The sequence below is a fragment of the Aedes albopictus genome, chromosome 3 (assembly GCF_035046485.1).
Source record: "Aedes albopictus strain Foshan chromosome 3, AalbF5, whole genome shotgun sequence".
NCBI lineage: Eukaryota > Metazoa > Arthropoda > Insecta > Diptera > Culicidae > Aedes > Aedes albopictus.
Window position 1 is genome coordinate 420,390,793 of NC_085138.1, and position 68,467 is coordinate 420,459,259.

At 40.7% G+C, this 68,467-nt stretch overlaps 1 protein-coding gene and 1 long non-coding RNA gene across 2 annotated transcripts; one reads left to right on the forward strand and one right to left on the reverse strand.

Moving 5' to 3' along the window:
- Nucleotides 1–7,800: 7,800 nt before the first annotated feature.
- LOC109401203 (uncharacterized) lies at nt 7,801–8,592 on the reverse strand. Its single transcript, XR_003898237.2, has 2 exons — nt 8,316–8,592; nt 7,801–8,258 (listed from the first exon to the last, which is right to left on the reverse strand). It is a non-coding gene; the product is annotated as an uncharacterized LOC109401203 (long non-coding RNA).
- Nucleotides 8,593–12,108: 3,516 nt separating this feature from the next.
- LOC109403372 (putative helicase MOV-10) lies at nt 12,109–30,866 on the forward strand. The gene is made up of 6 exons (XM_062860696.1): nt 12,109–12,323; nt 12,392–12,700; nt 12,754–13,495; nt 13,568–13,739; nt 13,799–14,103; nt 29,280–30,866. The coding sequence occupies exons 1-6, from the start codon at nt 12,281–12,283 to the stop codon at nt 30,727–30,729; spliced, it is 3,021 nt and encodes a 1,006-aa protein (XP_062716680.1). The 5' UTR covers nt 12,109–12,280; the 3' UTR covers nt 30,730–30,866.
- The last annotated feature ends 37,601 nt before the right edge of the window (nt 30,867–68,467 follow it).

The window sequence follows — 68,467 nt, forward strand, 5'->3', positions numbered from 1 at the left end:
TCTCGTTCACGGAAAAATTCTGTTGCAGGAAGTGTGGCGCTCTGGGATCTCGTGGGATGAAAAGATAGACGATGGCATTTACGATCGGTGGAGAAGATGGACCGCACTGCTGCATCAAATCGATTCCATTCGAATCCCCCGATGCTATTTCGAGGGTGCAACCAGGCATCATTATCGAAACCTCGAATTACATATATTTGTAGACGCCAGCGAATCAGCCTACTGTGCGGTGGCGTATTTTCGAATCACCGATGACCAAGGAAATGCCGACTGTAACCTTGTGACTGCGAAGACAAAGGTGGCCCCGTTGAAGCCATTGTCGGTCCCTCGTCTCGAATTACTGGCGGCAGTTCTGGGCGCACGCTTGATGAAACTCATTGAGGAAAGTCACACGCTAGAAATCAAACGACGCTTTATCTGGAGCGATTCAGCAACTGTTCTAGCGTGGTTAAGATCAGATGCTAGGCGATATAAGCAATACGTTTCATTCCGCATCGGAGAGCTGCTAACGATGACTAACGTCGAAGACTGGAGATGGATTCCGTCTAAACTCAACCCGGCGGACGATGCGACTAAGTGGGGAAGAGGTCCCCTGTCTTCGACCGAAAGTACGTGGTTCAAGGGTCCCGTCTTCCTGCGACAACCAGAGGAATACTGGCCAAAGCAAAAGGAGGAGATACGAGTTACTGATGAAGAATTACGACCATGCCATGCACATAGCTGTGTCAGTGTAGTGCAACAAGTTTTCGATTTGGAGAGGTTCTCAAAATTTACGAAGCTGGTCAGAGCAGCTGCATACGTTCACCGCTTCATAGAAAACTCGCTGAGAAAGATGGAGGGCCTTAATCTAATCCGTGGACATCTAGAGACTGAGGAGTTGCAGAAAGGAGAGTGTACACTGATTCGCCTTGTACAGTGGCAAACCTTCCCGGATGAGTTGGTACGGATTACGCGGAATCAAGAGAAGCCGGTGGAACAACGAGAGCAACTAGCGTGTTCTAGCGCGTTATATCAACTATCTCCGGTCATGGACGAAAACGGAATACTGCGAATTGATGGACGGATTGGAGCCGCTCAGAACGTACAACTAGGTGCCAAGTTCCCCATAATTTTGCCACGGGATCACCGGTTTACTAATTTGGTGATAGCCGATTATCACTGCCGGCTCCGTCACGCGAATGCGGAGACTGTCGTTAACGAGGTGCGCCAGCGCTTTCATATTCCTCGACTACGTGTGGAAGTAAAAAGAACAGAAAAAGCTTGCCAGTGGTGTAAAGTATATAAATCCAAACCACAAGTACCACGAATGTCTCCATTACCTACGGCAAGATTGGCAGCGTTCAACAGACCATTCACGTACGTAGGTCTGGACTTCTGCGGACCTTTTATCGTCAAGGTAGGCCGAAGTGACTCCAAGCGATGGGGTGCCCTATTTGTATGTATGACGACACGCGCAGTGCACATAGAAATAGCACACAGCCTAAGTACCGAGTCGTGTGTGAAATGTATCCGTAGATTTGTTTGCCGGCGTGGCTCGCCCGCTGAAATATTTTCGGATAATGGCACGAATTTTGTTGGGGCTAACAAACAGCTTAAGCAGCAGATGGAGCAAATACAAGATAACCTTTGCTCAACATTCACCAACGCTAACACCAAATGGTCGTTTAATCCTCCAGGAACACCACACATGGGTGGATCCTGGGAGAGGTTAGTTCGGTCCATCAAGACAGCCCTGGAGATAACCTACAGCAACAACCGGAAACTAAGCGATGAAGGATTGGAAACACTACTGGTAGAAGCCGAAGGGATTGTCAATAGCCGCCCTATAACATACCTTCCATTGGACTCTCAGGAAAGCGAAGCATTAACCCCCAATCACTTTCTCCTCGGGAGTTCGAATGGAGTACGACAACCGATGATGACACCAACGGATCCTGTGACTGCTCTGAAGAGTTCGTTTGACCAAATTCAGCTGCAGCTGGACATGTTCTGGAAACGATGGACTCGCGAATACCTACCTACGTTAACAAGGCGACCCAAATGGCATACAGACGTTAAACCACTAGCGGTAGGAGATTTGGTGGTCGCAGTGGACGAGACGCGGAGGAATAGCTGGACTCGTGGCCGTATCGTACAGGTTATTCAGGGAGGCGACGGAAGAATCCGACAAGCTCTTGTAGAAACTGCGAGGGGGGTCTTGCGTCGATCAGCTGCGAGATTGGTAGTATTAGAGGTTCAAAGTGGTGGTAAAACTGGATCAGGTGACGGTGACCAGTGTTACGGGGGGAATACTGTTGCTGGGAGCACTGCGCAGACTACGACGCCCATGGATGACGTTGGAGGGGTCGCCACGGCGCTCTCCACCTAATGTCAATGTTGTCGGCACTGAGGCGTGAAGTAGGAGACAAGAATCGATTTCCGCCCGAAACGTGAGCAGAAAACTCGACCAGACGGTCAACAGGCAGACAATAATTTGTTAGATTGCTAAAATCAGGCTTGTCATTTGCTCCCGCAATGTGCCTCAAATGCATGTTTTTGTCCTCTTTATCTTTGTCCGCTCCCACCGCTATCGTTTGTGCGGGAGCGTAGCGCAAGGAGGAAGCATGCGAAAACAAAGAGAAACATCGAACCACAAAAAATCAGCACAAAGAGAAACATTTTTGTGCATCATTTTTGAGGCTCCCGCAAAGTTGATCGACAATTTCACCGGCGTTTTACGCGGTATGATCGTTCCGTTCGCATGGCATGACACAATTGCATACATAAATACTTGTACGCTTGTTAATTATTGATTTTTGAGCATAAGCAAATTTATGTTAACTCCCGGTGCACAAAGTGTCTCAATTTTGAGTAAACGCACTTTTTTATGCAAACAAATCCGCACATGTTTCGGTGTCACAAGTTGCAAGCAGGAAGGTGAAAGAAACCGAGAGAAGCCGCTCTAGCATTGGATGCGGGAGCGTGGTGCAGATTTTTTGTTCTCTTGTTTTGCTCTGAGGAGGATTCCATCTCTGGCTAAAATTAGTTCCTACCTAGAATTCGAAAACCTAAACGTTGAAATTTGTTAAATACCTAAGCAGTTCCATTCTTCAGTCGAAAATTTGTTGCTAATTTGTAAACCTAAAGAGGACAAGCTGATAACCTAACCTAACGGCATCTGCCCTTTAGGAACGCGTGTAGGAGATCAAGGATTCCTGCGGGATCGGAGAAATCACTCCTAAACCGATTTATGTAAGCAATCCCACTATTGTACCACCAGAACATCGAACTGAATTTCGTGTAATTACAGCTAAAAGCGTCATCAAACCACACAAACCGTGTTTCGTTATTTCGCTAAATGAAGTCGGTACTCCCTGCACGCCCGGTAGCCGGAACACAAGTTTACTTAAAATCTTTTTCCACATCCAATTTAATCAAAGTTTAATATAAACACAATCCATATCTGATCCATGTTCATTCCAAATCCAATTCAAATCCATATTAATCTATTTCAAATATAGTCACATTCCAATACAAATCCAATCCATTCGAAAAAAAGGCCAAATTTAATTCAAAAAAGACACGGACAACGTCTTCAGCTTTCGGCTGTACAGACTGTTTTAAACTTAACATTAGACAATGGACAACGGAGCATGCACCAGTGGAAACGGGGAAGAAACTATTCTCACGAAAAGTTTGAACGCCCGAAGCGGGAATCGAACCCTCACTCCATAGCATGGTGCGATTATAAGCTTGGTGACCCTAACCGCACGGCTACGAGGCTCCACACAATTCATATTCAATTCATATCCATTCCACATTTAAATTAATCCAAGATTGAATTAAAATACAATCCGTATCCGATCCATATCCATTCCAAATCCATGAACATCCGATCTAAATTCAGTGTCCTCTCCAATGCAAAACCAGTTCCATTTTTAATTCAAAGTGCAATACAAAACAAATCCAATCCAATCGAAATAAGATTCAAATTTAATCTATAACCAAACTAAATGCATTTACAATCCAAATCGAATCAGCTCTAAATTTATAGCAAATTTATTTCAATCCAAATATAATTCGAATTCGATCCACAGTTCCAAATCTAGACTAGCTCCAATCAAATCGAAATCGGATCCAAATCCTATCTCAATCCTCTCTTAATCCCATTTCAATTCATGTCTATTTCAAATCCAAATCAATTGCACATTAAATATTTTCCACATCCAATTCTCTCCAAGTTTGACATACACCTAATCCATATCTGATCCAAATTCATCTTAATCTATTCCAGTCTAAGTCAAATGCAAATCCAATCCCATCGAAAATGGGTTTACTTCATAATAAATTCAAATCCATTCCACATCCAAATTAAACCAAGATTGATCCGAATATATCCGATCCATATCCATTCCAAATCCATGAACATTTGAACCAAATCCAGTCCTCTCTCCAATACTAATTGCAATACAAACCCAATCCAATCAAAATCAGATCCAGATTTAATACATATCCAATCCAAATGCATTTACAATCCATGAAACCAAATCCACTCCAAATCCATTGTAAATTTATTTCAATTCAAATATAATCTACATCCGATCCATAGCTGTTTCGAACACAATCTAAGTCTTAATCAATTTCAGCCTAAACACAATCCTATTCAAATTGCTCACATCTAATCCACATTTTTCTACATCCAATCCAAGCATATTTAAAATCACCTCACCCATGCCCTCGCATAGGAATTACGGTTATTTAACACTTGTTCCACTCATGTCCCTCACGCATGAGAATTACGATTTGCCTTCCACCTATGGTCTTTCGCATAGGAATTACGATTTTGCTTCTCTTTCCCACCCATGAATTCTCGCATGGGAATTACGGACAGTTTCTTCTTTCCCACCCATGGCCTCTTGGCACGGGAATAACGGACATCTCAAAGCTGTTCCACTCATGTCCTTACGCATGAGAATTACGAAAATTTCCATTAAACAACATGTCCACTTGACTATCCGATACAAATTTTCTTGCTACAAATGATAGAAATACCTACCGACTCCGCCATGTAGTGAACGAAACCGGAATGCCCCTACCGCAACTAATTCCGGAACGCAAAACTCACACTCGACCGTCCGCTGCAAAAATACTTTCTAGAATGAATCTTTTTTTTTCCCCATTCTCAACTCAAGAACCCAACTCTCCAACGAAAATAATCTCTTTCTCTTTCTGGCACATACCATTTTCATTCTCTCTCGTTCATTCCGTCCATCATGCCATTCAGCAGCGAGCACGTGTGTCTGTGTGCGTGCGCTCGCAAACGGAGTATAATCATCGTCATCAATATTGTTCCTCTTCTAGTACTGCGGATTTTCAACCGACCGCAAACACGCTCATTAAATTTCAATCAGTTATTTGACAGTACCCCATTCACTACAGTAATCACGTTCAAATGTATGCGTGCCTTTTTAGTAGATGTAGTTGTGAAACTGCGAGGAAAATATTTGCACTCTTGCCCCGGACGTTAGTTTTATCATTATTTACCCGTTTTACCCAATTCGATTGGGTACCCGAGTAAAAAATACAGTAGAAAAACCGAACGTTGTATTGTAACAGTACTATTTAAAACCATATTTTTACAATAGACACAACTGTAAAAATAAAAATACAAAAACAATAAAATGTAATGTAGAACCCAATACAGTATATTGTAAATAAGATTTTTACAATATACTATACGGGTGGTTAAGTATCGTAACAATATAAAAAAAAATTTTTCTCCATATATATTTTTTTGCAAAACCATACATTATATTGTAAATGAATTGTTATAAATACTGATATGTGGGTTTTAATAAACCGTACATTGTATGGTACACATATGGTTTCAAACAATAAAATGTACCGTAAATATATTGTTTTTAATTGTAGTTTCACTACTGGTTATACATTTAATTAAATGGTTTTGGAATGGTTCTCTTTTGTTATGTTGTATTGGTTTACATTACATAAACCTTATAATGTTATATTATCTTGTCATTTTCCTCCTGTTAATGGCATCTTAGGCTTACTAGCATTATGAGAATGCGCTTTGGGAATTCTCCAGAGCGTTTTGGATAACCCTTCATATTGGATCGCCCACGTCTAAGTCTGAGTCGAGGTCTGAGTAGTCTCTGATTGCATTAACAGTTGAAGCTTAGGCTCCCATGCCCCACCAGCCAGATAACTGGGTTTCGCAAACTAAGCATTATTTGTGGCAACACTTTGAGCGGCATGATGGAACTATGCCGAGCGCGCTAAGTATTATTAGACCACTAATGTAGTTGCATGAAGTGGGTGACGAGGTACATAAGTATCATTACAGCGTGCTTAACCGTTTTTGCAATATTGAGGCTCCAGTTTGATTAAAGTTTGAAATACATAACAACTCATGAGAAAACTGTCAAGTTCGATTCAAGTATAAGTTAGGTTAAAAAGCGAACCCACAGACGAACCTATATTAGAATTTCTTTCAGTATTCAGTCCAGTCCATATGTTAAAGATGGCTCTACGATAAAGTACGTCGATCGTATTCCTCTCATCGCACTCTACATACCTAGTCCACCATATCTCTTGGATCTGCAGTTCTTAAGAGATCTGGTTTAAACATTTTATTGACTTTAAATTAATGATGGTGATTAACCTGGGCTTGTTAGGGGAATATCTGTAAGTAAAAAAAAATCGCGTTAAGTACTGTTCCTTTGATTCTTAGTGGAATTCAAAGGAACAGTACTTAACGCGATTTTCTTTTTACTTTTAAATTGATGTTTCAACTTATTCACTTTTTTTCTTTCCTTTCCTTTGCATCAAAAAAGTCACAAACATCAACAAAACAAAGCACGGAAAAAATCTAAAACTGAATAAATAATTAATAATGCACGGAAAAATAATGTTTTGGAAAAGTGAATGGTTCAAACGTAAGAAAAACAGTATAATATATTGTTACATAAAAATCGAATGTAAATGTATAGTAGCTACAATGTGCGAAGCTTTTAGTGAACCATTTCATTACAATATACATTATTGTAGCTGGTACACTGTAAGGTGCATGAATGGTTTTCACCAAACACCCTATGGTTAGTTTTTATCCGGGTAATATTTGCATATGCAATCTGAATAGCCTTTCAATCGGCGTGCACTTTTGTGTGAGGAAAAAATTGCGCTAGTGTTCGTGTGTTGAAATGTCACTTATCTCTATGCAGCAGCGCGTGATCGAGAGCATCATCATTGCAGAGCATTATGCCGTGTTGCCATATATATTTTTTTTAATTTAAATAAACAACTATTGAAATGTATGATACAAAAATACATACAAAAAAAGAAACTAAATTCAGATGTAATAAATCATCGAACAATCAACAAACAATTTATGCAGAAGTATATTTTTCCCAAGATTTTTTATTTAAATGTGATGAATCCAACGATTACAATGCATTAGTGGTAATAAACAGTTCACAGCTTTTTTTGTGTAATCTTATAACTCCACGAAAAGAAAAATCCTTATTAAATGTATAAGAAAATGTTATATATTTTTGCCATTTCGTTTGCCCAATGAACATTATGTAAAATCTTTTTAAATCATATTAGAAAAGCATTATGAAAAGTATAAGTTTGTCTTATACTTTTCGTGTACTTTTCCTAATAATGTTTATTACGCGCATTATACTAAGTATAAGAGAAAACTGTTAAAATGTATCATGTTTTGTTTTGAATAATGGTCCTTATTTTTTTTTTATTAAAAATAATTAAAAAATATATTAAAAGCTAGGAAAAAGCACATGATTATACCTCAATGTTTATTTTCAAATGGTAAAATACAGTTTAAAACACGAAGCACATTATCGCGGCTTGTGGAAAATTCAACGAGCACCCAAGCCCGATCACCGTAGCTCTTGTACGACGACTATAACTGTGCACCGACGAGTTGGGGCCCGGGATGACGATTTTTTCGTGTCGAACTGCTTCATAATTTCCTATAATTCCATATATGTCTCCGCGTCGACCTGGCTATTAATGTCCTGTTCCGATGATACTTCCGGCACGCACGCAGAACGTGTTGACGTTCTTTTTCTTGCAGCTTGATATCATCTCAGAGCTTCAAATGGCGCTTCAGCCCGAAACCGCGGAGCAGCTTGGTGGGAATGATGGCAGGAATGATGGCGACTTCCGCGACGATGATGATTATGTGAAAATCGGGAAACCCATAATCAGCTGGGGGTCAAACTCCATTGGTATCATACCTGAGAGCGTAAATGGATTATCAAATGATATAATTTAATAGTTTAATTTTACCTTACCCAAAGATAAATATATCCACGAAGAAGAATCGGAACCTCCTAGTTTTCTGGCTTCTGCATCGGATGCCATGTTGAAAATTTTCAATCCCAAACATTATCGAAAGTATAAGTTTTGCCTAATATATTTACGCCATTAGGCAAAACTTATACTTTTTACTAGGGCGCGTTATACGCTTTATTAGGTTTTATTTGAATGTTAATAATGTGGCGAAATGAATTTTATAAGTTAAAGTGGAATAAAATCAATAACTAATATCTAATAATAAAAAATATTACTTTTCTTTTCGTGTCGGTTGGTGTGCCACCGAACTTTGCTAAAAAAAATTACTGGTGCACTGGCGGTCTCTAACACCAGTTAATTAATAATTCGTGTAGCGGACCTGGTGTGATGGTTAAATCACGTGACTATCACGCCGTGGACCTGGGATCGAATCCCACTCCCGACAAATTTGCAAAGTGTGAGTTCTTCCTTCGGAGGGGAAATAAAGCGTGGGTCCCGAGATGAACTAGCCTAGGGCTAAAAATTTCGTTAATACTGATAAAAAAAAAACTAATAACTTGCACATTATGGTGGCTTACTTGCGTTGCCTATAAATAAGAAATACCCCTTCTGACAAATAACACCCTTCAGTAGTAATTTTGTGTAATGTCGAAATATAAAAGTAATTCAGCAAGACGGCGCTGAAGGTGTTCCGAGTCCAATGAGAGTATATTACAGGTGAGGAAGAAGAAGAGATGGCTATGTATTAGTAAGGAGAGAAAAATGTAAACACAAATAGTGACGTCACTATTTGACACGCGTTCTTATGGGAGCTCGCTTTGTTTATAGTAGTGACATGTTTTGTACCAGACACGAATCTCACGCACACGAAATATTCTTCCACACCTCTATTACACGAAAAGAAATTTAATTATTTTTTATATTAGAAACAACTTTTATGATTCATAACATATAGATTTATGGTTCTCATAAGCTTGCTTAATTTCCCTTATTAATATGCTTCATTAGAGGTATAACGAAAACTTATACTTTTTATCTCTCCAGTCTAATGGCGAAAATATATTAGGTTTATCTTATACTTTTATTGTGTTTTGGTTTTGAAAATATTTTCAATGGCGGAGGACTGTTCGAAGGACGCACTGCACTTCTTTTGTTTCTCATGGAGTTGAAGAGGTAAATACTACAGTTTCTATCCTGGTTTCTGGTTTTGAGTTTAATTTCATTTTCCCGTGAATTATAGGAATGCAGAGGCTTGTAAAGAGGCTGGTGAGGAGGCGCAATGCTTTTTTCGACGATTGCAGATTTTTGTTGGTGGTTATACAACGGACAATGTGCTCCACCTGCTCCCAAAACGGAAGTTTGAAATGAATACTTGGCTCTTTGTATTTATAATAAAATAGTGACTTCTAATAATAATCACGCATTTTTCGTTCATTATTTGTAAATATAATGGTAGTATTGGTATTATTATCCACATTATTGAAAAATCGAGGAAAAAGAAGAAGAAACCGATCAAAATAAGTCCTTATATGTTCCATAACATGTACCTTATACTATTCATAATTTAAAGCTTATGACTGGTATAAGATATCCTTATACTTTTGAAATTTTGCTCCTTATACTTTTGATTAGATTTCTGCATAGGGTATATTAGAAATGCCAAATGGCAAAAATGTATAACATTTTCTTATACATTTAATAAGGAAATTTCTTTTCGTGTGGCCCTTCGTCATCCCCCTGAAAAATACCTTATCGAACCGTCAAACTGGTATCCTATCCTAATGAACAAAATCAACAAACCTTGACGATTGCCGTAAACGTTAAGATAAGTATTGCACTCATTCCAAACAAATTTTCACCAAAGTTTCCAAATATTATGGATAACAGTGCAAACAACATTGATTTCTTGAATTGAAGAAAATTGTTCCATTTTGGAACATCAGTTTGATAATTCCTAGTTAATACAACAACAGTATAAAAAGTTTTCAAATGCGGTATGCGCGATAGGCACTACCATCGATGGGTGGATTAATCTGCTTTGCGACAGTTGCCAGCATCCGAGCAATGAAATCAAAACAGAAAAAGTGTTGCCGTTCAGGCGGCTGTTCACTCTTCGCTTCTGTACCTATTATCCGTTGCAAGAAAATAGAGAGCGAAAATGGTGCAAAATCGCTAATAGACCTCCGCTCGTACGTTTAATCGTTCTGGTGTCTTTTACGATAAGTGCGCGAATGGGCCAAATAATACTGCGCCGAAAACACCAACACGATTTACCGTACTGGCGGAGGTATACGAGCACTTGCGCTCAAAAATTTTCGCGCAACGCATAATATTTTCTCTGAGGTTGATGTTAAACAGGGAGTGAAAACCGCGGCTTTACCTTTCGGAAGCGATAGGCCTTTTCAGTTGACAGGTCCGCGCAGGCCACTGTTTACAACTGCCGAACAAAGGCGCAAACGCTAAATTGTCATTTTCATAGGAGAACTGTCAAAGGCCCGAGAAATCAGCTGATTTAAGACGTCAAATGAAAAGGTCCATAGGCCACGTGCACTTTTGTGCAAATCCCTCAATGAGCCATTTTACGAAGTGACAACAATGTTGATGATGACCCGCATAAAAGATAACCATAAGATTTGCTTAACCACCCATTCGGGATACAGTTCGAACCAGGGAGAACAGTATGCGATATTGTTGAACCGTCTACATTACGGTCCGAGTATGGTGTTGGTTTATTGACCAATCCAAATTCCTGTGTGTTAGTGGTTTGTGTTCAGATTTCCCGTGTTAATCTATCTGTAAGAACTTTGTAAACATCTTTTGTTCTCACGTATATGGATAGGCTTGCATTAGGTTTCGTGAGACATTTTTTGGACAACTCAATTATAGGGGATATCAGGGGACCCGCATGCGGCAAGGTAGGCCTACTGCTTATCTTTTGCGAGTGTGTTAGTGTGACTGGCAACGCGACCAGAAGCCTGCTCGAATCCTGCTTGGAAATCGGTTTGTTTTGTCGATGGGGATGGCCCGCGAAATCGCATTGTGTTGTTTGGGAAGGCCCGCTCGATGCATGTTACCCAACGTCTCCACTAGACAGAAATGTCTTGCCATTTTGCTGCCAGAAAGAGAAAACGTAACAGAAATGATCAACACCGCTGCTTTCCATGCAAACAGCGAGAGAACATTTCTGTCATGACACATCTGTCCAGCAAAATGGCAAGACATTTCTGTCTAGTGGAGACGTCGGGTTAGGTAGGCGTAGTTTGTTCGAGTTTGACGTGCCTGCACCCTCCCTGGATGATATTGATTTTCACGGGTTATTGGACGCTACCTCCTGTAAAAATTCATTCATAAAATCGGCTCGTAAAATGGACTATAACAAAAAGTCGTGGGTAAATTCAACTCAAAATTGAATAGATATTATATATTTTCTGTCAATTTAGTAACATTTTTTTTAAAGTGTATATTGTTCGTGCAGTTGAAAATCGGAATTTTTGACACGCGAAATGGATTTTTCTCCTAAACCATGCGTCGGACGTACGTCGGGTAAAGTGCGCTGGATAGATGACCAGATCCGCTGCCCAGCGCACTACGTCCGACGTTAGGTTTCACGTATGGATTTGGCGAAAAATCGATTGTCGCGTGTGGGAAACTTCGGGTTTCAACCGCGACGACAATATATTAATTTTGAGTTCAAATTTGCGAGAGTGCGTTCAATGCTACTCTCAACTGACACCTTTCACTTCCGTTTTTTTTTGCGCCTTTTTTCTTCTTTATCACTGTGGTTGTCATTTTCATTGTTGACGACCGTTTCAGTTATATGGTTCACCGTTTTGTTCTGTTTTATATTTTTATCATATTTATGTGTGATTATTGGCTAGTTTTAGTTATAAATTGATTTACCGAGGCTCTTGTATCATATACTTGCTAAAATTCTGTTCTACCAGTGATAATACTACAGAAAGCAATGGAAATCATTCCCAATAAGTTTATGCAGCACCGATTCGATCGTAAGTGGTTCCCAAACGGTGTTCTATTTTGGGACACGACGTCATTGTTCGTCTTATTCCGTCCGTAGGTCAGAAACACGAAATTGAATCGTTTGTGGTGCGAATCTACCGGCACAATCTGATCAAGGATGGTGGCATCATAAAGAAGAAGCTCCGGGAAAAGCTGCTGGAGGAGATCCGCTTGCGACGTATCACCCGGGTCAAAATGGACGAACTGGGCTGGGTGCTGATGAATCACGGTTTGATAACGCGGTCCGCAACACTGAAGCAACCGGAACAAGGCGAAGGCGACGATGAGGAAGGTCCGAAACAGTTCAAGTTCAACATGGAACGGTTGAGGGACTTACTGGAGAAACACGAGCAACGGCTTCACGACGGTGGGGTGAGCTTAAATTCCAATCTAGGGAAAATCTAAAATTATCGATTTCAGAGCTGATTGCCAAGAAGCAGGACAAACGGTCGCTGGCCCAGGAGGCGATGCTTGCGAACAATGAAGCCCTTAAAGAAATCCGGAATATGCTAGAAGCAAAGCAGCCACTAGCGAAAATCTCGTACATCACGACAGTGGAACGTTTGCTGAAACACAATCAGGAACCGTCGTCGCGAAGATGCTTCGTCTGCCGGAAAAGCTTTCTCTCACCGGAGATCTATTCGAAACATTTCGAAACCGTGCACGGGGAAAGCTTCCGGATCGTTCCGTCAGTTGATAGCTTCGAAACGGGCCAAAAACTAGACGTGGTGCAGCACTACGACGCCGTGAGTCCGGTCACGCTGTTCACGATTCGGAACGCGTACCACATGGCCTTGCACATCGATTGTGTGCATCTGTACCACTCGACCAAGCAGCTGATGCCGGTCAATCGGGACGTTTGGCCGATCACGATCAACCCGGGCGACAGCTACAAGTTCTCCATCACCACGGGAATGTTCCTGGTGGCGGAGTATGACTACACCATTCTGGTGCAGCTCAGCCGGATACTGGAGTACGTGGAGCAGTACCACTTCCGGGTGTTGAAGGCACCAGTAGAGCTGCGAGTGACGGAGGATCCGATCGTGTTGGGTAAGCTGAAGGATTACCTCCCTCCGACGGAGCTGGTCGCCGTCTTTAAGAATAATTTTGAGATGGCTGATTCGTTTACTAAGAAGGAGCGCGAACTATGCGACAGTATCCAGTGAGTATGGGGGATTTAAAATAGTTGCGTTTACAAACAGATGAAATCGATAATATCCGATATTTCTCACAGATCGTTCATGCAGGTCGAGGAGACCAGTCGACTCAATGCTACCAACTACGTTGAGATGCTGCAGCTGATGAACAACATCGAGGACTACAACGTGAAGCACGAACTGTCTCGCTACGATATGGAGGACGTCCATCTCAAACCGTGTGGTCCTAAACGATTCTACAGCCTCAGGGTATGTGTGATGAGATTCAAGAGTAGTTTTGCGATTCCTAAATTTCCCAATCCTTGCAGCTGGCTCAGTTCAGTACGGCACCGAAATCCTTGGTGGAAGGTGACTACATCGAGCTGACCTACACGCGCCCGAACAAATCGATCAAAACCGTCATCGGCGTGATTTCGCAGCTCTGCGCCAACAAGGTGCTATTCGAGACGGAGGAACCGCTCCGGTACGATACCAAGTGGCGTATGAAGTTCAGTCCCAACCGAACGCCCATCCGGATGGAATATCAAGCACTGGAGATGGTGGAAAAGCAAGGCTTGAGTCCATTCTTCTTTCCCACGAAGATGACGGACGAAAAGGTCATGCCATTCGACAGGTAAGAAGGAACTATTTTTGAAAATCTGCAAATACCCGGGACGAACTAGAAAATGTTATGTTAGAGCTTTTTTTTTAAATTTTTTTTCTGTGTATGTATTGCTAATTCTACACTTTTATGTTAGATGTCAAGGATTGTACTTCAGCGACCATTTGTACAGCGGCCGTTCGCTCGTTGCAACATGTTTACATTGCAACGAGTGAATACCATTCGATAATTGCAACGTCATTTTGACACTAAAGTGCATCGGAATGCACTGACAGCATAACTGACAGCACGAATTTGACATTTGATTGGTTTTTAATTGCAAAAACTTGTCAAATTTTGCAATTAGCGGACTTGCAACTAAAAAGCGTTGCAATGAGCGACTTTGCCAGGCTTGACAGAAACTCCCTCGCGAGAAAATGAGGAAGCGATTTCGGCTATTTTCTGAGGAGTGAATATAAAACTCAAAAATCACAACGCAAATCTTCAACAGCACCGAGCGCGAGCTTGTCGCGCAGCGAGGAGTTCGTCCAACACTCATAATTGCTTGTTGTGTTTCTCACGTCCACTCCCACTCAAAAAGCTCTCGCGAGTTCCACTCCCATAAAAAGATAAACTCTCGAGGCGAAAATCGCACTCAAAAACTCGAAATAATCATCGGCTCTTTTTTCGTTCCCCTCTTCCTCGCTCAGTTTTTATTGCCTCGCTTTTTGGGGTTCATTCGCTCCCTCGCGACGAGGCAAAAACAAAACACCGCTCATGAGCATGTTGCAAAACTCTTTTGATTTCGAGGAGGATTATCAAGCCTGTTATCGAAATGCACCTTTCTTATGCCAAGTGTCCATTACAGCGGCCGTTCGCTCGTTGCAACATGTTTATATTGCAACGAGCGAATGCCATTCGCTAATTGCAACGTCACTTTGACACTAAAGTGCATCGAAATGCACTGACAGCATGACTGACAGCACAAATTTGACACTTGATTGCTTTTTAATTGCAAAAACTTGTCAAATTTTGCAATTAGCGGACTTGCAACTAAAAAGCGTTGCAATGAGCGGGTTTGCAACGAGCGAACGGGCGCTGTATGCCAAATGTCTTTAATAGGCCAAACGACCTTATGCCAAATTACTTTATACAAACCGCTCGTTGCAACGCTTTTTAGTTGTAAGTCCGCTAATTGCAAAATTTTACAAATATTTGCAACTAAGAGGCAATCAAGTGTCAAATGTGTACTGTCAGTCATGCTGGCAGTGCATTTTGATGCACTTTAGTGTCAAAGTGACGTTGCAATTAGCGAATGGCATGAACTTGTCCACGATGACGACGTCACACGCCAACTGACAGCATGCTGTGAAACGGTAAGGGAAGATTCAAATATTACGTCCATCGTTTTTCGGGATTTCTAGACCCCCCCCTTCCCCCCTCTGTCACGCACTTTTCCTATACCCAATACACGTACTGTCACACTTTTCTAGACCCCCCCCCCTCCTCCAAATCATGGACGTAATTTTTGAACGTTCCCTAACTGCGGGTCGTGTTTACTAAAATAATTGCTCACATCTTGCATCCGGCGAGATCCGGTGAACATCCAGTGAACTTTCAGTCGCTGGATGATCATGAATATGTCATATTTTGTCAACAGAAGACCTTGGACTACACCGTGGATAAGTCCATTCGCTCGTTGCAATAGTGGTTTCTGCTTTTAGTGGTGTTGCGTGTACGTACACGCTGCATTACACGAACACTACCTGAGTTACTGGTTGAAAATAGTAAACAAAGAACAGCTGTTCCCGGCAAAATCAAATGGGCATATTTTCAACCAGTAGATTTGCATTAGTGTTTGTGACACCGCGCTGCGAAACCACTATGTAAATACAGCGTCTGTTCGTTCGTTGCAAACCCGCTCGTTGCAAAGCTTTTTAGTTGCAAGTTCGCTAATTGCAAAAAAATACAAATTTTTGCAACTAAAAAGCAATCAAGTGTCAAATTTGTGCTGTCAGTCATGCTGGCAGTGCATTTTGATGCACTTTAATGTCAAACTGACGTTGCAATTAGCGAATGGCATTCGCTCGTTGCAATGTAAACATGTTGCAACGAGCGAACGGCCGCTGTAGCGAAAATAGCTTCAGAAACTCTCAGGTGAGTTCCACGCAAAGTATCTAAATACCAAGGTAAGAGACTCCCGCTAATATTCACGGATTAGTGAGAAAAGGAAAAAAGCAAAAAATAGTTATGAAGTTTGCGCAGATTTGTATGGGCACATCACTATTTAGCAAACTTTCTTAAGAAATTAAGCACTCCCATCTTAGAAGCAATTATTTAATTGCATCTCACTGTATTAAAAGTGACCTCCATGCAATAAAACAGGAAATATCGCCATTTGAAAATCGATAACATTTTTTTTTTAATTGGTTCTAAACATATTTTTTCAGCATTTATTGTCGGGCCGCCACCAAACCGGACTTCGCACAATCAAGTCGCGACGCGACCCAACTCGCGACGTTTTTGAATCATGTTAAAAGTAGTGCGCATCCTTCCCGTTGTTGTCAGCAACACAGCGCACTAGATGCGAAACAGATGCGACACTTGTGGTCCAAGGAAATGGCCATTTTTGATTGAATGTCTGTCCTGATTCCAACCGGATAGACAATAGAAACATCCAAACTTTTAAAACTTCACAAACTTTGCTAAAATAATGACATTTTAGTGTAAAAACACCTACTTTTCATAACTAACGCAGATGTGTTGGTGAGTCTCATTTTTGACATTTGCGGGAATCTCTTACCTTAGGTATTTAGATACGTTGAGTTCCACGGAGGTTTCATGGGGGTTCCAGAGGCGTTTCAAAGTGTTTCAATGCGTTTCATGGCCTTTCAGAAGGTTTAAAAGTGCCTTCAGAGGGTCTCAGGTGAATTTGACGGAGTTTTAATAGGGGTCTCAGGAGCGTTTCAAAACGTTTTAAAGGCGTTTCATGGCGTGTTAATGTGTTTCAGGAGGTTTAAGGGGGCTTCAGAGGCTCGCAGGTGAATTTCACGGAGGTTTCATGGGGGTTTCAGAGGCGTTTCAAGGCATTTCAGATGGTTTCCGATGAATATGAAGGGGCTTAAGAGGCTCGCAGGTAAATTTCACGGAGGTTTCATGAGGGTTTCAGAGGCGTTTCAGGAAGTTTCACAGGGGGCTTCAGAGGATCTCAGGTTTTGAGGGGTTTTAGAGGCGTTTCAAGTGTTTTCATTGCATTGCAGGCCGTCCCAGGAGGGTTTAGGAGGACTTAAGGGGGCTTCAGAGATGTTTCTATAAGGGTTTAAGAGGCGTTTCAAAGTGTTTCAAGGCGTTTCAGGTTGTTTTAATGCGGTTCAGGGCATCCCAGGATGTTCCAGAAGGATTTTAGGGGGCTTCAGAGGCTCTCAGGTAAATTTTACGGAGGTTTTATTGGGATTTTAGATGTGTTTCAGAGCGTTTCAAGGCGTTTCAGAGTATTTTAGGAGCACTCAGGTGAATTTCACAGAGGTACATATGTAGGGGTTTAATATTTAAGAGGAATTTCAAAGCGTTTCAAGACGTTTCAGGGCGTTTTAATACGTTTCAGTAGGTTTCCGGTGAGTTTGAGGGGGGCTTAAGAGGCTCGCAGGTGTATTTCACGGAGGTTTAACAACTCTTAATTCTGCTTTTTTTTCGTATATCAACTTTATCTGTAATCTTGAGTACTCCAACTGCTCTGAACACAATCAAATTCCATTTAGGTAACGTTACCTAAATGGAGGGACCTAAATAGATTTTACCTAAATGGATCCTACCTAAATGGAGGTTTCAGTGTAAAAAAATATAATAATGCTTCGTTATAACATTCACGAGACGCGACGCGAAACAAGACACGAAACCGGTCGACATTAACATATTTTTGCCTTTCTCGTACACCAAAGTGTACTGAAAGGCTATATATTCACTCAAAAAACCGAATTTCCGTGAAAAGGCTCGGAGGGTCATGTCACATATACCAATAAACTCAGTTCGACGTATTGAGGTGATGTCTGTATGTGTGTATGTATGTATGTCTGTGCGCAAAAAAGTTCACTAACTTTTAAAGCACTTACCATTGGCCGATTTAACCGATTATAGCTCGAATCAAACCGGGTTTTTACCGCATTGTTTGCTATTTGTAATGATCCGGATCGGTCGAGGCGTTCCGAAGTTATGGCCATTTCAGTGATCCGGACCAGCACCGACAGAGATGGCATAGATACACTGATAAACAGCTCTGCGTGCACATCTTCAATAAAATGTGCGCCTCTCTGTTTTGCTACGAATGTGGACCGGCAACAAACATACATCGCTCAGCCGTAAAACTTTGCGTGAGAGTGCGAACGTGTAAGTTGCCACACCAGCTGCGCGAGACGTCGCAGAGCTCAAACTTCTTCTGCGTGAGCTTCGCTCATTTGTAGTATGTAATGTGCTACACATCTGTGCTGTCTGAGCTGCAAGTTGTAGGCTCTCGGCAGTACAGAGTATGTACACGCTATTTTTTTTTCTCGCTCATCGGCTGTGTTGGCAACGCACAGAGCGCTGCAACACATGCACAAATGACCGAATGTGTTTAAAATGTGTGTGGGCCACACACATTCCATGTGTTCCCGGCCTCATACTCATTTTTGTGCGGCTCGGTGGAAACGGAACAGTCAATCGTCCCCTGAGCCGCAGTCAAACAGCTTGGCACATGTAAACATGAGGTGGATTTTCGGGATTTTTTCCATCGAAGAGCTGGAAAGCAGATGGAAATGGAAATGTTTTTGACGCATTTCCAACTGCTTCAGCTATTCGATGGAAAAAATCTCTGAAAATCATGAAAATTGCATTTTTTTTTTCAACTTCCCAAAACAAAAACTAGTATGGAAGCGGATTCCATATTCCAGGCGTTCCAAAGAATGTGTGTTTTCCACACATGGTGGAACCTTCACCCCCCCAACACAGGAATGAGTAAGGTCCATGCAACACACAAAATGTGCGGCATGTAAAGAGGGTCAATTTGAGAGCGACCAACACAGCCGCTGTGTCGGTGTTAGTTAGCGTGTAGCGCAGCGCTGCGATGTGAGCTGTGTGTTGGATTGTACTTTCTCTTGCTTTCCTGCGCTCACCGTCGTGCACGATGCGACAACGATGCCGAGCGCGTGCAGTCGAACCACGCAGAAGATAATTCTATACACGCACTCTTTCTCACCATGAAGGCTGTGTGTAATGTGTATTTTCTTTATCTTCTCACTAACCGCTCTGAGGTGCATGCCGTCTCTGAGCACCGATAGAACTGGCCGTATATGGAACTGAACCAAGCCCCATCATGCGGCACATCAAACTGCGATGATTTTTGTAACCTTTAGCATGGTTGACGAATTTTGTGCGGAAATCAACACTGGAGTCCAGAAATTCCACGATATCGGCTCAAAAATCAAGATGGTGGCTCCAAATTCAAGATTGCGGCTGTTTATTGTAGTTTTAGCACCTAAAATCATGCAATATGGGTATATTTTGTATGGGGAAGATGTCTGGACTCCACAAATGGCGACAAAAATATCCAAGTTGGCGGTCTAAAATCCAAGATGGCAGCTCCAAATTCAAAATGGCGGCTGTTTAATGGAGTTATTCGGGGTCAGAAAATAATGACCAGAAAATCCCAACAAACATTTTTGCTGTACAAGAGTGGAATAAACTACTCTTAAGCAAACTTTAGCTTAAGAAACTGTTATTCAGCTAGTTCTGTTACTGGTGGCCCAAAATCCAAGATGGCGTCTGTTTAATGGAGCTTTAGGCCCTAAAACCATGCAATATTGGTATATTTGGTGTGGGGTAGATGTCCGGAGTCTAAAAATGATGACCAGAATATCCAAGATGATGTTCTAAAATCCAAGATGTCGTCCCAAACTCAAGATGGCTGCTGTTCAATGGTGTTTCAAGCTAATAACAGGGTGGCCACAGACTCGGGAATTTCGGGAAATGCGGGAAAAGTTGGGAATTGAAATTCATCGAGAAACATGCGGGAATAAGTCGGGAATTTTGTTTATGATCGGGAATTTTCAAAATGATGTGTACCGCCTCCAGAATGTGAACTCGAACCTTCGATTTAGCACTTGACTCACTTCAAATCCAGATTCTTACACAGTTTCACAAGTCTCACACAGAAATTTCAAAATCCAAATGATGCAGATGAGCATCAGTTTCTTAATTATGAGTGATTTTTTGTTTGACAGAGATTATCCAGGTGACAGGTTTTCATTGTCTGGATGATCGAGATAACGATTAAACTTTAAATTTAGGCACAAACATATTTTAAATCACAAATTATGTTTCAAACAACTAGAAAAAAACTTATCTAAAAAACGTGAAAATATATCGTAGAAATAATTCTGGTAGATAAATTTTGAATGATTATGAAATGTCAGAAAATATTTCTCCAACATTCTCGCTACACATTTCTTAAATGGAGGAGAACGTGCCTTTGCTCTTCTTTACTGATACCTGGTTAATTATATTATGATTTTGGTCGAAATATGAAGTGACCGAACGTGCGAAAATTGATTTTTAACCTACTTAGAAATGTCGCAACTCAATTTGGATTAGTGTAGGTATATTGTTGCTCTTAATTAGCTTAATGATGCGCAACAGAAAAAAATAGATTCAAATTTACTTCGCATGTGCTTCTAGCGACGACTTCGATTTTGTGGTGCGACGATAATAGCCTAATGATAAAGTTAACCGAAAATTATTCAAATCATTCGCATAAAACTATTATTTTAACTAGAAGCATAGACTCTTGAAATTCTTGCAATGATTTCCCACGGAATATCTCACAAAGCTCTTTGTCGAGAAATCCAGTTCGAGTATAATCGAAGAATCACGTACAGCGTCCGTTCGTTCGTTGCAAACCCGCTCGTTTCAACGCTTTTTAGTTGCAAGTTCGCTAATTGCAAAATTTGATATGTTTTTGCAATTAAAACGCAATCAAGTGTCAAATGTGTGCTGTCAGTCATGCTGTCAGTGCATTTCGATGCACTTTAGTGTCAAAGTGACGTTGCAATTAGCGAATGGCATTCGCTCGTTGCAATGTAAACATGTTGCAACGAGCGAACGGCCGCTGTAGTTTGCAGAGTTTTAACTGTCCACTGCCAGAAAACTCTAAGAAAATCTATTTTAGCTGAAATCACCTGGAATTTTGGTGGTAATCAGGGATTTTTCGTCGATGAGAATTTTTGTATTTTTAAAAACTTTCAAAAGAATTATCTGACTGAGACCATGGAGAAATTAGTGACATAATTTTAGAGATTATATTCAGATGTTTTCTGTAGTAGCTCCTCGTAGTAGATAGGAATTTTGCCGCAATGTCTGGCTGAACTTTGCGTCAAGGTTTAATTTTTTTTTTCATCGAAGCTTTTTGAAATAATTCTTTAATTCGCCAGTGAAGGACTTCCTGAAATGATTGCGCTTTGTATGAGTTTTTAACGGTATTTCTAGAAATTTCACAATGAGTTCATAGAAAAGCTCCCTGCAATCACCAAAGCCATAATAATATTAACAATTTCGTATAGTGAAAGTTTCGGAGTTTTTATGGAGTTATAAATTTATATGATGAAATACTGGGAGAAATTTTTTAAGTATTTTCTGTGTAAGAATTTGTAGAATTATGGGATGAATTTAAAAATAAAAACCTACCACCTTGAAATTACCGACATTAAGGACAAACTTGTTAAAATCCCAAAGTGGCCGCTACAAAGGCCGATTTTGGCACCTACTCACGATTTAAAACGCACAAATGTCGTAGTAAACAAAACCAGCGCTCATGATCTTCACATTTTAAGCTAAATATAATAAAAATACAAAATACACCGTTGCTTGAAGCATCCCTGGCCAAGATCACAGGGTTCGACGGTATTAAAGTGAAGGATGTTAATTGTAATTCTTGTAATGAAAATATCACCTTTAACACTTTAATGCGCCTCCAACGGCTCATTGCGAACCGGCTGCTACATGGAGTATGGCTGATTTATCAGAAATGCTCGATAAACAGGAGGGACCTGCTGGGGCCTAGTAGTTTCTATACCCAGAAAACAGTTCTGGTCGATTGAGTCTGGAATGGTTTCGAGAGTCGTTGTGAATCATAATGCATTTTTTTGTGTTTTGTGATGAGTCTCGGAATCTTTTTTGAGTCAGCAGACTTTGAACTGTTTCCTGGGCTTCCCACTATTCGGTTAATTTTAACAAATACACTATACTAATACAAATTTAATTCAAATATGAAATAATTAGTAGTATCTCGCGTATTCAATTTGCTAATACATAGTTCTCAACATTTGATGTGCTTTCGTGATTCAATTTCTCTATAATTTTCAATATCAATTTAAAATAACTAAGAAACTAATAGTGGGAAGTGCAGCATTTAACAGTGCTTGCTTATAGATTCGAAGCTAACGTGTGATCAAGACGAAATCGACAAAAACTGACCACTTCGACTTTGACTAACGTAGACTATTTATGACAAATTAGATATTTTTTCGACTGAGTGTATGAAAGATTTTCTTTAATATGGACTTATTTGGACCGATGCTGATAGTCCTAGGGATGTTGACGAAAGACAACTTTCAAAGATAATAAAAACAATACTAAAATGAGGATCAACAAAAATGGACATAACAAACACATCGACTATCTAACAGATCATAGGCACACCAAAGATTACTGAATTATAGGGCACAATAACATTCTTTAAACCTTGACATGACAAAAAAAATACAAAATTGACCATATGACAAAACCGAAACTTTCACACCTTCTACCGTAACCTTCTGAGTCAGTACGCAACAGTGTCTTACTGGACGACATGTTCCGTGCACGGCTGGTGAACTGCTTCTGAAGGATTACGTACTCTATCCTATCCAAAGGCCTAGTGAACTGTCGTTGTCCGCGCAAACGCGAGACGCTTGTGCGTACAGTGATGGGAGAGGTTTCTACGTCCGTCGGCGTGCCGCTAGGAACCTTTCTAAAAAAAAAAAATAAAAAAAAAAAATAAAAAAAAAATACACCGTTGCTTGAAGCATGCATGCCCCTTGAGATTGATATCGCTGTAGTTCTGATGCATTGTTGAAACAAGATTTCAAGACGTTTGTCCTTAAACCGGGAGCAAAATTGCAAGTTGAAAACCAGCAGACAGGATTTTCTAAATTTTTAATGAAACATTTCAATGTGCCTTCCGAAGGAATTCCTGGTGTAACCAATGGAAAACACGAAAAGCTTCTTACATCAATTCCTTAAGACAGACATGTGAATATTACAGTAGAGGAGTTTTTAACCTTAAACCCTAATGCAAATCCGAAGAATTACTTTAAGACAGGAGAACACATTTTGTTCTGAAAGAATTCTAATACCATTTCTTATAGGTACCTATATCATGACTTTTTTGCGTTATTCTAGGTTAATCACATGGTTAATCCAATGGTCTAAATGCTACTCAAAATCGGCTGTAAAATGAATCTATTTGAACTCCTAGAGAAATTCGGCAAAAATTGGACAAATTATTTTTTTTTAAGATGTTTACTCTACGCATCAGTTTCCATCAAAAGTTAGCCACAAGTTTCCAAGTTTTTCAAAATTGGGACTTCAAATTAAGCCCATAATATCGATTTTTTACTTAAATATCTTAAAAGAGCCTTACCCAACACTCCAGAAATTTCATTTTTTGTTTTTCGGGTTTTGAGGATTTCTCTAAAAATTCAGGTACAAATTACACAAGTTTACAAAATAAAACGAAAGTCGTGAACTTCTGTCAACGACCAAAATTTTTGAAGCACAATTTAGTGCTGATTTCGAAACAGACCTTCAAAAAATTTAAAGTAGAACAGTTTTTGAGATTTAGCTCAATATCGAGTTTTGCAACTTTTCAAAATATGTAATTTACTAAAATTCAAATATATTGCGTTTTGTTCAACCAATTTTAAATCTTTTTCCATAAATTAAAAGCTGAATACAATACCATTCGGTCATCTGAATACAGGTTTTGCGTCAGATTGATGAAACTCAAGATATTGGCGAGTTTTAGGGACGATCTTCTTAAATTTTAGCAAAATTCCCAAAAATTTTTGAAGAAATGTATTTTTTTCAATAAGAAAAAACCAACTTAAAAATTCTTTCTCGACGTTTTTTTGACATATCATATGTAGGCGAGTTACAGTAAAAAATTCAGCTCAATCGGAGCATTGATTACGGAAAATGAGGTGTGTGAAGTGAGCGACGTTGCTTAAAAATAGAACAAAAATCGATTTCAAATCATCATCCTTGTATGGAAAGTTGAAAAATTTTCCGCTCTACTGTAATTTTTTTCCTTCGCGTTTTCGAACTCAGGGCATGATTCTACACCAAAAATGATCATCAGCTTACCGAGTTCAAAAATGCTGTAAACTAGTGTTATTTATATATAGAAAACCCTTTATGAAATTCATTTGATATTATCAAAAAGTTTTGAGAAAAATTCCGCTAAGGAATTCATTGCTAGTGCTCCCATAGTAAACACACATTTTTTTGAAAATTACTAATTACTACTGATTAGAAATTTTCCACAGAAGTTTATATGTATCTTTAGGAATTTTCCAAAAGTTTTGACATAATATCGCCAGCAAGTCACTGCAAAAAACTGTTATATACAGGAAATATTAAACTATGTGTAATCTAATGGATTTCGGATAATTAAGAATCTGTTGATTTGTATATGAACCTGTTTATATAACGGAATTCAATTTTCTGAATAATCTTCTGGAGGATCGACTGAGGATTTTAATCTACGATTTAAACGGCTACGCAGTCTTTTAATTTGGGAAAACGAGGTTTATTATTTGTATAATTATTTGTATAATTTTTTGTAAACTCAACTATTAAATAAATTTCCTGATTTTTTACCAGCAGAGAGCTGTGTTCATAAAAATAGCAGTGAAAACCGTTTTCCATACAAAATGGCCAAATTCGGCATGCTGTAACTTTGTTCACCTATGAGCGATTGAGTTGAAAATTTGACAGCGAACTACAAATATGGTGAATATTGTTATAGCAAAATCTGAGAGTTTTCGAAGCACGTGGAAAAAAAGTTAAACACTATGTGAATTTGATCAATATAATAGCAGTGTTTGTTCTGATTTTTTTAATTCAACAAACAATTTTAAAAAATTTAAATTTAAGCATTAACTTTTAATCAAGGCGGAAACTGTTCTAATAGCGTGCGAAAATATTTCTTGCTTCTTCAAAGTAAAGCTACCTTTCAATTTATGTACACTGCTATTATTTTGAACAATTTCACATAGTGTTAACTTTTTTCCAAGTCCTGCGATAATTCTCAGATATTGCTATAACAATAAGGCATTGCCCAGTTAGAATCCGGACGCAGATAATCACTTATATCTCTGAGGTGGAATAACAAACAGAAAAGGTTAAGCCCTCAAAACAAAGATGATTTACTGTAGTTTCATGGAAAAATATCATTAAAATTATTTATTTTAATTTTTAATACATTTTCTCAATTTTTCCGTGATAACTTCCTTAAAAATCTGCACAATGGTAGTAAATTTTAACAGCAACCCCTTCGGCGTACTTGTTTAACAATCGGGTCATCTATGTAGTGTCCTGAGACCCTCTACCAGTCTGATTAGGATTCCAAAGAAACTTTGCCAAATATTTCTCTTCTTTTGAAATTAAGGGCTATTCAGTGAATTCCAAAGAAGCGAAATTTGAGTGTTTTTTCGTTAATAAACACTATTTAACAGTGATTACACCACTGCACATCTCAGGCTATCGTGATAGCTCACGAAAGTAGCTCAAACCTCTACAGATCCCCTGTGTGCATTTTTGAAAAGCAGCACGTGATTCTTGAGGTCATCATCTTTGTGCACATCTGGTGTCAAAATCGTGATGTGAGAAAACGATGTCCAGAGCTCGAACTTCTTGGCAAATCTTGGAATTCCAAGCAGATTTATCCATGAACCCAAACTTCAATCTTCCTTGCACACTTCCTCATGGCATGGTTAACAACATCTGACAAGGGAAGGTTACGATGGTGTCCCCCGGGGATTTCAACCGGACTATTTTTGTTGCATTCTACTTGTGGAAATATGAATAAATCCAAAGCCTTTCGGGTGATGGGCCAGTGGTGTAGTCAGGAGGGGCCCTCAAAGGAGAAAATTATGCAAAATATAACATTATTGAAAATGTTCAAACGTCATCAAAATGCAAATTTCACAATGTATTGTAGTAGAAACAGACAGAATATGCATAAAAACATGATTTCGTATCAAATTTAATTTACCATAGGCGTTACCAGGGTAAGAACCAGTTGAAGTTATTTTAATAAAAATGTATCACCTTGTTTATCACCCATCGCACCCTGGCAACGCCTATGGTAAATTATTTTTATCACGAAAACTTGTATTTATGCATATTCTGTCTGTTTATACTGTAATACATTTTGAAATTTGCATTTTGATGACGTTTGAGCATTTTCAATAATGTTATATTTAGCATAATTTGTACCTTTGAGGGCCCCTCCTGACCACACCACTGGCCCATCACCCGAAAGGCTTTGGATTTATTCATATTTCAACAAGTAGAATACAACAAAAATAGTCCGGTTGAAATCCCCGGGGGACACCATCGTAACCTTCCCTTGTGAGCATATCACACATAATGGTTTTGGAGATATTAACCTTTTTCACGAGTGATGTACCTGACCACCCTAAATTTTTAGCGTGTTTGTGCAAGATTTTTTTCCTTCGCTTGTCTTCAATCTGAAATAACTTTTCACTCGTAGCAAGAAAATCGATGAAAGTTTCACCATCAATAGAGGACTTGTTTATGATCAAACTGCTGTGAAAAAAATTTGATTATGATCATTTAGAGCATCACATTAATTTATCCTTTGCGTCCGGATTCTAACTGGACAATGCTTTATTCACCATATTTGTAGTTCGCTGTCAAACTTTCAACTCAATCACTCATAGGAGAACAAAGTTACAGCATGCCAAAGTTGATCATTTTGTATGGAAAACGGCTTTCACTGCTATTTTTATGAACACAGCTGTATGTAAGATAATAGAGTCTTGTACCATTTGAGCAGGTGTACCTATTTTGGGCACTTGCCGCTAAGTCATTTTCAAACCGATTGATTTGAAATTTTGTATATAGTTAGGCACGTACAGTGTCTAACTCTGTACAAAAATTGAAATCAATCGGTTTGAAATTGACTTAGTTATAGCGACAAGTGCCCAAAATAGGTACACCTGCCCAAATGGTGCATTACCCTATCACAGACTGTACTGTTGCAATAAACTTTTTCCAGGAAATTTGTAAAGAAATTCCTCGAAGAATTTCGCCAACGTCAACATACACCTTCATTATTAAAATAGCCTTAAAAACTCCTTTTTAAAAGTGTTTCATTGGAACTTCTTCACAGTGTTGCAAAAATTCATCTCTTTCATTTGAACACTAACCAACAAATCTTTTCAGTCATTTTTCCTTCTATTCATGTTCAAAACGATTTCATTCAATCATAGCACCTATCAAATGAGAAGCGAATCCTTGTCAATTGAATACATTGTCACTCAAATGAGAAGCTGGGCACGATACACGAAATATCAAATGTCGGGTCAAAGTCGAGTCAATTTTTATTGAATGTTGGGCCACTGTTAGACCAACATCGAACAAATATTGGGTCCATGTTGGGTTTGGTGGCCAAAATAAAAATAGGTAAATGATAGGTTGATGTCGGGTTTGAAGTCATCAATTTGCTTCCTAGCTGGAGTTCAATTTAATGATATTATGGTTCCAGTTCAAACCCGAATTAGCGACATTTTTTCTTTGACTTCCGCTGATGTTGTATTGCGTTAAACACAATGTCGGAAGTGGGGCGCTGTATAGAGCATCAGGTTTACAATACAGCGCCCCACTTCCGACATTGTGTTTAACGCAAGGCAAAATCAGCGGAAGTCAAAGAGAAAATGTCGCTTATTCGGTTTTGAACTGGAAACATAATATGTGCCTTGATTGAGCCTGGAGCTGATGTCAATTGTATGATCAGAGGATATTCAATTGATATTCCGATAGTAAATGGAAAAATGAGTGGTTACCATTCTCAATTTCAGCTTTAAATGTCGGTTGATAGTGACACTTCTCAGCACTACTTCTTCAAGCTTTTATTGCTGTGGAGCGGACCTGGTGTGATGGTTAGAACACTTGATTATCACGCCGAGGACGTGGGATCGAATCTCACTCCCGACAAACTCGCCAAAATGTGAGTTCTTCCTTCGGAAGGGAAGTAAAGTGTGGGTCCCGAGAAGCCTAGGGCTAAAAGTCTCGTTAATACAGATAAAACAAATTGCTTTTCTCAAGGAGTTCACAACAATCTTTTAGGAATTCCGACACAAATATGTTCAAGTATGGGGTTACGTTACAAAATTTTGTAGAACAGTCACTGTATCAGAATGACATTGTAAATATTTCAATAAGTTTTACAGATCCACTTAAAAGTTTGGATTCTTGGATGTTTTATATGCACCACATGTATATAAAGAAAAGTTCGGAAAATTAAAAATCAATGCGGGAAATAATCGGGAAAAATGCGGGAATTTCAATTTTGATATTGTGTGGCCACCCTGAATAAATCATTCAATATCTGTCGTAGAGAGGATTTCAGGAGTCCAAAAACAGCAACCAGAATAACCAATATGGCGGTCCAATATTCAAGATGGCGATTGTTTAATAGAGCTGTAGGTTCTAAAACCATTCAATGTAGGGTCCAAAAATGGCGACCAGAATTCCCAATATGGTGGACTTAAATATCATAATGGATATTTGTTAAACGTATGAAAGTGCGATATTCATCAACATGTCACTTAAGTTTTGTTGAAATGGGTTTCTGAAGGCATGAGAAAGGCGCCAACATCGCTTTGTGGAATAATTAAGGGGTTTAAAATTAATATGACCTTGACGATTGTAAGAACCATAAGCGTTGTCTTGTATCACGTCGCGTCTCGTGAATGTCGTGTTTGTTCTTAGGTTCTTACGCACAAAGTGCAATCACTTATAGTGCTACACTCCAAACATTTAAAATTCGTTCCGGGTATTTGTAGACTGTTTTTCTAGTAGAATTTCAAAGAAACCTAACACGTTCCGTTCAGAAATCAAATCGAATGGTTCAACACTAATCTGGCCGGCAACGACGAACAGCAAACGGCCGTAGTGAACATCATCAATGAGACGGCTCGTCCTTCGCCGTTCATTCTGTTTGGACCACCCGGAACGGGTAAAACCTCAACGTTGGTCGAAGCGATCGCACAGATTTGGAAGCTCAAGCCGGATGCTCGGATTCTCGTGACGGCGTCCTCCAATTTCGCTTGCAATGAACTGACCGAACGGCTGCTGAATATCATCCCCAAGGAGGATATTCTCCGGTTCTTCTCCAAGCAAGCCGAACGAATGATGGCGGATATGCCATTCCGTTTAGTCGAGTGTTCCAATCTAAACACGGGAACGTATCGACTGCCTTCCAAGGAGGAATTGTACGGAAGACGTATCGTTATCAGCACTTTGACGTCCGCTGGTAAATTGGTCCAGGCCCGGATCAAACCCAAACATTTCACGTTTGTTTTTATCGATGAATGCGGAAGTGCTACGGAAGCGTCCGCTCTGGTCCCGATTGCCGGAATTATTACAACGCAGAAATCGATCAACGGTACCATCGTTCTATCCGGCGATCCAAAGCAACTCGGTCCAGTAACCCGTTCGGACTTTGCCGCCAGCATGGGATTACGCATCTCCATGCTTGAGCGTTTAATGAATCTTCCACTGTACCAGAAAGATCCGGAGACCAACCGGTACAACGCTAAGGTCATAATCAAGCTCCTTCGGAACTATCGTTCCCACGAGGCCATCTTGAGCTTCTCCAACGAACGGTTCTATCAGAAAGAACTACAACCCTGTGCCTCGCCAGACGACGTCGATTGGGCCCTCGGATGGCCGGAACTTCCTTCGGCCCGATTTCCAATCATCTTCGAGTCCACCATGGGCAAATTGGCCCGGGAAAAAGACTCCACCAGTTACTACAACCAAAAGGAAATTGAACTGGTAGAATTCTACACCCGGCAGATTCTCTCCGACGGAATCAACGGGCGATCCATCGAGCAGGCGGCCATCGGGGTCATCAGCCCATATAAGAAGCAGTGCATCAAGCTGAAGCAAATGTGCCAGCGGCACGGTTGGAACGAGATCGACGTCGGTTCCGTGGAGGCCTTCCAGGGTCGCGAGAAACCGATCATGATCCTGACCACGGTGCGGTCCGGTGCCACCGGGGTCGGTTTCCTGAGCAACGTCAAACGGTTGAACGTAGCCCTGACGCGCGCCAAGGCATTGCTCGTTGTGATCGGAAATCCGGAAACCCTACAGCAGGATCCGAACTGGTTCGAGTTCATTCGGTATTGCTTCCGGGCGGGTGCGATCCGAGGGGTGAAGTTCGAGCTGGACGAGAAACAACACCAGGTGAAGGAACTCGACGCAAAGGATGCGTACCTGACGTTGATCCAGGAGAAGCTCGACAATATCATCAAGCATATGGAGGCGGTCAAGATGTAAGAACGGATGGAAGTGTGATATTTTTACTAACAAGTCCTAAACGGTGCCGAAGTAGCTTTTTTATTTTTACTCTTTTTATAACTGTTGTTTTGTACTCTATTGTAAGAATTATTTTTGAATAAATTTGTAGTGTGAAGCTAGTTATGTTCAAGCCGAAACATAAACTTTTCTCTTCCCTATGCGTCAGATGAATAATCCTAAAGTAATGTCAATAGGGTCCTAAAATTAAAGACAAAATCTCGCTTTTATTGAATAATACGATCAAGCATGGTATTCTAATCGGAATAGTACTTTGCTCGAACTTTAAAAACAAAGGAACAATGAGAAAATTCGAAATAAGTAAAAAGGTAAATAGTTCTACTTTGACACTTGAGGTCAACCTTGTGTGACGGAGCTCGACATTTTTCGCACTGGGAATTCAAAAATGTTCCTATCTGACATACACGGTGAAAAAAAATCACTCAAAGTATGTGTTATAAGCCTGACGACAAAAGACGACAAAAGACTAAAAAAATAAAAATTATATATTTTCAACTACGGTTGATAAAAAACGTCAAAAAATGAGTAAATATGTATGTATGTAAATATATTGTGGTTTAAAACAAGAATCCAGATAGGACTTTAGGAGCCTATTGACGTATTCCCGGAACGATCCTTGGACGAATTCTTGAAGGTAATCTCGTAAAAGCCTTGAAACTATCTTTGGAAGAAATCTTCAAGGTATCCCTGTAGAAGTTCTTGAAGGGAATCCCTAAAGAAATTCTTGAAGAATTTCCTGGAAGTATTTCCGGAGAACTCTCAAAAAATCCTTGGAAAAACTTTTGAACTCACCTGTCAGAAATTACGGAACGAGTTGCTGGAATATATTAATAATGGAAATATGTCTAGAGGAATTTAACATGGAATTCCTTAAGGAATTCCTGTTACAATAAAAAAAATCCAGGAGGAATCCCCGAGAGAATTTTGAAAAGAGTCTTCCCTGGGTGAATTTTTGGAGAAATGTCTGACAATCTCTGGAGGAATTACTGGAAGAAATCCTAGGTTAAGTCCTAAAGCAATCGTTGGAGGAAACCTTTGAGACATTTCAGGGGAAATTTTGAAGGAATCCTTTGACCATTTTTTTTTTTTGAAGAATCCCTGAAAGACATTCTAAATGACCACCCTTAAGGACAAACGTCTTAAAATCCCGGTTCAACAGTGCATCAAAACTTCAGACGCACAAATCTCAAGAAGCAAGCTTCAAACAACAATGCCTTTTATTATTCTGTTCTTGCTCACTTGTAATAAGCTTAAAATAAGAAGCTCAGGTGCGCTGCTTTTGTTTACGAAGAGATTTGTGCCCTCAAAATCGTGAGTAGGTGCCAAAGTCGGCCATTGTGGCGGCCATATTGGGATTCTAACAAGTCTGTCCAAGACATCCCTGAAAAAACTCTTAAAGAATCTCTAGCCGAGTTCCTAAAGAAATCCATGTATAATTTCTTGGAGAAAAAAAAAAGAATCTTAAGATATATTCTTGAAAGAATCGAATGACGATTTTCAGAAGGAGTTCTTTTTCAGGAGCTTCAGGGAGTATTCTTGAAGAAATTCGTGGATGGATTCCTGAACAAATCCGTTAATGAACTTCTAAAGGATTTCTTGGAAAAAATGTGAAAGAACTCCAGCATGACTACATGGAGAATTTCCTGGGTCTTGTATGCATTCCTCTTAAATTATGTATCTTGAAGAATTTCAATACAATTCGCAGAAGATATTTGAGGGGCCCAGAATCAAAGGGGTGTAAATGACCATTTTGTCGATTTTGAGCTGAGCATATCATGAAATTCTTCAGATTTCAAGCTTTCAGGAACTTTTTTAAGATTGTTTCTACGATGATTGGAAAAATTACAATAAATCAGAGAAAATAGGGTTGATTCTGGCGCTCCATACATTTTGTATGGGATGAAAAATTGGTCAAAAACTTTAAACCTCATTTACTCGAAAGTAGGTTTTTGTCACTTACACCCCTTTGCTTCTAACCCCCTCATTTGCCAAGAAATCCTTGAAATTATTCAAAAAAGTCTTCAGGTATTCCTGAAAAAAATCTTGAATGATGATGGAAGGATTTTTGAAATTCCTGAACTAATCCCTGAATACATTTCTGAAGGGATGCCAAGAGGAACTTCTGAAAAAATCAGTAGAGGAATTCCTCGAGCAATCCCTGGAAGAATTCCCGGAGCATTCTTTGAAGGGATTCCTGGAAAAATCCCTGCGGAAAGACATGGAGGAATTCCTGGAAGAATGCCTGGAGGAATTTGTGAGGGAATTCCTGGAGGAATCCCTGGAGCAATTTCATGGCGGAATCTCTGCAGAGATGCCTGGAGAAACCAATGGAGGAGTTCCTTGGAAGGAACTTCTGGAGAAATTCCTGCAAGCATTATTGGAGGAATTTAGCGGAATTCCTGGAGCAATTTGTGAAGAAATTACTGGAAGATTTCCTAAATTTTCCTGAAGGAATTTCTGGATCCCTCGAAGAATTCCTGAATGAATTCTTAAAGAAATTGCTGAAGTAATTCCTGAAGGTATCTCCAGAGGAATACCTAGAGGGATTCCTGGAGAAATTCTTGAAGAAATGCGTGAAGAAATGCAAGGAGGAACTCCTAAAGGAACTCTTGGAGGGATAGCTAGAGCAATCCCTGGAGTACAAATTCGTAGAAGAATTCCTAGAGGAATCCCTGGAGAAGTTCCTGTAGGAACACCTGGAAAAATTCCTAGAGGAATTCTTGAAACAATTTTTGCAGGTATCCATGGGGTGAAATTTCTGGAAGATTTGCTGTAGGAATTTCTGAAGGAATCCAAAGAGGATTTTCTGAAGAAACTCCCGGAGGAAGTATGCACTGAAGCAATCGCTGAAGGAATTCTTGGAAAAATCCTGAAGGGATTCCTGGAAGAATGCTTGGAGGAATACCTGGTGGAATTTTTTGGGGAAAACCTGGTGGAAATTTTTGAAGAATCCATGGAGCAATTCTTGGAGGAATTCCTGGACGTATCCCTGGAGGCATTCCTGAATGAAATCCTGCTGGATTGTCTGGCGAAATCCCTGGAGGAATGCCTAGAGGAACACCTGGAGGAATATCTTGACGAGTTTTAGGAGGAATTTCTGAAGGAATCTCTGGAGAAATTTCCGAATAGAAATCCTTGGAGGAATTTCAGGAGAAATATCAGAAGGAATTTCTGGAGGAATCCCTAGAGAGTTCGTTTAAGTAATTTCTAGATGAATCTTTGTAGGAATAAATGAAGAATTACTGTAGGGATGCCTAGAAGAATTCCTGGAGGAGACCCTGTAGCAATTCCTGGAGGAATCTCTAGAGGTATTCATTGAAGGAATCTCTTGAGAACATCCTGGAGGAATTTCTAGAGAAATTCCTGGCAGAATTCCAGGAGGAATCCCTGATGGAATGCCTATAGGCCTCTATAGAGGAATTCCTGGAGGAATATCAAGAAGAACTTCTAGAGGATTCTTTAGACAAATTCTTAGAGGATTGTTTAGAAGAATCCCTGCAAGAACCTCTGGAGGAATTTTCGGATTTCTCGGAGGAATTCCTGTAAAAATTCCCGGAGCAATCCTTGGAAGTATCCCAGGAGGATTTTCTGAAGAAATCTCAGGAGGAAGTACTGATGAAATTACTAAAGAATTTCTTGAAAAACAAAATATGAAAGAACCCTAAGAAGAGTTCTTGAAAAAATCTGAAGCAATTCCTGAAATTGAAATCTTAAAGGATTTTCTTGTACTAAATTGTGAAGAAAATTTTGGATAATTTCTGGTAAAAAATTCAGAAAGAATTCCTGGAAGAAACATCTCATGAAATGCTTTGAAAAATTTCAGATGGAATTATCGGAACAATATCTTGCGAAATTCTTGCAGGAATACATGGAAAAATCCAAAATGTTTACATTGCAACGAACGAATGCCATTCGCTAATTGCAACGCTACTTTCACACTAAAGTGCATCGAAATGCACTGACAGCATGACTGACAACACAAATTTGACACTTGATTGCTTTTTAATTGCAAAAACTTTTCATATTTTGCAATTGAGTTTTTAAATTTTGAAAAATGTATTCGTTTTTTGATTTCATACGAAAGAGCATCTTTTTCTGAGCCATGGCTGTGCATGACAGTGCACTATGATTTTTCTCAGATTTTTAGAATTTAATTTTGATAGGGTCTTGTACCATTTGGGCAGGTGTTCCTATTTTGGGCACTTGCCGCTATAACTAAGTCCATTTCAAACCGATTGATTTGAAATTTTGTACAGAGTTAGATACTGTACGTGCCTAACTCTATACAAAATTTCAAATCAATCGGTTTGAAATTGACTTAGTTATAGCGGCAAGTGCTCAAAATAGGTACACCTGCCCAAATGGTACAAGACCCTACCTAAAATCAGGGTACGAAAAACGGATCACGCCGAAAAACAAACGCTTTGTCCTAAGCGGTGCATGTCGGTTAGACCTGTTCACTTTGAAACTTTTTTTCTCCGATTCTCCGTGACACATCAAATTATAATTATAATAATTATCAATCCACATGTAAAACCAAGTCTTCAGTCCAAAATTGAGCCAAATTAAATAATGAAGATTTAAAGGTGTATCAAATCGATTTTGTGGTTTTTAGCCGTTTTCATAGAAATTTACTCAGAAATTCACAAAATTGCTCTGAAAAGATGCCGGAGATACCGTTAGGATATAGTTCGAACAATAGGGTAACGGTCGAATTTTGGACCCCTAGAGGACATTACTTTGAATGTGAGCTTAAATCAAACAGATTCAGAGGGTGTTACACATAATGATGATGTTGATATGACCGTAAAAGCCTCCACTGTCCGTCAGAAATACCCACAAGGTTATTTCTGGCTGAAAATTTGATGAAAATAACTGATTTTTGAAGCATCAGTTTTCACTGTTTTGGACACCCCAATGTATTTTGGACCCTCTTTAGTATATATTTTGGACACTCGGTGTTTAAACCCTCTTGAAACTATTTTCGAAGAATCTGCAACTTGGATATGCTGCATCACATCCTAATTACTTGATTAACAAAGGCTGATTAGACGAACTTTGCGAATTTAATGCGCTAGAATGATAAACGGTTTTGTTTACATATGCAAGTTTCCCCAGCACAATTTTCTCTTTTCGTAAACACGCCGCGACAATCGCACGGATGACGAGATTAACGAACATAATTTCAAGGCAAATAAAGATATTTCCAGTGAGGAAATGATTGCTGCTCGTACAGGACAATCTAATTTAGCGAATGATTCTAAAAACTTTTGTCATCTCTTCTTTAAATCTGTGAAAGTTATGATAATACGGTCCAGGGGGTCCAAAATATATGGGGGTCCAAATTATATTGGTTACCCTACTCTACAACTTTGCCGAAGACACTACGGTGTTTAAATTGCGCATTTCGAAGTTATTCAACAATTTAAGTTAAAAAATCACGAAAAAACACGATATTTTTAGATTTTACATATAAAAGTCATGTAATTTTACATTGTTTTACGTAACTAAATTAATTAGCGATTACTCCTTTGTTTAACGAACATTTCGTCCATACATCGTTTTTGTGTAGGAATTAGTTTTCATTGACTAATTATCAAAAGTATGTCACGTTGATACTAAAAATCGCACAGAGTTACCAGCACGAATTAAAACAAAATTACCCATGATTAAGACGTCATGCCATCGTATTCTAATGTCTTTTGATTTAAGTATCAGAAATGGTGCAGATGGTAAGGCTCGAGCCTGCGGATCAGAAGGTCCCAGGTTCAAGCTCAAATACATGATAAACTTTTTTTTCTTTCTTTGTAGCAGTTAGGATGATGAATCTGCCATGACTTACACGCAATCTCCCAAATAATAATGATCGGGACCTGCCAATTGGGTTTTTAAATTTTGAAAAATGTATTGATTTTTTTAATTTATACAAAAGAGCACCTTTTTCTGAGCCATTGTGATTTTTTTCAGATTTTTAGAACTGTGTTTTGATACCTAAAATTAAGTTCAAAGAGATTTTTTGAAATCACCTTTTGACAGCTGGGCAACTGCTTGACAGCTCCGCCCAGTACAAAATGCGACGGGGGGTGATTCGACAAATCGCTTCCATACAAACTTCAAATTGATTTTTAAATAGGTTCCCGGGCTCCAAAATTCATGAAAATTTGGATTTCGGCTCTGTTTGGCATGCAGATTCAGAATATGGAATTATCTTGTAACTCGGTAGCTCACCGGATGGGAATCAACAGGGTCGGTGAATGGCTTATCTTCCCCATACGTACATTCAAACATGAATGAAACTCAACTTTAAATAGGAACACAGACGGAAGGGAACTCTCCGCCACAGATGTCTAGTGTCGGAGTTAGGGTGACTGAATTTAGCATTAGGGACTACACACTAAACACAACCTGTTACAAACGCAATATAATTAAAATTAATTTTTCAAGATTTTTCATTTATGACGCAGACGGGTCTACCCGACGCAATTATCAGTCTATCTATCACCTCAACATTGTAGGATTAGTCATTACAAGAGACTGTCGCCTCTGTAGAAGTAGACGAAAAGGACAGAGAAAAAATAACAACTGATAAAGATAGGGCCCTAATCTTGACCCTACTGCAACGGGCAAACGCAGGTACCGCACATGATAGAGAAATGCAAATAATATGATAATACGTCATTCTTTTAGACATAGGCCTAGTATATAAGGATGTTTGAAATATATGAAGAGAGGTCAGTTGAAATTTAGTGTTTCATTCAGAAAGTTATCCGTCCCTCGTCAAGACGACCCTTGTTCAAGGTAGTTACCAAACTCTCTAAAGAGGCCAGGACTTCTGCTGCAAGTAACCAGCCCTTAGGTTTTTGGAATCTCACCCAACAAGTTCACTTGGAACTTGTAAAATATTGAATCCAAAACTCCCTCAGTAAACCTTACGCTCTCAAACCATTAGAGCAATCGGTCTGAGGCTTAGTGAGGAAAACAATATTTTACAAGAAGAGGTTTCTTCTGTTGATCAAGTTTCACCTCAGACAGTATCGGCACGGTACGCATCCCTTCGCGCGTTTTCCGGCCGAAACATTTGGTGGTTATTCCAGAGAGGAATCCAAAATCGCGAACTCAGTAAAAGTAAAAAGGTGTTGCTGACGCCAGAAGAGCAGCAAGTGAAAAGTCGACGAGAAAAATCCGACGAATATCACAAAAATCACACCGACCACCAGGATCAGGACCAGCATCGTAAAAACTGCGGAAAGGCAACAAATTGAACCGTCTTTCCCGGCACGGAGGCAGGTATTTCAAAACTCATCTATCCCAACCACGGAGGCAGGTATTTTTTAACTGCGGAAGGGAAACAAATTGAATTGTCATTCCCGGCACGGAGGCAGGTATCTCAAAACTGCGCCGGGGCAATAAAACCCAAGAAAACCTTTAAGATGGCAAAAAAGAGTATCGCTCCTGAAGATTTGTGGAGCTGCGGTGCCTGCGAAGAACCCAACACTTACGATGACTTAGTTGCATGTGATTTATGCGACACTTGGTATCACAAAAAGTGTGCTAGCCTCAAAAATTTACCGGACGACAAAGAAAGCTGGGTATGCATGAATTGTTATAAAAAGAAAATCACCAAGATGGAGCAAGAAGTCGATCACATCAAGAAGACGGAAGACTTGATCAAAAAACTGCAGGGTGAATTGGCACAAATGAAATTGAATTCAGCATCAAACGTGAAGCCAGAAGTAATCGAGAACAAGCAACAAGAAGACTTCCAACGCAACATGTTTTTGTGGAACCAGAAACAAATATTGATGGAGTTACCGCACTTCGACGGTAACCCAAAAGATTGGTCTAAATTTAAAAATGCATTCGATGTCACAACAACTCAAGCCGAGTATTCAAATTTAGACAATCTTTCACGACTGGAAAAAGCGTTGAAAGGGACAGCAGCAAAATCCGTGCAGCCGCTAATGATAAGTGCAAATAATGTTCCACACATTATGCGGAAATTGGAGGAACAATTTGGCCAGGCTTCTATGATTTGCAGAGAGCTGCGAGGAGATTTAGAAAGAATAAAAAAACTCGGCAACAAAACCATTAATGAAATAGCGGATAAGCTAGATTGCTTCATCATAAATATGAACACTTTAAATCGAGCAGATTTATTAACAGATCCGCGATTATTGGAAGAACTCATTTGGAAACTTCCATACAATCTACAAGTGAATTGGGTTGAATACACCCAGAAATATGTGACACAACATCAGAGACAACCTGCATTGACAGAATTAAATACTTGGATTAAACCACACGCTGCCACACAACTAGCAATGAACAACATGCAAATGTGCACATCGGCACCGGAGAAAAAAGGACGAATGAATGTTCATCACGACAAAAATAGGGACCAGCCACGAGAACATTGTCGCATATGCAATTCGGCGCACAAAATAGAAGATTGCTATTTTTTTACGAAGCTATGCCCACAAGAAAGAGTCACCAAGGTTTTCAAACTTAAGTTATGTACAAAGTGCCTTAAGCCACATAACTACAAAAAATGCTATTCACAAAAAAAATGCGGAATAGACAATTGTCCTGGTCGACACCATAAACTGCTACATGGAGGATTTGTAAAAACATACAAGGAAAGGCAACCATCGGAAGAAACAATAAAAACAGTCACCGGATCAACACATGCTCATCATAGTCGTGATCAGGTATTCTATCAAATAATACCTATAACTTTGAAAAACGGACCGATTAGTGTTCATACAAGTGCCTTCCTCGACCCTGGATCATCTTTAACGTTAATCGATAATGAAGTGGCCAAGGAATTGAATCTAAAAGGGTCCAGCGAACCACTCACATTGAAATGGACGAATAATGTATCAAGAGAAGAACGCGACAGCAAACTTGTAAAATTCCAGATAAGCGGAACAACAGATCGATTTTATAGTATGGCTGAAGTGAGAACAGCCGAGGATCTGCATTTACCGATCCAATCCCTCGACTATGATGAACTAGCACAAAAATATTCGTACTTAAGAGATCTGCCTATAAAAAGCTATCTGAAGGAACAACCAAAGTTATTAATTGGATTGAACCATAGCCATTTATTGGTTCCATATGAAACACGTATTGGTGGACCCAATAATCCAATAGCCATCAAGACTTTGTTAGGTTGGTTGATATTCGGGAATATTAGTGAAGTGGTAAAGGCGAAACACCTGATGGTGATTCAAGAAGACACTGAACTATCAGACCTCATCAAAAGACATATTTCTATTGAGGATTTCGGTGTAAAGATCCCGCTGAATTTACCACAGTCGAAAGAAGTGATTAGAGCCAAATATTTAATAGACGAAACGTTGAAACGGAAAGGTGTACGCTATGAAATAGGTCTGCTATGGAAATACGATAATCCAAAGTTCCCGAAAAGCTTCAACAACGCATACAAACGATTAGAAAACATGGAGCGAAAGTTAAAAAACGAGGAAGCAACCAGAGAATGGGCCATTCAAACGATGAAAGATTATATTAACAAAGGATACGCTAGAAAACTCACACCGTCAGAAATTAAAAGTTGGTCCAATGATGCGTATTATCTTCCTCATTTCATAGTAGAGAATAAGAAAAAACTCAGATTAGTTTTCGACGCCGCCGCTAAGATAAATGGAGTATCTTTTAACTCTATGTTACTAGCTGGACCAGATGCTACTACCTCATCATTTGGCATAACGATCAGATTCCGAGAAGGAGCAATTGCAGTGGCGGCCGATATAAAAGAAATGTTTAGTCAGGTCGCCATAAAGAAAGAAGATCAGCGTAAACAATGCTTCTTGTGGAGAAATTGTGATCAAACTCGTAATCCAGAGATTTACTGCATGCAAGTAATGATATTTGGATCAACATGCTCACCGGCATGCGCACAAGCAGTAAAGAACTACAACGCCAGTTTATTCAAGGATTCGAATCCCCAAGCATCTGAAGCAATCATCAAGCAGCACTATGTAGACGACTACATGGACAGTTTTGACTCAATGGACAATGCAATCAAAACAGTTAACGATGTAATCTCTATACATGATCATGCTAGTTTCTTCATTAGAGATTTTGTATCTAACGAACAAATATTGCTTGCATCGTTACCAAGCAATCGCATTAAAACTGGAAAGATACGAGTTCTGAACGACAAAGATTCACAAACTGAAAAAGTACTCGGATTGTACTGGAATACTAAAATGGATTACTTCAGTTTTGAGTTGAATTTTGAGAAGTTACCCTTGGAAGTAAGAAATTCAACACGAAAACCTACTAAACGCGAAGTTCTTTCTTTCATCATGAGTATTTATGACCCGTTGGGACTTATTTCACATCTTACCATTCATGGTAAAATCATAATGCAAGAAATGCATAAGGAGTCTTCCAACTGGGATGAAGACATTTCGGATCATTTGTACAAAAGATGGAAACATTGGCTCAGCCTAATTGAATCTGCAAAAACTATTGTAATCAACAGATGTATTATGGATAAACAAAGCCGGAGATTTGAACTCCATGTGTTTGTTGATGCATCAGAATACGCCTTTTGTGCTACCATATACGTTAGAGGAATTGATAAACTAAATAATACAACAAGTGTAAGATTGCTATCAGCCAAATCAAGAGTAGCACCGATTAGAAAGTTATCAATTCCAAGACTAGAACTTATGGCAGCCATTCTTGGAACCAGATTGGCAGAAACTATCCATAAGGAATTACGGAAAAGGCCGGATAGAACCATATTTTGGTCCGATTCACAAACTGTGCTTTCTTGGATTAATTCAGATCACAGAAACTACACGCAGTTTGTAGCACATCGCATCGGAGAACTACTTGATACAACAACGATGGATCAATGGCGATATGTTCCTACGGAAATGAATCCAGCTGATGAAGGCACAAAAATGGTGAAAAATTCTAAGTGGATTTCAGGGCCAAAATTTCTTAAGGATCCAGAATCATGTTGGCCAAGCTCCAGATTTTCACGAAATACAACGGAGGAACTTAGAGATGTCACTCTTATGTTTCACACATCGGATGAAGCAGATCTTGACTTTATCGAAGAAATCCGATATTCTCGTTGGGTCAAGTTGCTTAACCGAATGTGCGTGATAAAGAAATTCGTGGACTGGGTCAAAGATAAGAAAAACTTCCAGAAACATATTAGTGATGACGACAGAGAGGTAGCGGAACAAATACTGATACGAAAGGCACAATGGGATGTTTTCACCGAAGAGATGAAAGATTTGACTAAAAACGGTAGGCTGACAATACGCAGCAAAATTGCCTGCCTCACGCCAGCATTAAACGAACGAGGTGTAATGATATTTTGCAGCCGTTTGAGTCAAACGAACATCGTACCAGAAACTACTCGACAACCATTTATACTACCTTATAAACATCACATCACTAGACTCATCATGCAAAGATACCACGAGAAATTTCTGCATCAAACCGATGAAGCAGTTTTGGCAGCAGTGTATCAGAAGTATTGGGTAATTAAGTCTCGGGCACTATTGAAAAATATCAAGAGCAACTGCCAGGTATGCAAGATTAGGAAAGCTATACCTGCACATCCACAAATGGCCGCATTACCTGATTGTCGTTTGAGTCTAATGAATCCCACTTTTACTCATACTGGAGTGGACTACTTCGGACCGATAGAAGTTAGGGTCCATAGATCTGTGGAAAAAAGATGGGGAGTTATATTTACATGCATGACGACTCGGGCAAGTCATATTGAACTTGCAGAAAACATGACTACTGATGCATTTATTATGTGCCTGCGGAATTTCCAGAATAGAAGAGGAAAAATTTCGCATCTCTACAGTGATAACGGCACAAATTTTGTTGGTGCAAACAAACAAATGCAGATATTAATCAAGGAGATAAACGACATCATGAGAGAACGGCAAGCTGCAGCAATGGAAATTAAATGGAGATTTAATCCACCCGTGGCACCCCACTTCGGAGGATCTTGGGAACGACTTATTCGCATAATTAAAAACTGTTTAAATAACATGCTACACGCCAGAAAAGATCGTCTTCCATCAGTCGAAGTATTAAGATCATCACTTATCCAGGCCGAATATATATTGAATTCAAGACCGCTCACCCATATACCATTAGACAATCCTAATGACGAGCCTCTAACTCCTTTTCATTTCTTGATTCTACGTGCAGGCGAATACGTCCCACCACTTTCACTATCCAGCAACAGCCTAAGTAAGCAGGACTATAGGCTTGTTCAACATTATTCACAGTACTTCTGGGATAAATGGAGAAAGGAGTATCTACCTACCATCATTAAAAGAAATAAGTGGACCGACAAGGTGGAACCTATAAAGGTAGATGACATTGTTGTTATCACCGATAAAAGTCTTCCACAAGGTGAATGGTTGAAAGGAAGAGTGGTCAAGGTACACACGGCTCAAGACGGACAAGTGAGATCTGTCGATATAGAAACTTCAAAAGGATCCTATACACGAGCATCGAGTAACGTTGCAATTTTAGATGTGAAAGGTGACTCATCTTCAACGGAAAAAACACCTAAGCAACCCAAGACCACATCTCAACTTGCAAGGTTGCATCATCATCGTGATGAGAAATCGTCATTGAACAGTTGCAAGACAAGAGTAGGATCTTGTTTCGACTCCAAACAACTGATTATAAACCCAGAAAAGGAGATAACCGAGATGGACGAAAATCTTTCCATTATCACGAAAGCTGATATAAACTTTTCCAACTGGGGTAAGCGGCAGAAAATTGACATTGATAAGGTGAAGCAAATAAGAGATAAACTTAATGCTCAAAACTCTTACAAACCCAGAAGAAAGACAAGAATAAGAACACCAATGTGGACCTTCACTATGTTAGCATTCTTCTATCTCATCTGCGCGATATTGGGTTTGGAAACGTCAGGACTGATAGGTTATGATTGCGCTAGTCCCGAGGTCAATATGACCAGTTATTCTTTAACAGATGTTTCATCTTGCCTACCTGCTATTAAGAACTTGTCAATAACCGAAGTTCCCATACAAGTTCTTCAAAGAAGTACCAAAAGTTCGGTAATGGTCTATCAGTGCAAGGTGATCCTCAAAAGATCAATACGATACTGCGGCATGCACTCACACATTTCAGACTACGAGCATAGCTACTCCTACATCGTAAAGGAATTCACTTCTGAAGAATGTAAAACGACACACTTACTAGGAGCATTAGCTCTTACGCATGACAAGCGGATTGGTGAGCTAAAGAGGAATAGTACCACCAGAGGTGAAACATTGATTATTGGCAGTATCCGGTCCAGTTCATGCAGTGGAGGAACTTACAGAACACCGGAATATACATGGACTAACGCACTGGTGTATTACGAATATGAAATTTCACTTTATAATTATGAAGCCATGATTGATACAGAAAATGATCAAATCATTCTCAGACATGGTGTAGTATGTCCATATTCTCATGGCAAATGTTTAGATTCCGAGGATGGGTATTCTACCTGGGATATCAGTTTGAATCAAAGGTGCGAAGATACAGAGTTCGAAGTTATATTCGAAGGATCTGTAAATAAAACAATTAATATCGATACCCAACGAAAGGATAACTCTGCCGTGTATACGTCAATATCAGATTCCCACTTGTTTTCCATTCGAACGAAAGGAACATCGAAAATATGTGGATACCAGGGTTATAAAACTGATCACCCGAGAATATTTATACTAGAATCAGTTGGATTTTCAACACCATTCCATAAGAAACCCACCAATGCCAGGAATCATGATATTTTCACTTACTTTAACTCCAAAATAACACTGGTGGAAAACTACATAGGACAGAAGCTAGATGATGTGTATAATTCAGTAATGGTGGAGATGTGCAAAATTGATAAGGCGCTAATGGAGACGAAACTTACATTAGCCCGACTTAATCCAACTGAATTCGTGAATACCATCATGAAGAGATCAGGATTCACAGCAGTAGTTGCCGGTGAAGTGCTGCATGTTCTCGAATGCAAACCGGTCTATGTCAAACCAATAGAATCAGAAATATGTTATCAAGAGATTCCGGTGAAGTTTGGGAATCAGACAATGTTTTTAGCACCAGTTACACGTACACTACAATTACGAGGAACCGAGATCGACTGTACACCATTACTTCCGGCCAAATTTCAAATCGGAGGACGCTGGTATACCACTGATGGCAGGATGAGAGAAACAGTTGCACCCCATAAACTCACCAGCGATATCATCACCAAATGGACCTACACTCCTCTACCCAACCTAATGGAAAGTGGAGTATACGACAGTGAAAGTTTACAGAAAATGAAAACCATGATCTACGACCAAGGAGACCGTAGAATAGCATCAAATGTTGTTCACAGACTATTAGCAGGACAAACACCATACCGACAGGGATTTTATTTTGATGCTTTGGTTTCTGAGAAAATAATCGACAACGTGGTCAACAAATACTGGAGTAAATTGATATCTTGGTCCACATGGATAGGCAATGTAACATCGACAGCTATCGGTCTATATATGATCGGACGATTCTTCAAGTTTATCATCGACACATTGATGCATGGACGCATCCTCTATGAAATATATGGATTCGGCTGGCAACTCCTTGCCTCGTTTTGGGATTCGCTAACTACCTTCTTGACACATCGCAACACCCTCAGAAACATCAACAGGACGGCGACCACTGATTATGATAACATGACCACTGATTATGATAACAAGGCCAACCCAGGACCATCCAGTCCATCCCAGGCAGCAGTGGAAGACAAACCAGATGTACCCGGTGTGCGACTTCCCCCGGGGATGTATCCTCACGTAGTAGTATAACGATTTAAAAAAAAAAAATGCTTTTCACATTTTAAACAGATACACAAAACAATCACATATTTAAATACATTTGAAAAATCAGATTTGTTTGAAATACTTTCTCTTTTATCAGATATTGCTTATTATTTGTGTAAATTAGTCCATTTACAGGAGCCGGTGTTACAAACGCAATATAATTAAAATTAATTTTTCAAGATTTTTCATTTATGACGCAGACGGGTCTACCCGACGCAATTATCAGTCTATCTATCACCTCAACATTGTAGGATTAGTCATTACAAGAGACTGTCGCCTCTGTAGAAGTAGACGAAAAGGACAGAGAAAAAATAACAACTGATAAAGATAGGGCCCTAATCTTGACCCTACTGCAACGGGCAAACGCAGGTACCGCACATGATAGAGAAATGCAAATAATATGATAATACGTCGTTCTTTTAGACATAGGCCTAGTATATAAGGATGTTTGAAATATATGAAGAGAGGTCAGTTGAAATTTAGTGTTTCATTCAGAAAGTTATCCGTCCCTCGTCAAGACGACCCTTGTTCAAGGTAGTTACCAAACTCTCTAAAGAGGCCAGGACTTCTGCTGCAAGTAACCAGCCCTTAGGTTTTTGGAATCTCACCCAACAAGTTCACTTGGAACTTGTAAAATATTGAATCCAAAACTCCCTCAGTAAACCTTACGCTCTCAAACCATTAGAGCAATCGGTCTGAGGCTTAGTGAGGAAAACAATATTTTACAAGAAGAGGTTTCTTCTGTTGATCAAGTTTCACCTCAGACAGTATCGGCACGGTACGCATCCCTTCGCGCGTTTTCCGGCCGAAACACAACCTAATCTCTTGAAAGGCGAGGCATGGACGGTTCCTTTCTGAACCCGGGAGAAACGATACTAAGAAAAATGGTGAAAATCCAATAATTAGGGATTGCTCTTCCTAAATAACTCAACTCGCTACCACTGAAGCTTTCTAGTTTACACAGGGTTTATTGTGGGAACGTCACATAATGGGTACTTATCTGTACAGCATGCATGCAGGTGATCCGGATCCAGATCCTTGGTAGCGATGGTAGCAATAATGGTGATGCTTGGTCGTTGAAGGGTAGCGTTGGGTTTCGGGCTTAGCTTCGGGTTCCACCGTCGGATCGCCGAGGGATTCGTACCCGGTGGTTGGCTTTCCATTGGATGGGTTTTTCCACGGTTAATTCTGGTCGGGCTTGTTATGGATAGAGGGGGGGTTGCGTTGATTCACTCCCGGTCCACGAACTGCTCAGAAGATCAAGATGGCGCCGGGGCTACGGCTCCTTGAAGGGGCAACACAATGGCAATGGATGATGCACTTCGACTGATCTAATCGGCCAATCCGATCAGCCGGCCATGTAGCACGTCGAATGGCCCTACTCTTGCCGATGACGCCTATCACATCTAGAGCACTTGAAGAAAAGTACACAAGAAAAAGGTCCTTCGGGGACCTATTCACCGTTGGTTAGTACCCGTGACGTCCCAAACCTAACCTCAACTTCCTCACTTAACGGTTTCTTATATAATTACCTTTTTCTTTGTTTAACACTAATTCAGGTTCTACTATTGGTGTCTTTTCTGGTGGCATGTAAACGATTAACGTAGTTTTAATGGAAATGGTTTTAACAATTACTAACACTTTTTAATCGATTTTTGTGTGATAAAACCACCTCAACTTATTAGAATTAGCCACGCGCGCACTCTACTCCTTTCAAGAAGTGGTTTTTAAGAAGAGATTTTGTGTCAAAGCCGGGGCTTTTATAAGAGTAACTCTTTTGTTACAACTTACTATAGTCAAATTCATCTTTTAATGCGAAACTCTTACCCTAATGTCCAAATCTACACCAGTGCCATCTGTTTGTGAGATTTCATACGCGAAACTGGGTAGTTTTTTACCCAAGCTCAAACTACTCAAGTTTCGTTTGTCATTCTGTCCGGTACGAAAGGAAGTGGAACAGACTCAATCTCCGGCAGGCCATCAACGAGTGAGTGCCATTAGAGTCAGTCTAGTTAGAGTCTGGCGGACTATCACTTTCGATCGGAGCCAATCGAGCATGACGTCACGGTGTAGCACTTATCGGTGGGGACACTATGACGTCATGCTCGATTGGCTCCGGTCGAAAATGACAGTCCGCCAGACTCTAATTATAGGGACTCTAAGTGCCATCTGCTCCAATGTATATATCTTTTCAGGGATGTATTCGGGAAGGGAATGGATATAGGTGGTGTTCCCGAATCTGGGATGATATTGGGTGCAGTTACCCTAATTTGATCGAGTGCGGATAGAGAATGTCGCCAGAATGTGGACACCTTTCCTATTACCCTTACCGGTGGTTCCCTGGTATCTTGGCACGGATCAGATTGGCCACGGCGTATTTTCGATAATCACAACCGTTTTTGGAGTGTTCTCGTCTAAAATTCACTATAATTCCTAGGATAATTCAATTAACTAACGCACCTTCTCACAATTCAACTTATTTGCCTTATATTTTTACTGCAATGGCGAAATATCTGTCTACCCTCATAATCATAGTCATTCTCATCATCATCATATGGTTTTTATTTACCTTCTCGCTCTTTGCCTACCACACTACTACTACTACCGCACGCGAGCTGTCATGCTGCGGTGGTTATGTTGCGGCTAGACCGGTACATGTTTTAGACCGGTCCAGAAACTACAAAAACTTATATATATCCCTGCGGCGTTGTAACACCCCAGCCCGTAACATCCGGCATTCCCGGATTTGCCTTACCTCCAATGCCGCTAAATTTACCACGCCTCGTCGCTGTACCTTACCGTCGGCGGTCCTAACGTCTACCTGTCGGACTCGGCCATCCGAGCCCTGGATGACTGCCTCGATGACGCCGCGTCTCCAGCACTTCCGGTTTTTGCCGTCGACTACGAAGACCAAGTCGCCCTCTTGGAGCGGCTGTCGATCGTCGAACCATTTCGACCGTCGGTTGATCGTCGGAAGGTACTCCTTGCTCCATCGTTCCCACATGCGGTCTGCGAGATATTGGGAACGCTTGTATAAGTTCCGCAGAGCCTCTGCGGGTGTAGCTGATTCCTCCACCTTCACGTCCGCACCAGACACCGTTCCTCGTAGGAAGTGGTTCGGCGTCAGTGCTTCCGTTTCGGTCGAGTCCTGCGGCAGATAGGTTAGTGGTCGCTGTGGTGTATACCACCCTCGGATCAAATAATGTATAGGTGTAAGGCAGATACCTAATTGTTTAATAAACATAGCGAGCTGGGCTCGCTCTCTTTCAAGTCGACTACCGACCAAACAACACCTATCTTGTCATCTCCCATCCGAAAGACATAGATTAGAAAACGTTAAAAGAACATATTTCTTAAAATATAAAAGTGGCGACAAGGAAAACTAATTTATTTTTCGCGTGTGAAAGTGTTAATTATTTTATAATCGAATCGCATTGGCTTTGCTCATTTCTACGCATGCTGCATATCATTGCGAAACAAAAGGGAGAGAACATGCTACAGATTCATCGTGCAACACAATTGCCGCAGGAGTTGTTGCGAAAGGTTTAAGTGTAAATAACATCAGTGCCCGTCGTTATCGGCATAATTGGAATAAAACGAATGTGATTAGTGGTCGCATGATTTTTTGAGTTCTGGAATAGATGTTTACTGTTTAATGTGTGAAGATAATTGATTGATGATATTATAAATTCGCAAAATTATTCATGGGTGTTTCGTAGCACAAAGAAGAGGGCGAAGAATGTGAGTAAAGGCTCCGAACAAATACCTAATATGACGCTTCTTTCCAATGGAATGAAACAGAGATGAGGCAACATTTTTAATTTGGTGAACAAATAAAATCGACGACTGTCGACTTCATCAGGAGTTGGTTGGCCTATCCAGCTTTCCACGCTCGCCATAATGGCGGATGCTATAAAACAATTTGACAGTATCTGTGCCCCAGATAACGCAACGACTTATTTCACCCATAGCAACCTTTGATAAACACTTTTTTCCTTGTCAACAGGCAAAAATTCGGAACTTCATTATTCTAGCAAGAAAACAAATAAGCTTTTCAATAATCGGTAAAGCTAAAACAAGTTTATTGGTTTCTTATATTCTTATAATTGATATTCTTCTTCTAGCCTGAAAACTTGCAATATGTCCTGATCATTTTATGGCTTCAGTGGCGGGGTGGAATATTCGGTGACGAGCGGTGAGGCAACGACGGTGGTAGCTGGGAACAGTAGCGGTGGCAGCGGCGGGGAGCAGTCCATGCTCGAGGAAATGCAGCTGGGGCGGCCGGGATCGGAAAGACAGGCCTAACTGGTGGGGCTTCGGGCGCGTGGATGCGCCCTTGCTTCAGTCAAAACGGACCGACTTTGGACGGCCGGGCGTGAAACGTGAAGCTGTATTTATTTAAAAATGACGACCGAGCGCGAATGTTTCTAGAACATTGTTGAATTTGTGTAATAGTATTTCTTCGCCAAACATTGTCAAAACTTTGAAGTGATTTATAATCATATTTTATTGGGTTAAGTTTGAATATAGACATTGACTGATACATTGTTACTGGTAGCTTATCTGAGGACAGTTGCCCAAGCTCCGGGAACACTTCGGTGCTCGCAACTTTCCATTGATCTCCAACGCAGACCGCCTTCTGGCCACTCGTGGGCGCTACGTAATCATCACTATGAAAAACCCGCTACCGCTATTGGGATACCGGACTACTGCTGCGACGGGCAAGTGCTCATAGCCTACAACATCTACGAATCTGCCGAACCATGCTATTGTTGGACAGTCAAATTCTCATTGTCGCCGCGGGGAACTCTGTTACCGGCGAATAATATTTGCCGTAACGTATTATTTTGTGGAATGCGGGAATTTAGTGTGAAGTTGGCGCCTTGGTTGGCGCTAGCTCGCAATAGTCAATTTGTTTTTCCGCGCCTGGGCGGCGACGCGCATTCGCATAGAGATTGAGCGGAAAAGGATGACCCGAGAAAGTGAGCGTCCCTTCGAAGGGGCGTTAGGCTCGGCAAGAAAATCATCGAGACAGTTGGAAGATAGTCGTAAAGAGAAGAGGTGACCTAGATTGGATACTGTTGTCCTACGTAAATCCGCCACGTTGTGAGCGCAAGAAGTTTGTTTGACCAGCCAAAGTCAGTTAGTTACCCTACAGTTGACTTAACCAATCGACTGGATACCCGTGACAACCCTTGTACCACGACCAACAACGGATTCAAGATTTTGCCAAGCGTCGTCGTATTTCGGCGCAACCCCAAACCTCGTGACCCGTGATCACGACCGACTACACCAATGGTCAGTGTACACTGACGGCCGATCGGGACAAAGTCCTAATTCCTAATCGTCACACATCAGGCGCCCGGCCTCCGCAGGTCTTCTTCTGGCTAGTCCTCGCCTCCATCTCGTCCGTCTAGGACTGAAGCCCGACCAATTCCACCCCGTGAACATCTCTTCAGGCCGATGCCATCACCATCTCGGACATTCGGATATGTCGGACACGATTACATTTCCTCCAGGCGAAGCCATCACCATCTCGGCTAAACGTTTCACGCCCGGCAGTCCAATGTCGGTCCGTTTGTTCGAAGCCCCACCAGATAGGCCTGTTTTCCCGATCCCGGCCACCTGGCTGCATTTCCTCGAGCTAAGACTTCTCCCCGTCGCTGCTACCGCCACTGCTCCCAGCTACCACTGACGTTGCCTCGCCGCTCGTCACCGAAGATTCCACCACGCCACTGAGGCAACCAGCATCGCCTGTGTAGACGCGGTTCGGTACTTATACGGATCTTCAATAAACTGTTCAACCGTGAGTACTGCGAGTAGTTAGGAATCAGCACTCCGAAAGCCTTTCATCCGTTCGCCCTGAGATCCAGAAGAGGCCGTGAGCGCCCACCGTAGACTGCCGTCGGCTTACACCAGTGGCCTGGGGATTTATGCCGGTATCTCTTCGAAACCGAGCCGATCGGTTTCCCGCAAAAAACGCCCCTGTAGAAAGCTAATTGTATCTCGACGTGCCGACAGGACTGTCCACAGCTCGAAATACCACATATAGAGCCGCCATTCCAGCATCCGGATTATTTCAAACCATTGTCGTAGCTGTCTTCCAATCATCTATCGGCCGCAATCGTCGATGCCTCAGGCAACTACTAACCGGTCACCCACCGAAATTTCTGGACGGGAGCATAATATGATGATTAGGGCATATTGCAAATTTTCAGGCTGGAAGAAGAATAATAATTATAAGAATATAAGAAACCAATAAACTTGTTTTAGCTTTACCGATTATTAAAAAGCTTAATTTGTTTCTCGCTAGAAAAATGAAGTTCCGAATTTTTGCCTGTTGATTTTCTGTTGGCAAGGAAAAAAGTGTTCATCAAAGTTTGCTATGGACGAAATAAGTCGTTGCGTTATCTGGGGCACAGATGCTGTCAAATTGTTTTATAGCATCCGCCATTATGGCGAGCGTGGAAAGCTGGATAGTTGTTATTTGGCGATATATGGTGCAAAGGCCGTTTGTGGACGCGAGTTACCAATCTTTGACTTGGTGAGCGTCGAATGCATGATGTCGAGTCAGTGGGATCACCACAGCATCGTAGCAGGTTATATGATTAGCCGGAAACATATATTCAGCAAAGGTCCGGGACTAAGACTCTATTGTTCTTGCGGAGGCAACAAAGCCGGAATGAAATACGAAATGTATTCGAAAACGCTAACTGGCGATCTGAAATTGAAATGTATTGTGAAAGTGTATTGTTTAAGCTTATATTCGGAGTTATGTCGAATGATTTTCGAAATTGTAGTAACTGTGATAAGATTTATGTGGATTAATTATATTATTCAATGTGTTCCGTATTTTAAAATATTCAACGTGATACTAGTTAAAGTTAAATGTCTACAGAGTTCAATTGAACAGTTCATATTTGTATTGTAAATCAAAAACGTTCTGAAAGGGGAAGAACTGTGGTGTATACCACCCTCGGATCAAATAATGTATATGTGTAAGGCAGATACCTAATTGTTTAATAAACATAGCGAGCTGGGCTCGCTCTCTTTCAAGTCGACTACCGACCAAACAACACCTATCTTGTCATCTCCCATCCGAAAGACATAGATTAGAAAACGTTAAAAGAACATATTTCTTAAAATATAAAAGTCGCGTGTTGATCATGTCGGCCGCTTCCGCTACTGTCGTGGCCAGGATCTCGTCCGTCAACTTGTGCCCATCGTCGAGCGCGCGCATGGCTTCTTTCACTGATCGGACCATCCGCTCCCAGACGCCGCCCATGTGCGGAGTTTCAGGCGGAATGAAGTGCCAAGCGGTAGTTGAGCTGCCGACGGTCTCTGCGCACTCTTGGTTGATCTTCTCCATCTCATTGTTTGCTCCCCGAAAGCACGTGGCATTATCGGAGAAAATGTGGCTCGGTTTGCCGAATTTGCTGCAGAAACGAGCGATGGCCATCCGACACGACTCCGTCGTGAGACTATGGACGACCTCAAGGTGCACCGCCCGCACGGCCATGCAGGTTAAGACTGCCACCCATCGCTTCTCCTTTCGCCGACCGACCGCAACTTCTACCGGACCTAGGTAGTCAAGGCCCACGGAGCTGAATGGCCGAAGGTGGGACGTTACTCGTTCCACTGGAAGTGGAGCCATCCTCGGAGAAAGCGGCCGGCACTTGTTCACCTTGCACCAGACGCACTTGCTCACAACCTGCTGTATCGCCGGTCGCATTTTCGGTATCTGGAACCGCTGCCGCATCTCGTTGAACACGGTCTCCGAATTGGCATGTCCGAACTGCTCGTGATAGTATTGTCGTCGCAGTTGAAACCCGAAGTTTCCCCACACCCGACAATCGAATTTTCTCAAAATCTGTTCGTGAAAGCTAACGTCGGACGTAGTGTGCTGGACAGCGGACCTGGCCCTCTATCCAGCGCACTGTGCCCGACGTACATCCGACACACGGTTTAGGAGAAACATCGATTTTCGCGTGTCAAAAATTCCGATTTTCAACTGCACGAACAATACTGGATCAGCCTTTGCGTTACTTCATGGGACCGGGACAGGATTATCGGATGCCTTTTGTCGAAAGAGCTCTCATCCGCGTTCGCGAGCCGCCCGTCCATCCGCAGCACACCTTCATCGTCCAGCACCGGCGAACTCTTGAAGATCGGACTGCATTTCTTGACTACCGATATTGGGCCGCCCGGCTGGCACTCCAGATTGTTTGTGAGCGCACTCATTTCGTCCGGGAAACTGTCCCACTGTGCTTGACGCCATAGGATTGTCCCCGCCCGTCGAAGCTCTTCTTGGCCCAGAGGGGCTTTCACCGATGGATAGTTGGCCGCAACGTGTTGGTTTAGCTACCGCTGTTTTGCCGTAGCCCACGTGGTCACTATCGGCTCTCCTCTACATTTTCGCCGGCAGTTGTCGATGAAGCGCACCACACTCGCTGTCACCCTCAGCAACTTCGTCCAACGGGAAATCGGGTTGACGTCGATCGCTCCGTGGAACAACACGATACCTCTGGCTTCCTCGTCCGTCTCCTCAATGGACGCTTCTTGGGTTGGCCACTGCTCTTGCGGCCGGTACAGGAACGCTGGTCCGTTGAACCATTCTCCGTCGCCCTGCAACGGCGGACCTTGCCCCCACTTCGTCAGCACGTCGGCGATATTTAGTTTGGTCGGAATCCATCGCCAGTCCGCTACCCTCGTCAACTCTTGTATCTCGCCGACCCGGAAGGCGACGAATTGCTTGTACCGATGTTGATCGGCATTGATCCAACTGCATACGGTGCGCGAGTCTGTCCAGAAAACGGTGCGGTTGATTTGATAGGAGTGCGTGTCCAGAACGGCTTGGTTCATCCTGGCCCCCATCACCGCACCCATCAACTCCAGACGGGGAATCGACTGCCGTTTGACCGGCGCCACTTTAGCCCTGGACAACATCAGGCTGCAGTGGACGTTCCCGTCGATGACTGCTCGCAAATATGCTACGCAGCCGTATCCGTGTTCGCTGGCATCGGTGAAGATATGGAGTTCCAACGAATCGACTTCGATGGATCTAGCGTCGCCAATATAGCAACGTGGAATCCGGATAGCTTCGACCTCCGGTAACAAACTCGTCCACCGCTTCCACAGCTCCCAGGAATTGGGATCGATTTCCTCGTCCCAATCGCACTTGGACCGCCACAGATGCTGGATGATGATCTTGCCGTGGATGGTGAACGGCGACAGCAATCCGAGCGGATCGAAGAATCCCATCACACAACTGGCGACTAGTCTTTTCGTCGGCCGCTTTCCCTCGTACAGGTACGGCATTAACCCCTCGCGGTGCGTCGTGGAAAACGCAAACTGGTCCGTGTTCGGATCCCAGATCACTCCCAAGACTCTCTCATTGGCCGTCTGCTTGTCTCGGCCGAAATGCACCGGCGTCGCCAGCTTCGCTTCTCCCAGGCTCCGTAGAACTCCCGGCGAGTTGGACACCCAGTTTCGGATTTCAAACCCGCCTTTTTTGTGGACGAGCCGGACTTCCTGCGCCAGCCTCACTGCCTCCTCTTCGGTGTCGACGCTGTCGAAGTAGTCATCGACGTAATGCCGACGTATTATGGCCACCGACGCTTCAGGATACTGAGCGGCGAACTCTTCGGCGTTCCGGTTCTTCACGTATTGAGCCGAGCAGGGAGAGCTTGTCGACCCAAATGTCGCCTCATCCATGACGTAGATTTGTGGCGGTTCTTCCGGATCTTTTCGGAAGACGAAACGTTGTTTTTGCTTGTCCTCGGAGCGAATCTGCAGCTGGTGGAACATCTCTTTCAAGTCTCCACCGAAGGCAATCCGCCATTCACGAAACCCGCAGAGCACTTTGATGAGTGGGACGAGCATGTCCGGCCCTGACAGCAGCTGTGAGTTTAGGGATACTCCTTGCACGGCCGCCGCCGCGTCCCAGACTAGACGAATCTTCTCGGGCTTCTTGGGATTTTGAACGACGTTGATCGGCAGGTACCACGTTTGGTCGGCAGGAGTACTGGCCAGTTCTTCGGCGGTAGCGAGATTTGCGTACCCCTTCTGCTGGTACTCGTCGATCTGCTTGCAGACGTTCTCCTTCAGCTTCGGATTCTTGTCGAGTCGCTTCTCCAACTGCTTCATTCTGCGCACCGCCATCGGGTAGCTGTCCGGGAATCGTGGATCGTCCGTTTTCCACAGCAGTCCGGTTTCGAAACGGTCACCGACGCGTTTGGTGGTTCGCTCCAGTATTTCCCGGGCGCGTTTCTCCTCTGCTGTTTCCTGCGGGATTGCCACCACTGACTCTTCCAGCGCGTAATGACTTTTTAGCAGCTCGTGCAGGTCCTGGTTGGTAATCTGCTGGTGGTAGCCGAGATAATTACCGGCTGCCGCCGAGGTTGTTTGCCGCGGCCCATACACCGTCCATCCCAATTTAGTGCGAACCGCTATTGGTTCCATGGGCGTACCCACCTTCGCTTCTATCGGCGCGAACGTGTGGATGTTGTTCGCCCCAATCAGCAACTGCGGCTGTCCGTCGTACGACTCAATGGGCAGCCCTCGCATATGTTCGTGCTGTGCGGCAAGCTCCTGCGAATCCAACTTTTGGTGCGGCAGCATCAACTTTCCCACAGTGTGCACCGTGTGCAACCGCATCTTGCCGGCGGCTGCGCCTGTTCCCGACGCCCATAGGCTCAATCTTCGGGAATCCTCCACCCTCGACATGTTTCCCGTCCACCGGATGGTCAATCGCTCTTGTACTCCGACCGCGCCCAGACGGTCGGCGAGCTTTTTCTCCACCAGTGTGACGGAAGCACCTTCGTCCAGGAACGCCAGCACTGACACCGTTTTTCCACCGTAGTGCAGCTGTACCGGAACGATCCGGAACAATACCGTGCAGTTTGTCCGGATGTGTGCACTGAGCCCGACCGTGTTTCCGACCGGATGCATCAGCGGATTGTGGAAGTCTCGACAGTCACCGATGTTGCAGCGAATTTTGAATTTGCACTGCCCTCCATGTTCATTCAGACACACGTGGCACAGCTTCTCCCGGTTCACCAGCCTCAGCCGATCCGCATACCGCAGATTCTTAAACTCGCCACAGTGTCGTAGCCGATGATCCGTCCTCCTACATTGTTTGCAGGGCTTCAAAACCTTTTCCTCGCCGGCGTTGGCGGCCGATCCGCTGGCTTCGCTGTGGCTGTATAGTCCACCTTTCTCCTTCGGCATCCTTTTTCTGGATGGTGGAATTCCTTTCGACGGCGGAGAGGGCACGAACTCGACATCCACGTTGGCTTCGCAGGCGTCTGCGACGATGTCCATTAAGAAATCCGTCAGCGTTCGCAAGGTTGTTTCGCCGCGACTCCTCCGGTAATGGACCCACTCCCGCTTCTCTCGATCTGGTAGCTTGGCGACAAGGCTTTTGATCAACAGCGGGTTTATAAGGTGCTGCTTCAGATCCGCGGCCTCCAGATGGCCACAGAGTTGCTCCACCGTATTTCCGAATGGAACAAAGCTCTTCAAATTGTCCGCCCTCGGAGGTTCCAGCCGGTTCACTTTGTCCAACAGGCTTTGGAGCAGTTGTTCCGGGCGGCCGAAGTGTCGGCGCAGCTTCTCGATGACCTGCGGGATGGATCGGGAAGCAGTAGCTGCCCAGATACCAGTTCCAGAGCGTCACCTTCCAGCGCTTCCTGAAGTCGCATCAGGTTCTCGTGGTTCATGTAACCACAGGCCTCATTGGACGCTTTGTAGGCCGCGAAAAACAATGGCCACTGCGCTGGTTTGCCGGAGAATTTTGGGAGTTTATATGTCAACCCCTTCCTCGCGGCCAGCTGGGCCTTCGTCGGTCCGGTCTGCTGCTGCCCCAGCCCGTCTTGGCTGACACTTCCCACTTTCTTGTACGTCTTCAGTTTCGCCTTGCGCTCCATCGACGAGTCCGAACTCTGGCTCTGCAGATCCGAATCATCGGAATCGTCGTCCTCCTCATCCTCTTCGGAGCTTTCGTAGCTTTGCGCTAGTTTCCTCACGTTCGCCTTGCTCAGCTTCAACACATTTTTGTCGACTTTGCCGGAATGGCCCGCTTTTGAAGCACCCGCGACTACTTTCGGCTCCGGTTTGGATTTTTGAGCCGACAGCTCCGCCAACTCGTTATCCATGGCTGCCATCTGCAGCTCGAACGAGTCTTGGTCCGCCTTCATCTGCCGAATCTGTTCCTTCTTCTTCTGGAGCATTTCCGCTTGCCAAGCTCTTTGCTCCTCTTGTTCCTCAGCGCGCATCTGCAGCTCCAATTCCATTTTTCGCTGCTCGAACGCACGCTGCATCTTCCTTTCCTTTTTCTGCAGCAGTAGCTCCGCCTCCATCTCCTCGTACTGTCGCTTCTGTTTCTCCTCTAGCGCTCGCACCTTCGCTTCCACGCTAGACGAAGCTAGGCGAGAGCTGACGCTGGATTTGTCAGACTCGTTGCCGTTTTTCCGGGTGCGGGCCTGCTTCTTGGCGTCCTTCTGCTTCTGCTGGTACTCCTGGGCCTTCTCCTGACAGGCCTTGCTTTGGCAGTACCACTTCTTCGGCAGTTTGCCCTCCTCGATGCCCACGCAACGGATGTGGAACCATTCGGCGCATCCGTCACAGCCGACCATCACTTCGTCGCGCGTAGACGGGCCACAGATGGCGCACGGAGTCGCCGTCAGGTCCATGATGGTTTGGTCGTGGGTGGATTCTGCATCGGAAGCCATCTTGCTGCAGGTTTTCACTCCTCACTTGACACTTTTCACTACGCGGGAATCACTTCGCGGGTGCCACTTCTTTTTTAAGAATGTTCCCGAATCTGGGATGATATTGGGTGCAGTTACCCTAATTTGATCGAGTGCGGATAGAGAATGTCGCCAGAATGTGGACACCTTTCCTATTACCCTTACCGGTGGTTCCCTGGTATCTTGGCACGGATCAGATTGGCCACGGCGTATTTTCGATAATCACAACCGTTTTTGGAGTGTTCTCGTCTAAAATTCACTATAATTCCTAGGATAATTCAATTAACTAACGCACCTTCTCACAATTCAACTTATTTGCCTTATATTTTTACTGCAATGGCGAAATATCTGTCTACCCTCATAATCATAGTCATTCTCATCATCATCATATGGTTTTTATTTACCTTCTCGCTCTTTGCCTACCACACTACTACTACTACCGCACGCGAGCTGTCATGCTGCGGTGGTTATGTTGCGGCTAGACCGGTACATGTTTTAGACCGGTCCAGAAACTACAAAAACTTATATATTGTCGGGCCGCCACCAAACCGGACTTCGCACAATCAAGTCGCGACGCGACCCAACTCGCGACGTTTTTAAATCATGTCAAAGAATAGTGCGCATCCTTCCCGTTGTTGTCAGCAACACAGCGCACTAGATGCGAAACAGTTGCGACACTTGTGGACCAAGAAAATGGAAATTTTTGATTGAATGTCGGTCTTGATTCCAACCGGATAGACAATATATCCCTGCGGCGTTGTAACAGGTGGCTTGTGGTGGAGCCATCAAGATTAAATTTGGAACCGAACGGTTACAATCTCAACACCACTAAAGAAGCCAATTAAGCCCAAGCGAAATATTGAGCATCTGTTTGATAACACTAGTTTACAGCATTTTTGAACTCGGTAAGCTGATGATCATTTTTGGTGTAGAATCATGCCCTGAGTTCGAAAACGCGAAGGAAAAAAATTACAGTAGAGCGGAAAATTTTTCGACTTTCCATACAAGGTTGATGATTTGAAATCGATTTTTGTTCTATTTTTAAGCAACGTCGCTCACTTCACACACCTCATTCTCCGTAATCAATGCTCCGATTGAGCTGAATTTTTTACTGTAACTCGCCTACATATGATATGTCAAATAAACGTCGAATAAGAATTTTTAAATTGGTTTTTTCTTATTGAAAAAAATACATTTCTTCAAAAAAATTAGGGAATTTTGCTAAAATTTAAGAAGATCGTCCCTAAAACTCGCCAATATCTTGAATTTCATCAATCTGGCGCAAAACCTGTATTCAGGTGACCGAATGGTATTGTATTCAGCTTTTAATTTATGGAAAAAGATTTAAAATTGGTTGAACAAAACGCAATATATTTGAATTTTAGTAAATTACATATTTTGAAAAGTTGCAAAACTCGATATTGAGCTAAATCTCAAAAACTGTTCTACTTTAATTTTTTTGAAGGTCGGTTTCGAAATCAGCACTAAATTGTGCTTCAAAAATTTTGGTCGTTGACAGAAGTTCACGACTTTCGTTTTATTTTGTAAACTTGTGTAATGATCAATTTGGCTAAAACAATTCAATACGATGATGGAACTTCTTCTGGATGCAACATTTTACAGACAACTGTGGGTGGAGCTTACTTGTTATCTATCTACCCACAAATCAGCACAACTACACGATGAAGGGAAACTTTATTTTTACTATGCACTCTACGGTTTCGAAACAATGCCATGATGCCAAATTGTAATGAGATGCAGTGCGTAGTTTCATCAACCTATAGCAGGATCGAGACGAAAAAAATGCTATTCCAGGACTCGAACCTTGAATCTTCGAATCCACAATCTCATGCTCAACCAATTGCACCAAATTTAAACTGATGCAGATGAGACAAAGAAGTGTAAAGACGTCTTAATCATGGGTAACTTTGTTTTATTTTATGCTGGCAACTCTGTACAATTTTTAGTATCAACGTGACAAACTTTTGATAATAATTATCAAAAGTTTGTCACGTTGATACTAAAAATTGTACAGACAGCTAATTATTAGTCAATGAAAACGAATTTCTACACTAAAATTGAAGGAGAAGTCGAGTAGGCGACGAATAACTACGCCTTAGCAACAGTTTATGTCAGATAAATAGTTAGAATAAATTTTCATTCCATATTTGTTAGTCAATCGATATAGACGTGTTTTATTACGACTACAGCCTCATATCATTTGTCCAAGAGGTTATGGGCCTTTATTGAAACTGTTACGTGGATTTTGGATCGTTGAAGAAAACCTTGAAGAATTTTGTCGGATCGTTTTTTGGAGAAGATTGTCGAAACCTTGGAGCTGCTCAAGATGGATGCAAGCAAAGTCATCATGGAGCGCCTGAACAACCGCAATTATGAAGCCTGGAAGTTCCGGATCGAAATGCTGCTTATCCGTGAAGGTCTTTGGAAACACATTTCGGAGGAGATGCCAAACCCGATGACCAGTGAATGGAAGCAAGGAGATGATCGAACCAGGGCGACGATTGCGCTTTTCGTTGAAGACAGTCAGTACCATCTACCCCCGTTGGTTTGAACGACACCTCATGCAAACCAACGGGGTTCATTTATAGTTTGAACTTCTAGCAACCCTGTGGCAACGGAAAAACACACTGCTGGCAGCCTCATTTGCTGTTTTGTTTTGATTCTGCGTTCCGTTTCATCCCGTTCCGTTAGTAGAATGACGTTTGAACCATTTTTAATTCGAACGATGTGCAGATTAGAGGGGGTCAAATTAAAAAGTGTTCAGATTAGATGCGGTCAAACCAACGGGGGTAGACGGTACTCCATAATCCGAAATTGTCAAACGTCCAAGGAAACCTGGGAAGCTTTGAAGAAGCACCACCAGAAAGTGTCACTTACGTCTCGAGTTACGCTGCTCAAACGGATTTGCCAGTTGCAGTTCCAGGATGGGGACGATATGGAGCAACATCTTCAGGAGATGGAAGGTCTTTTCTCGCGCCTATCAAACGCTGGCCAGAAGCTCGATTCGCAGTTGATGGTCGCTATGGTCCTGAGAAGCCTACCGGAAGCCTATGATACGTTGACGACAGCACTCGAGAGCCGTTCAGATGACGAGTTAACAATGGATTTGGTAAAATCGAAGTTACTGGATGAATCCATGAAGCGAAGGAAGAATCTACCCCGCGGTGAGTCAATTCTACGAGTCGAATCAACCAAGAAGACGATTATTTGCCATTCTTGTGGAAGACCGGGTCACATCAAGAGGGATTGTCGCCAGTTGCCTGGTAAGAAGATAGAGGAATCCCGCCGGAAGTTCAAGCCAAAGGCGAAGGCTGCAGCAGTGGAAGAGGAGAAATCGTTTTGCTTTGCGGTACGGAACGAGCGCCATACGAATGCTGTCTGGGTCGTCGATTCCGGAGCAAGCACCCACATGTGTGCGGAAAGGAGTTTTTTCAAGCACTACGAACAACAACCAGGACTAACCGTTGCGTTGGCAGACGGAAGCGAAGTGAATGTCGCCGAAAGAGGTTCCGGAACAATTTGCTGTGCAGTTGACGACGAAGAGAAAGAAGTCACCCTCAATGAAGTTCTACACGTCCCGAATTTGGATACGAACCTGGTGTCCGTTGGAAAACTAACCGAAAAAGGAGCTGAAGTCACGTTCACTGGAGAAGAATGCAAAATATCGAAGAATGGACGAGTCGCTGCTGTTGCTGTGAGGAAGTCAGGACTGTACCACCTCGAAACGAAGAAGCACAATCCGATTGTCGCTGCTGTCATGAAGCATACTGAAAACTGTATTCACCATTGGCATCGAGTACTGGGGCACCGTGATGAAGAAGCGATCCAGAAGATGGTACGGGATGACCTCGCCACCGGTGTCAAGATTCGCAAGTGCAACGTGAACTACGACTGTGAGTGCTGTATGGAAGGTAAGATGACCCGTCTACCTTTCCCCAAGCAAACTGGAGCACAATCGACGAGGATGCTTGAGCTGATCCATACGGACGTATGCGGGCCAATGAATACCGTTACTCCAGGAGGAGCTCGCTACTTTATGACCATAATTGATGACTTCACCCGTTTCTGTGTCGTATATTTTCTGGAGAAAAAGTCGGAGGTTCCGGATAAGATTGAAGAATTCGTCCAGATGGCGGAGACCCGTTTTGGAAAGCGGCCTGCAGTCATTCGCGCAGACAATGGAGGAGAATACAGATCCAGACGATTGGGAAGTTTTTACCGTCAAAAAGGAATCACAGCGCAGTTCACAGCCGCATACAGCCCCCAGCAGAACGGGATTGCGGAACGGAAGAACCGAAGCCTTGTGGAAATGGCGCGCTGTATGCTTATCGATGCATCCATGTGATATGTCCTCTGAAATGTATTTTTTAGAAGTGCTTTTGCTATAAAACTAATGTGTTAATTATATCTAAAAATGAGTACATTCAGATAACTGTGTATTTGACAAATGTCAAATACTTTTATAGCATACAGCGTTCAATAAACAGACCGGCGACTGTCGGGTTCTCTTTGATTCCAGACACCATACGAGTAAGCCCAGTACGGAGGGTTAGCCTAACATTAGCCTAATGTGAGACTAACTGGCCAGCATGTTAGGCTAACTTTTTGTCTCACTTTTGGCTAATGTTAGTCTAAAATTAGACAGATATGACACACTTTTGTTAGACATGTTGCAAATTCGAAACATGTTTGTTAGTCTAACATTAGACTAACGTTAGACATGTTTTACTATGGGCTGTTAGACAAATGTTAGGCATAAATTTTATGCTGCTTGTTTTCATTCCAGCTGTCATCCGAGCAAGAAGTATGATTGTAGTAGTGAACTTTTGTCGACGTTCACTACTACAACCGTACTCTTGCCTCGAATGAAAGCTGGACGAAACAAATTCAATAAAAAAAACTCGGAGCCTGTTCAATTTCAATTTTAATTTTAACTTTAATTTTAATTTTGATTTTAACTTTAATTTAAACTTGAATTTGAGTCAAAATTAAATTAAAATTAAATTAAAATTAAATTAAAATTAAATTAAAATTAAATTAAAATTAAATTAAAATTAAATTAAAATTAAATTAAAATTAAATTAAAATTAAATTAAAATTAAATTAAAATTAAATTAAAATTAAATTAAAATTAAATTAAAATTAAATTAAAATTAAATTAAAATTAAATTAAAATTAAATTAAAATTAAATTAAAATTAAATTAAAATTAAATTAAAATTAAATTAAAATTAAATTAAAATTAAATTAAAATTAAATTAAAATTAAATTAAAATTAAATTAAAATTAAATTAAAATTAAATTAAAATTAAATTAAAATTAAATTAAAATTAAATTAAAATTAAATTAAAATTAAATTAAAATTAAATTAAAATTAAATTAAAATTAAATTAAAATTAAATTAAAATTAAATTAAAATTAAATTAAAATTAAATTAAAATTAAATTAAAATTAAATTAAAATTAAATTAAAATTAAATTAAAATTAAATTAAAATTAAATTAAAATTAAATTAAAATTAAATTAAAATTAAATTAAAATTAAATTAAAATTAAATTAAAATTAAATTAAAATTAAATTAAAATTAAATTAAAATTAAATTAAAATTAAATTAAAATTAAATTAAAATTAAATTAAAATTAAATTAAAATTAAATTAAAATTAAATTAAAATTAAATTAAAATTAAATTAAAATTAAATTAAAATTAAATTAAAATTAAATTAAAATTAAATTAAAATTAAATTAAAATTAAATTAAAATTAAATTAAAATTAAATTAAAATTAAATTAAAATTAAATTAAAATTAAATTAAAATTAAATTAAAATTAAATTAAAATTAAATTAAAATTAAATTAAAATTAAATTAAAATTAAATTAAAATTAAATTAAAATTAAATTAAAATTAAATTAAAATTAAATTAAAATTAAATTAAAATTAAATTAAAATTAAATTAAAATTAAATTAAAATTAAGTTAAAATTAAATTAAAATTAAATTAAAATTAAATTAAAATTAAATTAAAATTAAATTAAAATTAAATTAAAATTAAATTAAAATTAAATTAAAATTAAATTAAAATTAAATTAAAATTAAATTAAAATTAAATTAAAATTAAATTAAAATTAAATTAAAATTAAATTAAAATTAAATTAAAATTAAATTAAAATTAAATTAAAATTAAATTAAAATTAAATTAAAATTAAATTAAAATTAAATTAAAATTTAATTAAAATTAAATTAAAATTAAATTAAAATTAAATTAAAATTAAATTAAAATTAAATTAAAATTAAATTAAAACTAAATTAAAATTAAATTAAAATTAAATTAAAATTAAATTAAAATTAAATTAAAATTAAATTAAAATTAAATTAAAATTAAATTAAAATTAAATTAAAATTAAATTAAAATTAAATTAAAATTAAATTAAAATTAAATTAAAATTAAATTAAAATTAAATTAAAATTAAATTAAAATTAAATTAAAATTAAATTAAAATTAAATTAAAATTAAATTAAAATTAAATTAAAATTAAATTAAAATTAAATTAAAATTAAATTAAAATAAATTAAAATTAAATTAAAATTAAATAATAATCAAAACAAAATTGAATTAAAATTAAATTAAAATTTAATTCAAATTTAATTCAAATTTTATTAAATTTTATTAAAATCAAATTAACATTTTATTAAAATTTAATTAAAATTAGATTAAAATTGAACTCAAATTAAATTAAAATTTCATTCAAATTTTATTAAAATTTTCTTAAAATTTAATTAAAATTTTATTAAAATGAAATTAAAATTAAATTTATTAAAATTTTATTAAAATTAAATTCAAATTAAATCATTTGTTTTTAAATTTTATTAAAATTTTATTAAGATTAAATTAAAATTAAATTATTTTTTTTTAATTTTATTAAAATTTTATTAAATTTTTTTAAAAATTTTATTAAAATTTTATTAAAATTTTATTACAATTTTATTATATTTTTATTAAAGTTTTATTAAAAAATTTTTAAAATTAAAAAAAAAATGAAAATTTAATTAAAATTGTATTAAAATTTGATTAAAATTTATTTAAAATTAAATAAAAATTAAATAAAAATTAAATGAAAAATAAATCAAATTAAAATTAAAATGACTCACCGACACGATGAGGCCAAACTTAACAGAATCGGACACTGTTTTGGAGATGACTGGTTCCGGCAACGGTACGACGAGAACGAACCGGACTTATTGGCCAGTAGCAGCGGCGAGGAGCTGACGGGTCGGACGACGGAACGACTGAAATAGTTCTTACCAGGTTGTTACGGTTTTAACTAATTGAAACGCGCAATTTTTATCATTTTCCCGACCGACGAACGCTGCCGCAATCAACAAAGTTATTTTTTTAACTGCCGTTCAGGCAACTGTCAACAATGCGCGAAAGAATCGAACACTGAGCATAATTTCGGAGTTATGATTTATGCTCTCCAGAAATTTTCGATGAGCAACATATCTAACAAATGCCTAACAGTGTCGAACGCCTAACTTCCTCCGTGCTGGGAGACGTTTCTTCTCGACAGCTCCGAAAGTGAAACCCTAAAGTGTCATAACCCTAAACCTCTAGTGATACTTAACCCTCCGTATCAAGTCCGCTCGCGTGTGTCCACCTTCTACTGATCATCTTCTCGTGTTTTAAAAGTATAGAACACGAACATTACAGTTGGCGACGAGGAAAAACAGAACAAAAAGTGAAGTGAAGCTTCCGATGAGTAAAGTTATACGCGTAAGGAGTGAAAGGTGAGTTGTGCTGCCGGACAGCAGCGGACGGAACCTTCGGCGACCGGATCATCAACCAACAAGGCGGCCGGATTCCTTTTCACGGCGGCTGCGAGATTCCAGTCGACGGCTTTTTCGCCCGGATTTTTGATCTTCGACGGTCGGACGTTTTGACCTTCAAGGCGACCGCAACCCTTTCGATCCCGGTGGCGGTGATTTCATCAGCTGAACGGACCAGGAAGCGGTAAAAGGTTTCGACGGATTTCTACCGTAGCGGAGGAATTTCCGACGGGTTTTGGTAGAGGTAAGAAACAAAGAAAGTTTTTTTTAACGACCAATTGTGTGTTTTGTGCTAGGCAAACGCCATTTTATTGCATAAACCGACGCTTAGTGATTTCTTTTGTTTTAATGAAAGGGGTTACACAGTACCCACATTGTTTTACTTTGTGAAAGCTAATTCAGTAAACTTGAGTGTTTCTTTTTTATTTCTGTTTAGTGCAGGGCAATTGTGATTAACGGTGAACAAAACGAGTTTTTTCTATTCTGGAATTACCGGTGTGTGAGATATTAGTGTTTCTGATTTAATTTTCGGCGTTTGAAGAGCAAGTTTGCTTGAACAGAATTTGAAATGGCCTACGTATCCCCGAATATTGCCCCGTACCGCAAAGGGCAATCTTTTGCTTCGTGGTATAAGCGACTTGGATACCATTTTCGCATCAATAAGGTGGCGGAGGAGAATCGAAAGGACCAGATGTTCCTTTTGGGGGGCGAATACCTTTTTGAAGTGGCACAGAATTTGTATCTCAGCGAGCAGTTGCTTGATGCAGCTCCGCTTGAAGAATTAGTTCAGAAATTGAAACAAAAATTGGATAAATCAGATTCAGCCTTGATTCAACGTTTTAAATTCGGGTCTCGGATTCAACAACCTGGTGAAACGGCCAGTGATTTTCTTTTTTCACTAAAGCTCCAAGCAGAAAATTGTGATTTCAAGAACGACAAAGATGGTCGCATTCTTGATCGTGTCCTCATTGGCTTGTCAGATGACGCCCTACGACAGAAATTGTTGGCCGAAGAAGGGGAAAATTTTGACCTAGCCCAAGCTGAGAAGATGATTACCACTTGGGAAATGGCGGCTTTTCATGCCAAAGCTTTAACAAAAGAAGATTCTTCCACACAGATCGCCTCCATTGGTAGTCTGACGGGAGGGCGAGGTGCAGTTTTACAGCGAATCACAGCTTTAGCGCAAGGACGTGGTCCGGCGAAAAGCCGACTAGGGCAGAGGCCCCAGTTTCAGTCTGCAGTACAGCCGTACAACAGGTACAACGATCGAGGTAGTCATTCTTGGCAGTCCAGACCGGCGCGGTTCCAGGAACAGCATCGCCGATACCAGGATGCAGCGGTTTATCCTGCGGAAATGAGGTACAACCAGCAGCATAGAATCGAACAACGAGTGTGCGAATACTGTGGTGTGCGAGGACATGTGGAGAGGAACTGTTTCCACTTGAAGCATTTCAAGAAGGATCCGATCAACAACATCGACATGGAGCAACCTGACCCAAGCATGGAGAACAAGTTGTCCAACATGATGAACCAGATGACCTGGGAGGACAAAAGCGATGATTCGGATCAAGGTGAATTAGATTGTATGCACATTTCAACAATTAACCAAATAAGCAGTCCATGTTTACTAGAACTAACTGTTGAGGGGAAAATATTGCAGATGGAAGTCGATAGTGGAGCTTCTGTTTCTGTTATTGGGAAAAAGCTATTTATTACTAAATTTGATACTCCTCTTCAGAAAAGTTCGAGAAACTTAATTGTGGTGAATGGTTCTAGTTTGAGTGTTGCTGGAGAAGCTATTGTTTCGGTTGACTTTCGGAATAAAACGAGCATTTTAAAACTTGTGGTGTTGGATTGTGAGCATAATTTTATTCCTCTTTTAGGCAGAACATGGTTGGATGTTTTCTTTCCCAACTGGCGTAATTATTTTGACAAATTAATAACTGTTAATAATGTGATTGATGATAAACAAAATGTTTTGCAGAATGAAATTAAGGATAAATTTCCTGATGTTTTTCTCAATGAATTTTTTTCTCCTATTAGAGGTTATGAAGCCGAGTTGGTTTTAAAAACAGAAAAACATTTTTATGAGAAAATTTATGACATTCCCTTCAGGTTGAGGGACAAAGTAACTAAATGTTTTGATGGTCCAGATTGTCAGAATTTTGAAATTCCTATGCAAAATAGTGCAGACTACAGACAAAAACCT

Excerpts from the sequence above, each read along its gene's own strand:
- LOC109403372 (XM_062860696.1), top strand. The coding sequence starts at position 12,281 with ATGGAAATCATTCCCAATAAGTTTATGCAGCACCGATTCGATC. Across the intron at positions 12,324-12,391 it reads TATGCAGCACCGATTCGATC|GTCAGAAACACGAAATTGAA; the intron begins GTAAGTGGTTCC and ends TTCCGTCCGTAG. Across the intron at positions 13,740-13,798 it reads AACGATTCTACAGCCTCAGG|CTGGCTCAGTTCAGTACGGC; the intron begins GTATGTGTGATG and ends CAATCCTTGCAG.